Below are 72,089 nucleotides of genomic sequence, written 5' to 3' on the forward strand. Positions count from 1 at the left end.
CAATGAGCAAGGGACTCACATCTGGGCATACCCTACCACGCTTATGGTGGACAAAAACGATTCAGAAAAGGGGATGGTGATGAACAGAGTGTCTGAATTAAGCAGACCACTCTTACCCAGTCCAAAGATCAGGTCTTGATCCATCACAGTTTTTTAGCTCACTGCACCATCCCAGCTCAGAACCTGGCTACATGCAAATTTGTCTGACCCTGGCCCAGTGCATCATGGGAACAGGGCAGACCAAACTACCAAGCCAATTCTTACACCGGAAAGGAAACAAGCTTCCGCGGACGGTTTCTGGCATTTCAGCCGTCTTCGGCCCGGCTTGCTTGAATCCTATTGATGCAATGAGCAAGGGACTCACATCTGGGTATACCCTACCACGCTTATGGTGGACAAAAACGATTCAGAAAAGGGGGTGGTGATGAACAGAGTGTCTGAATTAAGCAGACCACTCTTACCCAGTCCAAAGATCAGGGCTTGATCCATCACCGTTTTTTAGCTCACTGCACCATCCCAGCTCAGAACCTGGCTACATGCAAATTAGTCTGACCCTGGCCCAGTGCATCATGGGAACAGGGCAGACCAAACTACCAAGCCAATTCTTATACTGGGAAGGAAACAAGCTTCCGGGGACCGGTTTCTGGCATTTCAGCCGTCTTCGGCCCGGCTTGCTTGAATCCTGATGGTGCAATGAGCAAGGGACTCACATCTGAGTATACCCATCCACGCTTCTGGTGGACAAAAATGATTCAGAAAAGGGGGTGGTGATGAACAGAGTATCTGAATTAAGCAGACCACTCTTACCCAGTCCAAACATCTGGGCTTGATCAATCACCGTTTTTTAGCTCACTGCACCATCCCAGCTCAGAACCTGGCTACATGCAAATTAGTCTGACCCTGGCCCAGTGCATCATGGGAACAGGGCAGACCAAACTACCAAGCCAATTCTTATACTGGGAAGGAAACAAGCTTCCGGGGACCGGTTTCTGGCATTTCAGCCGTCTTCGGCCCGGCTTGCTTGAATCCTGATGGTGCAATAAGCAAGGGACTCACTTCTGAGTATACCCTTCCACGCTTATGGTGGACAAAAACGATTCAGAAAAGGGGGTGGTGATGAACAGAGTGTCTGAATTAAGCAGACCACTCTTACCCAGTCCAAAGATCAGGGCTTGATCCATCACCGTTTTTTAGCTCACTGCACCATCCCAGCTCAGAACCTGGCTACATGCAAATTAGTCTGACCCTGGCCCAGTGCATCATGGGAACAGGGCAGACCAAACTACCAAGCCAATTCTTATACTGGGAAGGAAACAAGCTTCCGGGGACCGGTTTCTGGCATTTCAGCCGTCTTCGGCCCGGCTTGCTTGAATCCTGATGGTGCAATGAGCAAGGGACTCACATCTGAGTATACCCTTCCACGCTTATGGTGGACAAAAACGATTCAGAAAAGGGGGTGGTGATGAACAGAGTGTCTGAATTAAGCAGACCACTCTTACCCAGTCCAAAGATCAGGGCTTGATCCATCACCGTTTTTTAGCTCACTGCACCATCCCAGCTCAGAACCTGGCTACATGCAAATTAGTCTGACCCTGGCCCAGTGCATCATGGGAACAGGGCAGACCAAACTACCAAGCCAATTCTTATACCGGGAAGGAAACAAGCTTCCGGGGACCGGTTTCTGGCATTTCAGCCGTCTTCAGCCCGGCTTGCTTGAATCCTGATGGTGCAATGAGCAAGGGACTCACATCTGAGTATACCCTTCCAAGCTTATGGTGGACAAAAACGATTCAGAAAAGGGGGGGGGGTGATGAACAGAGTGTCTGAATTAAGCAGACCACTCTTACCCAGTCCAAAGATCAGGGCTTGATCCATCACCGTTTTTTAGCTCACTGCCCCATCCCAGCTCAGAACCTGGCTACATGCAAATTAGTCTGACCCTGGCCCAGTGCATCATGGGAACAGGGCAGACCAAACTACCAAGCCAATTCTTATACTGGGAAGGAAACAAGCTTCCGGGGACCGGTTTCTGGCATTTCAGCCGTCTTCGGCCCGGCTTGCTTGAATCCTGATGGTGCAATGAGCAAGGGACTCACTTCTGAGTATACCCTTCCACGCTTATGGTGGACAAAAACGATTCAGAAAAGGGGGTGGTGATGAACAGAGTGTCTGAATTAAGCAGACCACTCTTACCCAGTCCAAAGATCAGGGCTTGATCCATCACCGTTTTTTAGCTCACTGCACCATCCCAGCTCAGAACCTGGCTACATGCAAATTAGTCTGACCCTGGCCCAGTGCATCATGGGAACAGGGCAGACCAAACTACCAAGCCAATTCTTATACTGGGAAGGAAACAAGCTTCCGGGGACCGGTTTCTGGCATTTCAGCCGTCTTCGGCCTGGCTTGCTTGAATCCTGATGGTGCAATGAGCAAGGGACTCACATCTGAGTATACCCTTCCACGCGTATGGTGGACAAAAACGATTCAGAAAAGGGGGTGGTGATGAACAGAGTGTCTGAATTAAGCAGACCACTCTTACCCAGTCCAAAGATCAGGTCTTGATCCATCACAGTTTTTTAGCTCACTGCACCATCCCAGCTCAGAACCTGGCTACATGCAAATTTGTCTGACCCTGGCCCAGTGCATCATGGGAACAGGGCAGACCAAACTACCAAGCCAATTCTTACACTGGAAAGGAAACAAGCTTCCGGGGATGGTTTCTGGCATTTCAGCCGTCTTCGGCCCGGCTTGCTTGAATCCTATTGATGCAATGAGCAAGGGACTCACATCTGGGTATACCCTACCACGCTTATGGTGGACAAAAACGATTCAGAAAAGGGGATGGTGATGAACAGAGTGTCTGAATTAAGCAGACCACTCTTACCCAGTCCAAAGATCAGGTCTTGATCCATCACAGTTTTTTAGCTCACTGCACCATCCCAGCTCAGAACCTGGCTACATGCAAATTTGTCTGACCCTGGCCCAGTGCATCATGGGAACAGGGCAGACCAAACTACCAAGCCAATTCTTACACCGGAAAGGAAACAAGCTTCCGCGGACGGTTTCTGGCATTTCAGCCGTCTTCGGCCCGGCTTGCTTGAATCCTATTGATGCAATGAGCAAGGGACTCACATCTGGGTATACCCTACCACGCTTATGGTGGACAAAAACGATTCAGAAAAGGGGGTGGTGATGAACAGAGTGTCTGAATTAAGCAGACCACTCTTACCCAGTCCAAAGATCAGGGCTTGATCCATCACCGTTTTTTAGCTCACTGCACCATCCCAGCTCAGAACCTGGCTACATGCAAATTAGTCTGACCCTGGCCCAGTGCATCATGGGAACAGGGCAGACCAAACTACCAAGCCAATTCTTATACTGGGAAGGAAACAAGCTTCCGGGGACCGGTTTCTGGCATTTCAGCCGTCTTCGGCCCGGCTTGCTTGAATCCTGATGGTGCAATGAGCAAGGGACTCACATCTGAGTATACCCTTCCACGCTTTTGGTGGACAAAAATGATTCAGAAAAGGGGGTGGTGATGAACAGAGTATCTGAATTAAGCAGACCACTCTTACCCAGTCCAAACATCTGGGCTTGATCAATCACCGTTTTTTTAGCTCACTGCACCATCCCAGCTCAGAACCTGGCTACATGCAAATTAGTCTGACCCTGGCCCAGTGCATCATGGGAACAGGGCAGACCAAACTAGCAAGCCAATTCTTATACTGGGAAGGAAACAAGCTTCCGGGGACCGGTTTCTGGCATTTCAGCCGTCTTCGGCCCGGCTTGCTTGAATCCTGATGGTGCAATGAGCAAGGGACTCACTTCTGAGTATACCCTTCCACGCTTATGGTGGACAAAAACGATTCAGAAAAGGGGGTGGTGATGAACAGAGTGTCTGAATTAAGCAGACCACTCTTACCCAGTCCAAAGATCAGGGCTTGATCCATCACCGTTTTTTAGCTCACTGCACCATCCCAGCTCAGAACCTGGCTACATGCAAATTAGTCTGACCCTGGCCCAGTGCATCATGGGAACAGGGCAGACCAAACTACCAAGCCAATTCTTATACTGGGAAGGAAACAAGCTTCCGGGGACCGGTTTCTGGCATTTCAGCCGTCTTCGGCCCGGCTTGCTTGAATCCTGATGGTGCAATGAGCAAGGGACTCACATCTGAGTATACCCTTCCACGCTTATGGTGGACAAAAACGATTCAGAAAAGGGGGTGGTGATGAACAGAGTGTCTGAATTAAGCAGACCACTCTTACCCAGTCCAAAGATCAGGGCTTGATCCATCACCGTTTTTTAGCTCACTGCACCATCCCAGCTCAGAACCTGGCTACATGCAAATTAGTCTGACCCTGGCCCAGTGCATCATGGGAACAGGGCAGACCAAACTACCAAGCCAATTCTTATACCGGGAAGGAAACAAGCTTCCGGGGACCGGTTTCTGGCATTTCAGCCGTCTTCAGCCCGGCTTGCTTGAATCCTGATGGTGCAATGAGCAAGGGACTCACATCTGAGTATACCCTTCCAAGCTTATGGTGGACAAAAACAATTCAGAAAAGGGGGGGGTGATGAACAGAGTGTCTGAATTAAGCAGACCACTCTTACCCAGTCCAAAGATCAGGGCTTGATCCATCACCGTTTTTTAGCTCACTGCCCCATCCCAGCTCAGAACCTGGCTACATGCAAATTAGTCTGACCCTGGCCCAGTGCATCATGGGAACAGGGCAGACCAAACTACCAAGCCAATTCTTATACTGGGAAGGAAACAAGCTTCCGGGGACCGGTTTCTGGCATTTCAGCCGTCTTCGGCCCGGCTTGCTTGAATCCTGATGGCGCAATGAGCAAGGGACTCACTCACATCTGAGTATACCCTTCCACGCTTATGGTGGACAAAAACGATTCAGAAAAAGGGGGTGGTGATGAACAGAGTGTCTGAATTAAGCAGACCACTCTTACCCAGTCCAAAGATCAGGGCTTGATCCATCACCGTTTTTTAGCTCACTGCACCATCCCAGCTCAGAACCTGGCTACATGCAAATTAGTCTGACCCTGGCCCAGTGCATCATGGGAACAGGGCAGACCAAACTACCAGGCCAATTCTTATACAGGGAAGGAAACAAGCTTCCGGGGACCGGTTTCTGGCATTTCAGCCGTCTTTGGCCCGGCTTGCTTGAATCCTGATGGTGCAATGAGCAAGGGACTCACATCTGAGTATACCCTTCCACGCTTATGGTGGACAAAAACGATTCCGAAAAGGGGGTGGTGATGAACAGAGTTAAGCAGACCACTCTTACCCAGTCCAAAGATCAAAGCTTGATCCATCACCGTTTTTTAGCTCACTCCACCATCCCAGCTCAGAACCTGGCTACATGCAAATTAGTCTGACCCTGGCCAGTGCATCATGGGAACAGGGCAGACCAAACTACCAAGCCAATTCTTATACTGGGAAGGAAACAAGCTTCCGGGGACCGGTTTCTGGCATTTCAGCCGTCTTCGGCCCGGCTTGCTTGAATCCTGATGGTGCAATGAGCAAGGGACTCACATCTGAGTATACCCTTCCACGCTTATGGTGGACAAAAACGATTCAGAAAAGGGGGTGGTGATGAATAGAGTGTCTGAATTAGGCAGACCACTCTTACCCAGTCCAAAGATCATAGATGTTGGTCATTCCCGGATCCAAAGGCGGAGTCATTACCAGTGAGATTAAAACTCATCTTTCCCCGATCTATTAACATATGTTTAAACTGTTATTACAAAGTAGCACACGATCTCCATTTTGCTCGTGTTTTCTATATTAATGTGCCCAATTTTCATTGATCTGTGATAAAACACTATAGGTTGACCCATATGTTGAATATGAAGTATTGTTTCATTCACTTTCAAACATATAATTTCCCTTTCTGCTGCTTTGGAACGCTGACATTTGTACCAATGCTCCTCTACAGGTGAGAAATTAGACCTGCCCCACGCCCTGCAAGCAGTGGCATGGCAAGGGGGGGAGGTGAGGAGCCCCCCCTTCCCCCACCCCAAACTGCGGCTGTCGCTCGCGGGGGCAGCAAGAGCAGGAATCACCAGCACCCCCTCCACGCTCTTACATTCGGAGGCTGCGGGCGGCCTAAGGCAGGGGCCGCCATGGGCAGCGAAAGGCCTAGCTATGCCACTGATGTTGTTGACCACCACTGTGAGGGCTGACTCAGTGCTATGCGCCTTTCGGAAGCCATGCTGAGAGGGGTCAAGCAGGCAGGTCTTATCCAGAAAGGCGCTAAGATGGAAATTCAGATGAGCCTCAAACATCTTAGCAGGAGCGGGAAGAAGGGAAATGGGACGAAAGTTCTTCAGAATTCCAGGATCCAAGGAGGCCTTTTTTAAGAGGGGCTTAATGATGGCAGTCTTCCAGGAAGCTGGAAACTCCCCACTGGAGATGGCCATATTCATAACTTCCAGCAAAGGGGGAAGTAAAGTATCCCTGCAGTTTTTTAGGATTTTAAGGGGACAGGGATCAAGGGGAAATCCTGACTTAATCGAATCTAGAAGTTTATCTAGGGCCTCAGTCGTGAGGAGGGGAAAATTGGAGTAAGTGTCATTGGGAGCTGGGGTGTAGTCTAGGCTGGAAGGGGGAGCATGAGTGAGATTGTGAGTCTGGAGAGCTGTGTGAATATCCAGGATTTTAGTATGAATGAAGGTGGAGATCTGATCACAGAGTTCTTGAGAGGGACCTTTGGGATTGGGATGTTGAAGAAGAGATAAGATATCTACCACCTTAAAGAGATCACCCGGGGAGGTGAGGGATGAGGTTAACTTGGAAAAGTAGGTTTGTTTTTCGGCCAGCACCGCCGCTTTGTAGCTCCTAAGGAGATTTGTATGCTTGATCCATAGGTCAGCATCTGGCTGGGCTCTCCAGAGCCTTTCTTGCCTCCTACACTCCTGTCTCCGTAGTCTAAGAGTTTCTGAGTACCAGGGCGCTGACGGGCGTTTCCTGGCACAATAGTGGGATTTAAGCGGGGCTAGGGTGTCCACGGCCCTAGAAATGGTACTTGCGAGCTCACGGGCAGTGGTACAATATCCTGAGAGGGGGAGGCTTGAAGCTGGCAATAAGAGGGCCAAGTGATTCATTAGACAGGCCCCTATAGTTCCCCTTTAGAACCCAACAATTCATGTCCGTGGGAGGAGCAGGAAGAGAACCTGAAACAAATTCCAGGGGGACTGCTTTGTGATCCAACCAGGAGAGAGGCAAAGGGGAGCCAATCTCTAACCTGGGATCATTAGTAAACACCCCATCTAAGATGTGGCCAGCAGAATGGGTAGGAGATAGCACTTTTTTGGAGAGGCTGAGAGAAGCAAGTGAGTCAACAAGGGATGTAGTGTCGGCCGAGTTGAGATTTTCTAAATGAAAATTAAAATCTCCAAGAATAGTCAGGGAAGGCCTATTAATGAATGGTTCGATTACTTCAAGTAGATCGGCGGCAAACAAAGACCTAGAGCCCGGGGGTCTGTAGATAAGGATACCGGCAAAGTTTTCTTTCGGGGAGGTACTAAGAGAGAAGAAAAGAGCCTGAAAGGACTTCTGGGGGAGGGGAGGGGCTCCATACGACAGGTAAAAGAGTTCTTATATACAATGCCCATTCCACCCCCTCTACGATCCTCTCTATCATGTCTCACCATGGCATAACCATCGGGAAGGGCGTTAATCAAGTCGGGGCCAGCTGAATCCGAGCCCCACGTTTCGGTGACAAAGACCCAGGAAGGTTTTCTTTCCAAAACAAAATCTCGGAAAGCAAAGTTGTTACTAACCAAGGAACGAGCATTAATAAGGAAGCCCACTTCTTTAGAGGGGGGGTTCCTGTATCCCCTCGATCTTAAATGACTTTGCGGCATAATCACGATTTGACGGACTAGGATTGATCGTGCAGCTGCAAATAAAACCATGATGCAATTGCTCGGGAAGCAGTGTATAATGGCACGCTTGCCGGGGGGGTCTGAGAGATATAAGAGAGCCAAACAGATCCCCATGGTCATCAGGAGAAGTGATAAGGGGCTGGGCAGCATGGCGCTGACTGGCGCATACGGGCAGGACTCTGGCATGACTCCGGCTAGAGTCCGGCCCGTCCGCTATGCGCGTCCGCTGCGCGCAGAAGACGGTCGTCCCCTCTTATGGCAGCGGTGCAGCCGTTCCACATGGCTAAATAAAACATTGGCAAAACATTGGCAAAGCCAATAGCTGTGACCAGAACATCCTAACCCTTTATTTGATTCATCCCAAACTCCACATTTCGGTTCTTTCTTTTTCGCTACCCAGAGTTCCCCATTTCTTTTCTCTTTGATTTTTTATGTGCTCGCTGATCCTCTTTTTCTTTTTTCTTAAATCCTTACATATCTTCTTTTTTCCCTTCTCAGTCCCTCCTTCTCTCGTGCTTTCCTTTATTGATTTTCGTATCTTTGTTTCTCTTTCCTGCACTGCGCTGCTCAGACACCATGGGCCTCATTTATGAGGCGGTGCGTCACTTTTACGCCGACGGTGCGTCACTTTTTGTGATGCACCAGTGGCGTAAAAAATGCGCCTTGTTGCGCCATATTTACAAAGTGAAGCATCTAGGTAGATGCGTCACTTTGTAAACCCCTGCACCAAATTATACCTGCGCCAGGTATAATGTATGCAAGGGGGGCATATTGACGCAAGGAAGGGTCGTAGAAGTGACGCAGTGAAATCTATGAGATTTCACTGCGTCACTTTTAGGACGCCGTTCCATCAAAATCTTGCGCCTGCCTCACAGCAGGCGTAAGACTGACGCAGGCCCTTTCACATGGGGCTTGCCCCATGTGAAAGGACGCATTGCTGGAGTTGCGTCACTTTTGTGACATACTCCAGCAATGCGTCACTTTTGCGCTTACAGATTCGTCAGAAATACTGACGTATCTGTAACTCCTTGCGACATGATGCGTCATACATTAAATATGACGCATCAGGAATGTCGCAAGGAGTGCGCACTGAGAAGTGATGCATCGCTGCTTTCACGCAGCGATGTGTCATTTCACATAAATGAGGCCCCATGTGTTGTTGAAAAGACAAGTCGTGCCTCGCCAGGAGCCGGGTGAGGTGAGCAGTGCCCAGGCAGCTGTCTGCAGCATATTAGGACACAGCACAGCTTTGCCTCATTTTGTAACTTTGCACAGCACAGCACTTACATACCTTTCATCTACTGTCAGACACCGCTTACCCTGCGAAATCGCCCACCATTTACTCTGCACAGTCACACTGACATTGCATTGGCAGTCAGATACTGCTCGTCCACCACTCACACAGTGCTTACTCTGCACTCACACACCATTGTCATACCCGTCACCCACAACCCACACCTCTCACCCTGAACTCAGACCGCTCATCCTGCACTTATGCTATTGGCATATCGCTCACCCTATACTCACACACATCTTACCTTGAACAGGGTAACATCGCTCACCCTGTACACTCACACAATTCTCATTCTGCACTGAACACACATCAATCACCGTGCATTGAGGCACATTCACCCTACACTCAGTTAATTTTCAACCTTCATTCATGCACCACTCACCCTGCACAGAGAGCACTCACACCATTCTCCATTCACTCATACACTGCCCCCTCACCTCTTATTATTAATCCCATAGGCAAAACCTGGTGCATTTACCAATGCTTGTTTCTTTCCGATTCTTTGTCTGATTCAAAGTCTGACGATAAACAATAAGTTCAGTTAAGTAAGCAGTGGTTCACACCAGAGACTTTCCATGGGCAGAGACGGGCTCGAGATAGCAACTGTGCTCTGAATGTTCTCTCGATGTTGGGGTGTGGTTGAGTTTTGCAGGCGTGGTCAGTCTCTTTAGTGTTCACCCTCCCGCGCGCCCATGTGATGCTTTTGAAAGACCATTTTAAAGCCCTTTTGTGGCTTTGAAGGGACATGAACAACTGCAAGTAACAATACCTCTCGTGCCTGCATTTGAGTTTCTTGGAATGTCTTTCATCATCTATTTCTGCACAGAAGGTAGGATTTCTCAAAATGTAGGCCAAACAAAGGCGGGGGTTATGTATGTAGGTATGTTTTGGTATTTCTAAAGCACAAACCTCGCTGGCTAGCAACAGAGAGCAGTAAAGGAAAAGTATAGTGGTGCTGTTGGTGGGAACTTTGAGCGACATTATGTACTCTCCCTCCCATTAATTACCAAAGTAATTTCAACTAATTCATGGAGTTGCTGGGCAGAGAATATACACATTCGGATCCCACATGGCTAAGGTTACATCGCCCCGTAGACAGCAGAGCTATTTCAGAAAGCACATGCTCAGGAACCATACAGCAGAGCGTTCTTGCAGACTCACAGATCTTGCAGACTGTATTTTATGACATATCTGGCAGTTTGACAAAAAATACATTTCTTACTTTTTTAACAGAAATGATAGTGCATAGGCTTTGTAAACTTCACTGGTGCTGGTACATACATCAGAGCTATACCTAAAGTGACACTGAAAGTACAGGGGGTTGCTTTATACGTTTATAGACCTCTCAGGTGGCTTGCCTTATCCTTATCAGGTACAACAAGGGGTACTTTATTCCATATAATACTTATTTACACCATCACCTGCCTTGGTGCATAGCTCTTTCCAATGAAAGAGCGAGCATGTTTGAAACATAAAGCAGAAATATAAAACCTCTAGTTCAAAATTAAACACTTTAAAAACATGTTAGATATTTGTTGCAAACAGTTCAATACAAGGCAGTTGTTAAAAAAGAAAAACTGCAGTAGCTAGTAAAATGTAGAAATGCAGAAATATTTAAGCTTTTATCTATCTAAGGAGTTCACATTTTCACATTTGTAGGAATGAGATGGTTAGTCGTTGCGTTGTTACTGTCACTGGCAGCATGGCCGGGGCAATGTGTGGTGAAAGCTGCAGTAGCCTCCTGACGAGAGACCTGGCACTTATTTGTTTACAAATTAGCACTGTAAATGAATGGCTGTATTATATTGGTGTGGTGCAAAGGTAGTTCTAATGTATTAGGAGCCAAAAGACCATTCATGGCACTTGAAAAAGGAGAAAGAGACCAATTTGGCAGAGAACAAAAAGAAATAGGCATATCCAAGCTGGCACAATTATTAGGGAGAACCATGCCAAGACAGCCTTTCACAAGGAGCAATCATGGAAGGTCAATGCCAGTACGGTCAAACAATTATTGAGTATCTCATCTAATGACAAATCAGGAGGTTTCAGGATTGCCTTGGAGCAGGTTGTATATGAGAGGATGCACTTCAGGTGGCTTGAATCAGCAGCAGTTGCGCATTATCAGGTAAGGGGAAGAAGGTGATGGCTGATCTCCCCTTCTGTGTGAAGATATCATCCCAGGCTATCTCAAACAGAAAAACATACTAGCTATGTAATAAAGCAAACAACATTTTTCTCCTAAAGAGTGGTAAGCATAAACTATAACACAACAATAAAAATTGATATCAAAAAGGTTTTTTTTAATTTAAAAAGAGAAAGTGATTTCACATTTGTATCTTCTATACACAATACATTGATATAAAACATATATTTTTAAGCATAAAACATATTTGATTAAAAAACGTTCAATAGACAATATTGTTGTTTTGTGTATTAATACTGCGGCTGTAGTCTGCCAACGCGTTTCGACACGGCGTCATGTCTTCCTCAGGACAAATTATTTTGCAGCCAAATACTCTAAAAAGAACAATACATTTTCAGTTTTTTTGTTCATATATATAAAGTGTTATATTGCATGATCATATTTTGTTTACTTATCGCAAAAAGAGAGAGCTTTCTCTTGGAGTGCTGATTTTTATCCATTTCTTTATAGGCAATGCCTATCTCTCTAAACATAGCATAGTATTGGATTTATTTAAAGAATATTTCATAGGAGGTACATAGGAAGAAGAGGGATTTTAAGAAGGCAGATCCTCAAAGACCAGAGTACATATTCATTTTGTTCAACAAATGACATAGATAGAATGATATCTTTCTTATATACAGTTATTGTCTTACATTTGATATGACGGCCACTTTTATTAGACCCTTAGATAAAAACATGTTGATCACATTTTGGTCAAAAACTCATAATGAGTTACATCAATGCCTTGTAAACCTTGTAAACCTTTCAAAGAAACCTATACTCTAAACCATAGAGTATTTCTTTTCCCAAAACATTAAGGAAAAAGAAATACAAAGACGATGGAAAAAGGAAAAATGGAAAAAAGTTCCAAGGATAAGAGAAAGTGTATTCATGTTTTATCCGTGGCCAGTATATAACGTAAAGTGGAGCTGACTAAATTTTTATTCCAATCATTAGACTATTTATTTATTTGCTATCGAGGGAGCCATAGAGGCTCCCATACTGACTCCCTTTGTCTGAAGAAATAGATACTCCCCAAATTCAAAAAAGTTTTCTTTCAATACCAAGGTAAGGCATTCTTTTATGAAATTGCTAGAGCATGGAATCTGATGTTTATCAATAAACCACAAAGTTGTTTCTATAGCTCCTGCTTGTGGAATGTTACTGTATAGCGACTCAATATCAAGAGTCACTAGAATGTCTCTTTGTTGGTTAAATGGGAGATTTTCAATTTTCTTTATAACATCACCCGTATCTTTAATGTAGGATGGTGAGAGTGAAATGTATGGGCGAAGTATATTATCCAAATATTTAGAGATGGCTTCCAAAGGGGTTCCTATCGTCGATACAATTGGGCGATAGGGAGGATCTTTCTGATTTTTATGAATTTTCGGTAACCCATATATACATGATACCTTTCTTTCAGATTTACTTAAGAACTCAAATTCTTTATTATTCATTATTCCTGCATCTAATGCCCTAGTTGTTATTCTATTGATTGTTTTCACTATCCTCTCTGCGGGGTTTAGTTTGATTTTTTTTATAAAAAGTCTCATCATTTAGCATCTCTAGCATTTTAGTTTCATACAAAGCAGTGTCTATCAAAACTATCCCTCCTCCTTACATTTCACTCTCACCATCAGATTCCATGCTCTAGCAATTTCATAAAAGAATGCCTTACCTTGGTATTGAAAGAAAACTTTTTTGAATTTGGGGAGTATCTATTTCTTCAGACAAAGGGAGTCAGTATGGGAGCCTCTATGGCTCCCTCGATAGCAAATATATACATGACTGCATTTGAAGCCAAACATATCTTCAATGAAATAGCCCCTTTCTTCGAGTCTGTTTCCCATTGGTTTCGATACATAGATGACATCTTCTTTGTGTGGACCAATGGGGAACAGACTCTGGAGGAATTCCTTCTATGGCTAAACAAAGCAGATGAAAACCTTAGGTTCACTGCCCATACTAACAGAAAAGAAGTAGAGTTTCTTTACATCTACATTAGGAACAATGAGGGAGTCCTAGGGGTGGATCTATACACTAAGCCCACCGCTAGAAATACTCTCCTACATTTTAACAGTTACCACCCCAAATGTCAGTAAGACAGCATTCCTTTTTCCCAATTCCTAAGGGTTAGGCGCAATTGCACCAACCTAAAAGATTTTGACACCCAATCTGAAACTATGAAGACAAAATTCCTTCAAAGATGGTACCCACGTCGTCTGGTTAGAGAGGCTTATAAGAGAGCCAGGTTTTACGACCGAGATGCACTCCTAAATTCGGAAAAACTCAGAACAGACCCAAAGTTAGTCTGTATAACTAAACATTCAACTTTAGACTCTACAGTGAGGCAAATAATCAACTCAAATTGGTATTTGTTAAATTTAGATAACACTCAAAAAATAGCAAAACCAATGTAGGCACACGGGCGAAACAAAAATTTGAAAGATCAGATTGTCCGTTCCCGATTCACCAAAAGAACAGAAAATCCACCCTTTGTGCAGAGATCATTTGACACAACCAATGCAGTGAAAGGCACCTCCCGGTGTGGCTCATGCAAGTCTTGCAATAGTATTCTGACTGGAGAAACAATGACCTTCAACAACGTTAACATACAAGCTAAGGAATTGTGGACATGCAACACTCAAAATATCATCTATCTGATTATATGTCCTTGTAAATTAGGATATGTAGGGGAGACAGCAAGATCTGTGAAAACCCGTATGACTGAACACTTATCAGCAATAAAAACAAAAAAGCTGACAGCTCCATTGGTCAATCATTTTGTAGATTTCAGACATTCTCCCGACGAAATAAAATGGCGAATTTTAGAGAAGATTCACATACCCAATAATATGGGTGGTGATAAAATAAGAAAAAAACGGGAAATATACTGGATATTTACCCTTAATACTTTCAATTATGGTCTGAACCAGGAATGCCCCTGGGAGAATGCCATAATATAAAATAGCTGATCTATTAATACAGGGAATCAATGATTAAAGTAGGTTGATATCTGAATATAAGTAGTTTTCTGACAACAAGTAGTTTGCTGACAACAATCAGCTAATATATAAAGAAATGAAACTTTGAGTATTTAGAGTAAGATGTTATTGTAAACATAAGTAGTTTTCTGACAAGAATCGGTTAATATAAGAGTACAACTTTAAAGAGGGGCGGGGCTCAGAATGTTTGTCATCAGAAACCCACAGTATAAATACCAATAGGAAGGCGGTTGACAAATCCCTTCCTTGAAACCCATTACCGGTACCTGGTGAGATTGTGAGAACAGAGAACATTTTGCAGGTAAGCGTTACTCTGTCCCTGGCCCTCGCTCCTTAAGCATTTGGTTAGTTTAAAAATAGAGGGACATTAAAATATTAATTTCCTGCCACTATATTTTTAGAGATCCCCTTAAGAAGAATATCACGTCTTCTTGGACGTCTTTGTAACGTCACGCATTTATTCCAACACTCTAGAAGACGGGTTTGTTTATCAACGCGAGAGGTCCTTGAAATATACGAGACCTTGGATTTGCTCCCGCGAAAAAAGTATCTGTTAAGGTAGGAAGACGCTACAAAATGAGAATGGCGTTGATGATAATTTTTTTAATAGATAGGAATACTCATTATAGTTTTTCTTTTTATCTATATAGGGTCACAATAGGAATATTTATTTGATTTGCAACACTCGGCTTGTACTGTTCTGAGCGATCCATTCACCATCATTACCCGGTGGTTACTGACTTCATTAACCGTTCCGCTTTACTTTGAAAGCCTACCACGAGGCGGTAAGGAACCTAATAGCAATTTGAACTGACAAGACTTTTTGTAATCTGATCGTAATGTGTGACATTGAACCGTAACTCAACATGTAATCATATCTCTTAATAGAGAACACAGGTCTACCTTAAAAAAAGAAATAGACGCTACATATTTTAAACTGCAATGAGTGAGATGGGAGCAGTGAAATCTGGATAAAAAGGTAACGCGATATGATATAAACAAGGGATCGCGATTATACAAATTAATAGCTTAGTTTTAACTAAATGAAACTTGAATAGAAGAAAGACCCAGAAATGTTGTCTTGTCCTTTCAGATTTCACATACCACGAAATAGAATTTCAAAGGTGCCTCACTCTTCGCTGCAACTACACGAAGATTTTGAAGTTCCTTTAAATAAATAAAGTTTATACAAGGTAAAGAAAAGGAATAAATTTGTAAGCTTGTTAGACGATGAGAGAAAATAGATGAAAATGAAATATTAAAGATATTAGAATACAAATAAATAAATAGTCTAATGATTGGAATAAAAATTTAGTCAGCTCCACTTTACGTTATATACTGGCCACGGATAAAACATGAATACACTTTCTCTTATCCTTGAAACTTTTTTCCATTTTTCCTTTTTCCATTGTCTTTGTATTTCTTTTTCCTTAATGTTTTGGGAAAAGAAATACTCTATGGTTTAGAGTATAGGTTTCTTTGAAAGGTTTACAAGGTTTACAAGGCATTGATGTAACTCATTATGAGTTTTTGACCAAAATGTGATCAACATGTTTTTATCTAAGGGTCTAATAAAAGTGGCCGTCAAATCAAATGTAAGACAATAACTGTATATAAGAAAGATATCATTCTATCTATATCATTTGTTGAACAAAATGAATATGTACTCTGGTCTTTGAGGATCTGCCTTCTTAAAATCCCTCTTCTTCCTATGTACCTCCTATGAAATATTCTTTAAATAAATCCAATACTATGCTATGTTTAGAGAGATAGGCATTGCCTATAAAGAAATGGATAAAAATCAGCACTCCAAGAGAAAGCTCTCTCTTTTTGTGATAAGTAAACAAAATATGATCATGCACTATAACACTTTATATATATGAACAAAAAAACTGAAAATGTCTTGTTCTTTTTAGAGTATTTGGCTGCAAAACAATTTGTCCTGAGGAAGACACCACGCCGTGTCAAAACGCGTTGGCAGACTACAGCCGCAGCATTAATACACAAAACAACAATATTGTCTATTGAACGTTTTTTAATCAAATATGTTTTATGCTTAAAAATATATGTTTTATATCAATGTATTGTGTATAGAAGATACAAATGTGAAATCACTTTCTCTTTTTAAATTAAAAAAAACCTTTTTGATATCAATTTTTATTGTTGTGTTATAGTTTATGCTTACCACTCTTTAGGAGAAAAAATTTGTTTGCTTTATTACATAGCTAGTATGTTTTTCTGTTTGAGATAGCCTGGGATGATATTTTCACATTGTACCTTTTCCCTGACCCAGGATCTTTATCCTTATCAGGGGGCCCTTGATATACTACAAAACTGATCTCCCCTTCTGGCCACAGAGAGCAAGTAGGGGTCACACTCAGGTTGGGGCCACATCACCAGGAGCTTCACTCAAAGGTCTGGGACTGGTGTCTCTTTCCGCAGAATTATTGGGTCTGAATTTGATGGGCCAAGTATATCCGTGCCCATGGATACAGGAGAACTCTCATCTTGTCATCCCGCCACATGCCTCGCATAATGATTGACTTCATCTGAAAATCATTATCAATTTGTGTAACTCCTTGCAATTGAGAAGTTAGCTAGATTTGTGTAAAATATAAATGCATGGACCAACTAGTGTGCTGGAGAAATCACTCTCTATATGTAAGTGTGAAGAAATTTTGTCATTCCTAATTTTAGAAGATGAATGAAGGTTAGTGGTCATATTTTAATAAATGTAGACTCTCGGTAGAAGGCCTACTGTCAATATCTGCAAGGACCATATTAGCTATTTGTTTGTAGAAAAGGGATCTCAAAACGAAGATTTTAACCAATACTCAGCTGTTTAGCTTTAGCAGACAAGTCATCTGACTGGGCTTCTTGTTTTATTTTTATTTCAGAATATATAAATGAAGTGGCTGCAAAAGAAAGATGGGTCTCAGGAAAGCTGACAATTGTTCATGGAGTGCCCATCCAGAATGGGAATTTGCATAAGAACGGTAATTATTTATGCATCTTTGAAATCATTTTCATGAAATTGTACATGTAAGCTAAGATTTGTGGTTACCTGCTTAAGAAAGATATTTGAAACTGAGTTGATAGCATCAGTAGTGTTTAATTATTTTATAAATGCCAGGAAGTGGCGATTCAGGGTCTGATGTGTATATTTAATTTACTACTTGATACCAGAGGCAAAGAAGCTGTCAGGAAGCGCCCCCTGCTGGCAGCCCTCAGGAGGGAGGAAAGGGAATCCGATGAACCCCGGACTTCTCTGTGTAACAGTTGAAAGCAGAGACAGGTGATTTTGGAGCCATGCATAACCTCAAATTATAGATAGGTAAAAAGTGAAATACGGGGATATTTTTCACCACGGGGTTATGAATGACATAATAAACAACTCAAGCTTCATTCTCGTTGTCTATTTGATGTCACTTAGAACCCTTTGTTGAAAACATCCCATACTCCACTGTTCCCAATTTATAATTCTATATTTCACGGATCGAAGTACTTCCTGTATGACTAAATACAAATATAGTTACATTTTAAAATAATGAATCTTTTTCCAGTGGAACACACGGAGGAGATCGTATGACGCTACCGTGTGTATTACCAATAGTAAATGTAAATATAACATGATTTTAATGTTCTACAATATCCAAGGCTTCACAACAACTACTCAAAAGGTGTGGGGCCGGCCAACTTTGTAATGAGTGTTATGTTCCTGCACCTCAACATCCTGCCGGAACTCCTGGTCTATCCCTTCTATTGAGAAAAGCAGTTTTAACCTCTGGTTCATCTCTAAAACTAGTTTCTCTTGCCACAGACATAAATGTTATGTTAAAGAGCTTTATAGAGCGCTCATTTACCTGGCGATGTCTTGGCGCTAGCTTCACTCGAAAACAACTGGAATGAAAGTCTTAATTATTACTATTTAAAATGCTTTATTGAGATAATAAAACAATGTAAAACATCAACACAAAGTCTAAAAGAAAGAGCAGGAAATTAATAATATAAGTCAGGAATAATAAGGCAGTAATATGCAAAATCCTTATGAAATAAGATTATACTAAGTGGAAATGCATTTTAGAGGTGGTTTTCTAAAAAGTAAAGGAAAAGGAAGAAAGGGAAAACAAAGAAGAGAAAAGAAAAAGAGAAGAGAAGAGAAAAGAAACAAGGGCAAAAGAGACGAGTCCTAAAAGGTAAAATGCATAGAAAAAATACATACAAGAAGAAACAAATATTAATAACAATAGAGAGCAATGCATAAAATCTTAACAATAAAAATTAAGTGGACTGCCAAGATAAAAAGTTAGTTAAAGGTAACCAAAGTAAATCTCTTTTAATCAACAAAACAGTGGTAGTGGCGTATGCTTTGTCCATTCTGTGGTGATGACAAAGTAAGTTCCACCATGCTTGAAAGGAGATTTTTGAAGTGTCCTTCCAATTAGAGGTAATAATCTGAAAAGTGATTGCTAAAAATAAATTGATAAAATTACCAGAGTCTCTGTAATTAACAAATGCAGGTGAGAGGTTACCAAGAAAGATATATTCAATGTGGAAAGTAATGTTAGACAAAAAAATGTCATTTAGTATGGAACAAATGTTAGACCATAGGTCGGCTATTAGGGGACAATGAAAGAACATATGAAAAAGGTCACTCTTAATGTGAGGGCATGACCAGCATTTAGAAGAGTCCAGCAATTTAAATCTATGGTGGTCAGTGGGGGTAAGAAATAACCTATTATAAAAATAATATAAGGTCTGGGTTGTACTAGCCGAGCGAGAGGTAGTGTGAATCCTGGACCAGAGGGAATCCCAGGTATCTACAGAAATGTCAATACCCAAATCTGTTTCCCAAAGGAGTTCTAAAGGAGATTTAGTTCTAGTTGGAGGGGAATGGGAAATCAATTTGTAAATAGTAGCTGCTTTAAATTGAGTTGAGAATTCAATGGGAGTAAAGGAGGGAAGTATATGTTCAGGAGAGGAGTTGGGACTGGGAATTGTGGGGAAATAATAAGAGGTGAGAGTTTCCTTAAGAATGCCATAGCGAAGGGAATAATGTGGGGAAAATATCATTAGGAGATTGGAGTTCAGAAAAAGATAAAAAAGAGTCATCCTTCTTCCAGTGTTGGGGAGTAAGAATTCCTTTATCAATCCACTCCTTCCTGAATAAGGCGCGATTATTAATCTTAACATTTTTGTTATACCAAAGAGGGATATCAAAAGAGCGACTGTTAGAAGAAAAATGTGCAGGAAGCGAGGAAAAAACTAAAGCCTTAGAGTGAACAAGAGTGGGGAAGGACATGCCTTTTGGAGGTAAGGACACCTGAATGGCAGAAAGAAGAGAAAAAGGAGAGCACGGGGCCTGTTCCAAGGTGCCCCACGTCGTTGTTGGTGCAATATTGGAATTGGAAAGAAAGGTCCAAATTTGTTTCAAAGAGAAGGCAGAGTGATATTGTCTAATATTAAGAAAGTTAACCCCTCCTAAATTTTTAGGGAGTCAAAGGCGGGCCAAAGAGATTCTAGGTTTACGATTATCCCGATTATTCCACCTCCTCCTTCTGTGACACCCGGTTCACTTCTCCTGTGCCGATCTGCTGTTCTCTTCCACCCCGCCTCCTTCCTTAACTCCCTGTTTTCTTCTCATATGCTGATCTGCTGCTCTCTTGAAACCCACCTCCTTCTTTAACTTCCTGTTCTCTTCTGCTGTGCTAATCTGCTGCTCTCTTCCACCTCACCTCCTTCTTTAACTCCCTGTTCTCTTATCTTCTCCTGTGCTGATCTGCTGCTCTCTTCCACCCGCCTCCTTCTCTAACTACCTGTTCTCTTTTCTTCTCTTCTCTACTCCTGTGCTGATCTGTTGCTCTCTTCCATCCCACACGCCACGCAGTTAAGAAAATTAGCTTCCTCTTGTAAATTTGCCACTTCAATTGATGAAAGAATTAGAGATCAGTTCATGGTTGGTTGTAATATCGAAAAGGTTCGAGATGAACTATGGTTAAAAGATGAACCATCTTTAGATGAGGTCTTACAACTAGCCAAAAGAGTTGAACATTCCCTAAAGTGCGTAGATACCTTGAATAAAGACAAACAACCCGCTGTTCATGTTGTTAAGAAAACGGTGGCTGACTCACAAAAACCTTCTGGGTTTACTAATCCTTCAAATTCTAAAAAGAAACCCTTTGTACCTAAATGTTTCAGGTGTGACAAAATTGGTCATTATGCGAATGACACGAAATGTCCTGCTTTTAATGCTGTTTGTTCAAAATGCAAAAAGAAAGGTCATTTTTCCATGTTATGCAAAAGTAAAACCCCTTCCACTTCTATAAAATTCGTTGAAGATGAATGTCTAGAGGAAGATTTTGTCTGTGGACAAGTTATTGTTCAAGTCACATCCACAGCTGATCTTAGAAACTGTCCTATTGACACCATTGAAATTGAGGGTGAATCAACGGATGTTCTCTTTGACTCTGGTGCCAAAATAACTATTATTTCTAGAAGTTTTTATTTGGGTAAGTTGTCCAACAAGACTCAATTATCTAGAGCTGACATTCGTCCGTTAGCTTATGGAGGTAAACTTATTCCTCTTATGGGATGCTTTACAGGTCGAATTGAGTACAAAAGTCGTTATACTGTTGGCAAGATCTATGTTTCGCAGAAGGGTGATAGTATAATCAGTTGGTTCCACCAGGGTGATCTTCACATAATGTTGGATCCCAGTGGTCCCAATCCCATAATACTTAAAGAGCTTGTCAACTCTGTCCAAATTGATTCTAATGTTGAGTTATTGTCACGCATCAAAATGCAATTTCCTAAAGTATTTAGAGGTGAATTAGGGTGCCTCAAAGACTTCAAACTTGAAATTCCACTAAGACCTGGTTCTCAACCCTATGCTTGCAAGCCTAGACCTGTTCCCATTTCCCTCAGGGATGAGATAAGTGAATTGGAAAAATTAAAGTTGGGTTGGATCATTGAAGAAGTTACAGGGACTGATTGGATTGCGCCCGTAGTGGCCGCACGCAAACCCAATGGTTCTTTGCGTCTATGCATTGATTTGAGGCAGTTAAATAAGTGTGTTATCAGTGACAGATACCCTCTTCCTAACATCTCTGATCTTTTGACTAAAGTGGCAATGCAAAAATATTTAGCACGTTAGATTTAGCTTCTGCTTACCACCAGATTGAGCTAGAAGAGTCTTCAAGAAATCTTACATCTTTTATCACTCCCTTTGGGACTTTTAGATTCGTCAGAATGCCCTTTGGCCTTGTTTCAGCGGCGTCTGTATTCCAGCGCATTATGGAGAAGGTTCTCAAAGGTTGTGAGAAAGTATGTGTTTACCAAGATGACATTCTCGTATTTGGTAAGAATGATGTTGAGCATGAATCTATCCTGTTTGATGTACTTAGTAGACTTGAAAGGGCCAACCTCACCATCAAGATTGACAAGTGTCATTTTGGTGTCTCATCAATTCATTATTTAGGTCACACAATTTCAAAAGATGGTATTGCACTTAAGGCCAACTTGGTGGATACAATTGTTAAGATGCCCCCCCCCCCCCTTCCTCCAGAGAAGAATTGATGAAATTCTTTGGTATGTTAGAATATTATAATAAGTTTGTTAAAGATTTTGCCAGTCAGTGTGTAGGTCTAAGAAGTTTGTTAAAAAAGGGGTCTGAATTCATTTGGAATGACACTTGTGAGTCTGAATTTCAGACGTTAAAAAAGGGACTTGAGAAAGCTCCCAATCTTCGAAGCTTTGACCCTCAAAAGATTTCTATTCTTACTACCGATGCCAGTCTCAAAGGACTTGGTTCTGTTCTCCAACAAGAGAATGACGGAGTCTTAGATACCATTATGTTTGCCTCACGTGGTCTTAAGGACCCTGAAACTCGTTATTCCGTTATTGAACGGGAGGCTCTGGCTGTATATTGGTCTGTCAAAAAATTCAAGAAATTCTTGTGGGGAAGTAAGTTCATAATCAAGACTGATCACTAGCCTCTATGCGAGATTTTCTCAAAAAAAGGTATTGATTTAGTATCCAGTAGAATAACCAGATGGGTTATTGCACTTCAGGAATTTGATTTCACTATAAAATATATACCAGGTGTTCAGAATTGTGTGGCTGACACCTTGTCAAGGCTTGTTGACATTTCAAAGGACGTACCTTTAGATGATGACTGTGAGGAAGATAAATATCAAGTTTGCCCAGTTTCTGTTGAAGTCATTGATGAATCTGAGTGGCGTTCTAAATTATCATCTGATCCTGTTCTCTCTGAGGTGATGTCTCTCCTAGAGAAGGGTTGGCATTCTAAGAAACAGGGATGTGTTGAGTGTGCGAAATTCTGGGGGGTGAAAGACGAATTGGCTGTTTGTAATGATTTGTTGGTTCGTGGGACTAGATTGGTTCCTCCCTCTGAATTACGCAAAAACATCATTGATCTGGCTCATGAGTCACACTCTGGTATGACAAAAACTAAGGAAAGAGTTCGCTCATCCTACTGGTGGCCAGGCATGGACTTGCACATTGAGCGTATTATCAGAGATTGTGTGGTTTGTAACCTGAGTGATAAATCCAAAGTTGTAAGAGTACAACCCATGATCATTAGAGATCTCCCGTGTGGGCCGTGGAAAGAGGTTTCATTTGATATCCTTGGCCCCATTTACTCTGATGGGCAGCAAACATTCGTTTTCGTATTAATGGATTTATTTTCCAGATGGCCTGAGATACACTTCACTTCAAACATTGAGACTAGCAGTGTTATAAGATTCCTAGAGACCCTCTTTGCCAGGGAAGGATTCCCACAATCGTTGCTCACTGATAATGGGGTTCAATTAGTTTCCAGGGAAATGGAGTATTTCTTACTCAGGTGTGGTATAATTCATAAAAAATGTGCTCTTTACCACCCAGAAACCAATGGCGTGGTGGAGAGATTTAACAAAGTACTCAAAGAAACCATCTCTTGGGCTAAAGGGGTGGGCCTCAATTGGAAAGAACAAGTTCTCAAAAAGGTTGAAAACTATAGATTCACTCCTCACTCCTCCACTGGTAAATCGCCCTTTGTCCTTTTTAGGGGTAGGTCCCCTTGTACTTTGTTAGAACCAACATGGGTAAGAGATTTGAGCGATGAAATTGCTAGTTGTTCCAAGGATGGTGATTCGAGTAATGAACTTAATTGGCAAGAGAAAGAGATTTTGAAATCCTCCAACAGAAAACTCTATTTCGATTCCAAGCATGCTGTTAAAGCAACGCCTGTGAAGGTTGGTGACATGGTAGTTGTTAAACTTCTTGGTAAAAAAATCAAATTCTCTGAACCAATAAAAGTAATAAAAGTCTTTAAGAATGCTGTGAGGACTTTAGACCATAGAATATGGAACTTAAATAGAATTTGTGTCTTATCTGATAATCACCAGTCTCCTGCTCTTGAGCTTAAAATGGGTGCTGATGGCTCCCGACTTGACACAAATCATGAAGTTCCTAAAGTGTGTCGACATTCTTCCAGGACCACCAAGAGACCTTCTCATTTAAAAGACTATGTTTCTTGATGAAAGCTTTCTTGTTTACCTATTGTTTTACAATTTTATTTGTTCCTTCTTTTGCTTGTTTTGTTTTTTTATGGGGGGAAGATGTGTAGCATCCTCTCTCTCTGATTCACACTGTATGTATGATGTCATGTATTCTATTTGGTTGCCACAGCTACTAGAATGTATCTTTACAAGCTGTGGGCAGTTTTACTTTGAGCTTGGATGAGATCTGGATGTGTCTCCTTATACTCCAATAAACCTGAGCTCCTATTCAACTCAACCTTGCTTCTGCTGGGGCTATCCGTGTAGACACTCACGGAATTGTTTACATTTGAGAGTGAGTAATTGCTTTCACGAGCGCACCATCGAGCTCTGTTTATTTCCAAAGACACTTGCTTTCACGAGCGCAAGCACCTTCGAGGATTGTCAATCTTTAAATGTACTTGCCGCTTTACTGCAGCTTCAGCACATTGAGAACGTGTAGCGAGATCAGTCTATCTTCCAACGCTTCACAAGATGTACTTATTTTTAAAGAAGTTGAAAGCCGGCGCCACTTTACTGCCGCTTCAGCACATTGAAAACGTGTAGTGAGATCAGTCTATCTTCCAACGCTTCACAAGATGCACTTATTTCTAAAGAAGTTGAAAGCTGGTGCTGCTTTACCACTTCGTGCAAGCACAGTGAGCCTTCCCTATTTCAAACGTTAAACGGCACCATAACACCAGGGGAAACAGAGGCAAACAGTTGCAAGTTTTAAATAGAAGGTTGATTAAACGAACGCAGACCCCTTTATAAATTCTCACGTCAAAGTTTCTTCAGAACACTGTTCATTCAGTTAAAAAAAATGATAATAAAAAACAGCCGCAGGTGCCATCAAAACACATGAATTAATAGTGAAAACAGCCGCTGGTGCAATCAAAGGCACACACAATCAAAGGCACACAATCAAATCAAATAATAATAAAAACAGCCGCAGGTGCAATCAAAGCACATAAATTAATAGTAAAAACAGCCGCTGGTGCAATCAAAGGCACACCATAAAGGATATTGGTACCTTGAAATTGAAGAAAGTAATTTTGTTGAGAAAGTTGAGTCTCCTGTTTCTCCAGCTGCCGACTACGCCAATGTAAGATCTTGAAAATTGATAAGAAAACAGCAGAAGCAAGGTTGATTTGAATAGGAGCTCAGGTTTATTGGAGTATAAGGAGACACATCCAGATCTCATCCAAGCTCAAAGTAAAACTTCCCACAGCTTGTAAAGATACATTCTAGTAGCTGTGGCAACCAAATAGAATACATGACATCATACATACAGTGTGAATCAGAGAGAGAGGATGCTACAACTCCCTGTAAACTTCAGCTGATCTGCTGATCTCTTCCACCTCACCTCCTTCTTTAACTCCCTGTTCTCTTCTGCTGTGCTGATCTGTTCCTCTCTTCCACCCACCTCTTTATCTAACTCCCTTTTATCTTCTCTTCTCTTCTCCTGTGCTGATCTGCTGCTCTATTCCATCCACCTCCTTCTTTAACACCCTGTTCTCTTTTGCTGTGCTGATCTGCTGCTCTCTTCCACCCGCCTCCTTCTTTAACTCCCTGTTCTCTTCTCCTGTGCTGATCTACTGTTCTCTTCCACCGCCTCTTTCTCTAACTCCCTGTTCTCTTTTGCTGTGCTGATCTGCTGCTCTCTTCCACCCACCTCCTTCTCCAATTCCCTGCTCTCTTCTCTTCTCCCGTACTGATCTGCTGCTCTCTTCCACGTCTCCTTCTCTACCTCCCTGTTCTCTTCTCTTCTCCTGTGCAAATCTGCTGTTCTCTGCCACCTCACCCCCTTCTTTAACTCCCGGTTCTCTTCTCCTGTGCCGATCTGCTGTTCTCTTCCACCCACCTCCTTATTTAACTGCCTGTTCTCTTCTCCTGTGCTGATCTGCTGCTCTCTTCCACACCGCCTCATTCTCCAACTCCCTGTTTTCTTCTCCCGTGCTAATCTGCTGCTCTCTTCCACCCACCTCTTTCTCTAACTCCCTGTTCTCTTCTCCTCTGCAGATCTGCTGCTCTCTTCCACCCGCCTCCTTCTTTAACTCCCTGTTCTCTTCTGCAGTGCTGATCTGCTGCTCTCTTTCACATACATCTTTCTCTAACCGCATACACACATACATACAACCACGCACGCACACACACACAACCACACCACACACACAACCACACCACACACACAACCACACACACACACAATCACACACAACCACACATACAACCACACACACAACCACACCAACCACACCCAACAACACACAACCACACCCAACCACACACACACAACCACACACAAAACCACACACACACATAACCACACACATACAACCACACACATCTATCACGCTCACTCTATCCGTCGCCCTTATTCTATCTGTCGCTCTCACTCTATCTATCTGTCGCCCTCACTCTATCTATCTATTGCCCTCACTTTATCTATCTATCTATCTATCTATCTATCTATCTATCTATCTATCTATCTATCGCCCTCACTCTATCTATCGCCCTCGTTCTATCTATCACTCTCACTCTATCTATCGCCCTCACTCTATCTATCGCCCTCACTCTATCTATCGCCCTCACTCTATCTATCACTCTCACTCTATCTATCGCCTTCTATCTATCACCCTCACTCTATCTATCGCCCTCACTCTATCTATCGCCCTCACTCTATCTATCGCCCTCACTCTATCTATCGCCCTCACTCTATCTATCACTCTCACTCTATCTATCGCCCTCTATCTATCGCCCTCACTCTATCTATCGTGCTCACTCTATCGCCCTCACTCTATCTATCGCCCTCATTCTATCTATCTATCTATCTATCTATCTATCTATCTATCTATCTATCTATCTATCTTTTGCCCTCACTCTATTTATCTATCTATCTATCGTCCTCACTCTATATATCTATCTATCGCCCTCACTCTATCTATCTTTCGCCCTGCCTCTAACTATCTATCGCCCTCAGTCTATCTATCTATCGCACCACCACAGCATCACTCAGGGCACCACAACATCACTATGTGCTACTACAGCATCACTGAACGCCACAACATCACTCAGCACCACCATAGCATCAATCTGTGCAACTATACAACAACAACTGGTTCAAATATGTTCTCTCAATGTTTCAAGCTTTATTACAAATGTCACAAAAAGATGTTAATATTTCACTTCTGTTCTTGGATTTTAGTCACAATAAAATACACTGAACATAATCTTCACAAAAGTTATGTACTAAAGTTTAAGCTATTGCCATTATAAATTACAATAACTTTTATTTAAGTATTAATTATTTAAAAAAATTAAAAGCCATTGTTATTTGTAATATCAATACATCTAAGTCATGTAAATAGAAAAGATGTTGCATTTAAATGCTATAGGTGTGACATTTGCAAAAGTTAAAAGTATTGGCATTGTAAATGACAAAGCTATTAATTTCGCTATTTTCAAAACCAACACAAAAATTAAAAATGTGTCATTTACAAGACCAATAGCTCAAACTTTCCCAATGCGAGACCTATTGCATTGCAAATGCTTGTTTTCATTACACATATTTATAGTTGATATGTTTCACCTTTCTTTGTCTGTGCATAGAGAGTTGCAAATATGTCCTTCAACGTTTTGTAAAATACTTTAAAATTCAGGCTGTCTTACGGTCCTGTTCTGATGTATCTTTAAGCTACATTCTTTTTGGTGTTTGTGATGTTCCTGGAGAACAAACTGAGCTCGAATGTATCTTTACAAATCCATTTCCTCTGGACTACCTGAGTATGTCGACATAGTTTTAAATGTGCCTTTCTTTTCTCTTCCATACATAATACAGGATTATTCATTAGTAATTGAGCAATCGTCATTATTATTGCTATATCATTGGAATTGCGTTTCACAGGCCGTTGACAGCATGCCTTTTCTGTTTGCAAAGATATGTAATGCACTGCATTTGAGATGCAATCAAGACCTTCTTGGGTTTATTTAGAGAACAGACTCCACGTTACTCTGTGTATTTTCTCCGTAATAATATTTTAGGAGAATGTTTCCCTTATTCATTGAAGGCAGGCTTCATGACAATCTTTTTATTTATTTTATTTATTTATTATTTTATTTTTTAAACTTGTATGGCGCAAACAGCTACCCAAGTAGGGTTTCCAGGCGCCTAAGAACACAGCATCATAGATGGAAAAAGAATAGCAGGGGTCATTCAGATTACTGATCAAACAACCAGGTCTTTATCTCTTTACGGAACCTGGGGAGACTTCCCTCCTTTTGTATGTGAAGTGGTAACAAGTTCCATATAGTGGGACCAAGGTGGGCAAAAGATCTTCCTCCCATCCTGGAGAGCTTGAATCTCGGTACGCAGAACTTTTCAGCTGATTGGGATCGCAAGTTTCTTGTAGGGATATAGGGATGTGCTAGTGTCTGAAGATATTTCGGGGCGGTACCTGCTTTAATTTTAAACATGTAGTTTAAGGCCTTAAATCTGATGCGATTTTCCACCTTCAACCAATGCAGTTCACGTAAGTAGGGGGACACGCTGGTATTTTTTGGGATATGACAGAAAAGTCGGGCAGCCGTATTTTGTACCAGTTGTAATCTTTTTATAACGGCTTTATTTGCCCCTAGATACAAGATGTTCCCGTAGTCAAGCCGGGATGTAATTAAGGCATTGACTACTGTTTTTTGCATGGGGACAGGCAGCATCCACAAAATCTTCTTTCGCCATTTGATAATGGTGAAGCAGAGACCCACTATTTTGCTTGCCTGTTGCTTCATGGACAAAGTATTGTCCAGAATTACTCCCAAATTTCTTGCATGAGGCACTGGTGCTGGAAGATCACCCATCTGGATAGGCCAGTGTGATATATTCCAGAGCTCTGGATGTTTGCCCAGAAGAAGGATCTCCGTCTTGTCTCCATTTAGTTTCAACTTTTTAGTTGTCATCCAGTTGAAGATGTTCAGGAGACCACTTTTGAGAGAAGACGAAGATGAAGATTGGGGTTCAGACAGTGAGAAGACAATTTGTGAATCGTCTGCGTACGTCATAAAAGTGAGTCCCGCTTTTTCCACTAAGTCTGCTAAGGGTCTCAGATATAAATTGAAAAAGAGTGGGCTAAGAATGGAGCCCTGTGGAACCCCGTGGGGGGAATTAAAATGTCCAGAGCTTGCAGCGGTAGATTCTATTTGATATGTACGTTGGCTCAGAAAGGATCTAATCCATTGCAGGGCCATTCCACCAATTCCATTTTTTTCAAGCGTGGTGAGTAGCCTATTATGCGACACAGTGTCAAAGGCTGCTCTTAGATCAAGTAAAATAGGCGCAACCGTTTGACCATCGTCAAGGAGTTTCTTGATGGTTTCAGATATTCCTAGCAGGGCAGTCTCCGTAGAGAAACCCGCTCGGAAGCTAGACTGAGTGTGGTAAAGGAGGGCATTTTCTTCTGCAAAAAGGGTAAGGGCTGTGTGTACATGTCTTACCAGACATTTGGAAAAAGCTGGAAGAAGTGATATAGGCCTATAATTGGCTATTTGTTCCGGATCTGCTGTGGGTTTTTTCAACAGTGGGGTCACTATGGCATGTTTCCATAGGGTAGGAACTGTGGCCAGCTCGAGTGATGAGTTTAAGGTATCTGGGATAATTTCAAGGGCAGGTGTTTCCAACAGTTTTATTATATTGATAGGGATGGGATCCTGTGGAGAACCAGATTTAATCGACTTCATGAGGGAAGTAAGGGTATCAATTGTGATGGGCGGCCATTTTTGTAGGGTTTGATTACATTCCAAATTTTCCGGCGAAACAGTGTCACCGTTGTTTTTATCAATCTCAACGATTAATTTGTCAATTTTATCTGAGAAAAATTGGGCTAAGTCCTGACATTGCTTCTCACTTAGAGGGCGTGGTGGGGCCGTGATCTGCCCACCCGCAAGGTCTTTGACCGTGGTAAACAAAGTTTTAGCTTTGGTTACAGCTCCTGTGATGGTATCAGCTACATACGTAGCACGCGCTTTTTTACATGCGGTATAATAGCGATTTCTAGCAGTGTTGTACCTAGTTTTTTTGTCAGGGTCGAAGTCCTTACGCCATGCTCTTTCAAGAGCCTTACACTTGTTTTTTTCCACTTTAAGTGAGTCATTGAACCATGGGGCAGGAGGGCGATGTACATTGCCTTTGTATTTAGAAGTAGGTAAACAAGACTCTGCTGCATTGGTAAGCCATAATTGAATGGCATTAGCAATACTTTCCATAGTTTTGTTCTTTTTAGGCGGGTTCATGCTAAGTGCAGAGTTACGTTTAGAAATATCTAGAGATTTCCAGTTTACCCTCGGCCGGATCGATAACATCTTATGTTCCATAGCAGTAGTGGGTGGTTTAAGACTGAATTTAATTAAAAAATGATCAGACCAACACACCGGGGTGGTGTCCTTCCAGGTAAGTTGTGAGAGGTTCGAAAGGAGTAGGTCTAATAAATGTCCTGTCTTGTGGGTGGGTCCCGAATTTAGGAGATGGATATTTAGTGCAGTAAGATCTTCTAGTAGATTACAGTAGTCGTGTTTGATTTATCCTCTAGATGAAGATTAAGGTCTCCAATAATCGAGAAATTTTTTGACGCCAAGAGAAAAGGGGTGATGTAATTGGCCAGGTCTGTGGCCCATTTAGCGCAGCTTCCAGGTGGCCGGTATATAAGGATGCCTGAAAATGTGAAGTTGGGATTCAAGCAGATTTTAAAGAATGCAGCTTCACATTCCGGGATTGCTAGTGGCTCAAGCGTGCATGTATGTTTTTTATTATATGCAATGGCAATTCCACCCCCCGTTTTTCGGGTTCGATCCATCCTCAAGATCGCATAATTGGGGGGAAGGGCCATAGCTATGTCCGGGCCGGAGCCTGCATGCAACCAGGTCTCTGTGAGAAATAAAGCGTTAGTTTTCTCATCCACTAAGAGGTCAAAAATATCTAACCTGTGTTTGGGCAGGGACCGACAGTTAATGCTGTAGAACAGGCAATTGTCGTTAATAGGGGGCGACTGTTTAGGTAATTTACTACGCCTAGTTGTAGGAGGGGGATAAGGTTGGAAGGATGTGATAGTATAACTACAATTAGGACAGGCAGCAGTTCCCATATGCGGGATGGCAAGTAAAGCACAGTTATCATTTGGTACAGGACGCAGAGCCATAATCTGGGCTGGGGACAATACCTGTAGAGGCCTAATTTCGGGAGCATAGCCTTCTGCCCCGTGCCCCGTCCTGGCCTGGACGGGCACAGACGGGCTAGTCTTAGGCGTGTCTTCGGCGCGTGATCGGCGCGATTGCTGCGCGTCATCGCTGCACGTCTTAGACATCATCAGAGTTTTGAAGGTTCCATGCTAGCGATCAGCACCGCCTCCCACACTCTCCACCAATCAATGGCTGGCCCCGGTAAGAACCCGGAAGAAGGTAGCGCCCTGCACCCTCCACAACAAACAAGCCTAACGCTTGCGGTGGACCGGGGTAGCAGGGGCGTCAAGAATCGCCAAAGAGAGGTTTGTAGGATGCACACAAATTAAAAAGGGCAACAACGATTTTAAAATGTAAAGTGCAAAGTTCACAAATAAGTTTTAAAAAGCTTTAAGCGCGCTAAGTGCAATTATTAAATCAATTCACATAGCGGTTTCAGCGTCCAGGTCATGCTATCAGCGTTAAAATAAATGCGTGTAGGGAGGAGCTTCGCGGGCAACCAAGATGGCCTTGTGAGCTCGGAGTTCCGAAGACCTCCCGATCCTCCGCAATGATCCTGCCACCTATCCTGTCCCACGACGGTGGGAATCATCAGCTAAGCCGGTGCTGAAGCGGCGCCCGTTCTCAGATCGGAAATCCGATCTTCCCGGACCGAGTTATGCCGTCGTGAAGTTGGCGGACCCCGCCTGCGTCATTGGCTGACACCGGTGGGACCGAGTGGTGGCCTGTCGCGGGACTCCCTGTTCGGGCCTATCGGACTGCCTGGACCAGCTGGCCCGGGCACTCTTCGCTGCACTCTCCCTTTGATGGTTCCTGGGGCTCCCATCGCCGTGTCTCTGGTGCAGACTGAAGTTGCGTTTGGTGACCTGCCCCTCCCCCGGACTATCCTGCCATAGCATTTCAATATGGCGGGCAGAGGGGACTCGGACAAAGGAAAGCCTCCAAGAGTCAGCAGGAAGCCGACTCATTCCCAATCTACTATTCCAGAACGTTTCTCTCAATCTAAGGGATCACCGGTTATGACGGGCCGAACTAAAGACTCGTTGCGGGACGTGTCCCCTGAGGAGCCTGAATTTACGCTTCGGGACGTGATGGGGGCCATTGCTGGTGTGAAGGCTGAGATGCATAGTCTACACGAGGCGCTGTCCAGCAAAGTGGATCGAACATAATCTCATCAGAGCTGATCTTGGCAAGACAAATGATAAGGTGAAGTCTCTGGACCTCAAAACATCGAGCTTAGTCAACGACATGTCAGACGTACAGACTGAGGTCCGTGACCTGAGAACGGCTAATGGGATGCTTGCGCGCCGGCTTGACAAATTCGAGGGACGGGCACGGTGCCAGAATGTCCGCATTACGGGAGTGCCGGAGAGGGCCGAGGAAGGGTCGGTGGAACACTTTGTGGAGGACTTGGTGGTTAAGAACTTGGCGCCGGGAGGTCTGAGCAAGTTTTTCTCAGTCGAGAGGGCTCACAGGGTCCCGGGTGGCCCGCCGAAGTCGGGTGCATCCCCTCGCCCCATCATCGCGAGACTCTTTAATTATAGGGACCGGGACGCCATTTTGCAGGCATCGAGGAGCGCTGGCCCTCTGCGATTCCAGAATGCAGATATCAACTTTTTCCCTGACTTTACTCAGGCTGTCCAGAAGCGCCGGCAAAGTTTTACTGGTGTAAAGAGGCGGCTTCGGGAGTTGGGGATGCGCTACTCCATGCTTTATCCTGCTAAACTTCGCATTGAGCATGGTAACCGGACAGTGTTTTTTGACCTTCCAGATGCGGCAGGGGACTGGTTGGACACTTTGCCTCAACAACGGACCGAGCCGGATGACCAGACGGAGGATGCTGCAGGAGGATCAGGTTCCCGGGAATGAACAATCTGCCTGTGACTTTTTCTGGGAGGGTTGCTGCGGCTGGCACCGACTCTGACTATTGTTTCTTTTGCTTTTGTCACTTCTGCACTTTGATATGGAGGGTGACGGGGGGGATAGGATGTCTCTTTTCTCCTCTAGGGGCTTCTTGTAGGTTAGTTTAAGGGGCGACAGGCACACTGCTAGTTGGGATGGCTTCTAGTCTAATGCAGGGGTGCAGGGTGGGGGGTAGTTGGAACGCGTTCTTCTTGTTTGTTCTATTCTTTCCAAACTCGTCATGGCTGTGGTTTTATTGTTCTGATGATCTTTGCTCATGGGCTGCATTCCGGGGGGGTTGGGTGGGGGGGCGCGTCCTTGATGATGGGGGTAAATCATTGAATTTGTTGAGCTGGAACGTTAATGGGTTGGGGGATCGCATTAAACGTGGTGTTGTTCTGCAGATGCCGAAACGTTGTGCCCCAGATGCCGGAAACTCATCTTGTTGGTAACACCTGTAGGGCCTTGAACAGGAGAGGTTTCAAAATGGTGGCCCATTCGGGTTTCTCTACAGGGTCCCGTGGGGTGGGCATCATGGTGCGCATGTCCCTTCCCCTAGAGGTGGAGTCTACCCTGGTTGACGATAGGGGCCGATACGTTGCAGTGGTGTGCAGGTGGGAGGGGCGCACTCTGGTTTTAGTTTCGGTTTACGTCCCCCCGGGGCTGCAAACATCCACTTTTCAAGATCTGAGTGGCGCCATTTTGGGACTCCCGGAGGGACTGCTGATTCTGGGGGGGGGGACTTTAATTCTGTGGTTTCAGGTGATTTGGATTGTTTCCCATCCAGAGATCTACGTAGTGCTCAGTCCTGGCTCTCGGACTTCATTGCCACCATGGGCTTGGTTGATTGTTGGCGACTTTTCCATCCCGCTCAGAGACAATACACTTTCCACTTCGGGGCCCACGGTAGTCTTTCCCGTATCGATTATGTCCTGACCCCCGCGGCCCAAGCACAGTCGGTTTCCAACGCTCGTCTCATGGCCAGGGGTATTTCTGACCATTCCCCGGTTTGGGTGTCTTTCGACTTCTAAATTGTGGCGACATCGAGAGTGGCACCTATTAACCACTGGTATTTTTGTAACCCCAAAACCCGCGATCTCCTGGCGAAGTCTATTGAGCTGTACTTTGCTGAAAACTCAGGTTCTGTCGATTCGGCCGTCTCCCTTTGGGAGGCCTTCAAAACTGTTCTCAGAGGGGAAGCCTTCTCCTTGAAGCCGAGGCGCGCAGAAGATGGGATGAAGACTTGGTTCGGCTGGAGTCGGATATTGCTGATCTGAACTCCCAGCTGGCCCTGGGACCGACTCCGGATTTGCTCCATGCTCTTGCCCTGAAGCAGTCGGAACTTAGGGCCACTGCTACTGACGTTGCTAAGGCGATGAGCAGGGAACAGCAGGGCAGGATATATGACGCTGGGGATAAGGCGGGTAAGCTTCTTGCATGGTTGGATAAGAAGGACCTGGCGTCCCGAGTGGTACCAGAGATCCTGGGTGACGACGGACTCGTCGTCACTGACCCTGCTGCTATCGCCAAGACGTTTGCGGACTACTTTGAGACGGTCTATACGTCTGTTTCCGACCGGTCCGAACTTGACTCGGCCTCCTTTCTGGAGGAGATCGAGCTCCCTTGCTTGTCTGACGCGGAGCGGGAGGATATGGACCGGGGCATGACGGCTGACGAAGTAGCACTGGCGATCAGGTCGCTGCGCTCTGGTAAAGCACCGGGGCCTAATGGTATCCCGGTGTAACTATATAAGCTCAGGGCTGATACCATTGCTGCACCTCTGAGAGATATGTTCCTGGCGGCCCGTGAGGCTGGTGAGCTCCCATTTGACCAACGACTGGCCACTATTGTGGTCATTCACAAGGAAGGGAAGCCTCGAGACCTATGCCGTTCCTACCGCCCCATTTCCCTGCTGAACGCCGAGCCGAAAATTTTGGCGAAGCTTCTTGCTAACCGGCTGGTGGGAGTGATCGCGGACTTGGTTCACCCGGATCAGTCCGGTTTCATCCCTCACCGTAACACGGCCCTTAATCTTCGAAGGCTCCATGCGGTAATGGCGCGGGAACACCTGATCACGACGCCGACGGTACTTGCCTCGCTCGACGCGACAATGGCATTCGACTCGCTCGAGTGGAATTACCTCTGCGCTGTGCTTACTAAACTTGGGTTTGGACCTGAATACATCGGCTGGGTCCGGCTCCTCTACTCTTCCCCACTTGCCAATGTGACGGTGAACGGTCGATTGTCTGCCTCGTTCGCCTTGCGCAGGGGCACTAGACAGGGCTGCCCGCTGTCGCCGCTCCTGTTTGCTCTAGCACTTGAGCCGTTGGCTGCGTGGATCCGGGTGCATCCCGACGTTGCAGGTATCATGTGGTCGCCTGGTTTTGAGGATCGAATATCGCTCTATGCAGACGACATCCTTTTATATCTTACTTCTCCCTGCCAGTCCTTGATTATGGTGTTTGATTTACTTGGCACTTTTGGTGGTTACTCGGGCCTGGTCATCAATTGGTCCAAGTCCTCCCTCTACGTGCTGTGTGGCGATACTCCGCGCCTCCCTCGAGACTGCTCTATACAGATTTCGCAACATGGTTTCAAGTACCTGGGCATTTATATTTCAAAGGATGCCCGTGCTCGTTACACTAAGAACTTGCTCCCTCCTTTGGTGAGGTTGCGGCGAGACGTGGAGGGCTGGAAGAAGCTGCCGATATCTCTGCTGGGCCGGGCAGCATTGTTTAAAATGATGTCCCTGCCGCGGTTCCTCTATGCGCTCCAGAATACGCAAGACCCAGTGCCAGCCAAGTACTTTGGAGAGGTTGAGAGCCTGCAGCGTACCCTGCTGTGGGATGGCAGGCCGCGGATCTCTATTGCCAAGCTGACTATTCCATGGTATGATGGTGGCATCGCCTTGCCTGACATGCGCCGCTACTATTGGGCGTCTCAGCTGGCGGCAGTTAACCACGGTTTTTACGGTCCGGCGGTCAATCCTGGATATGCCATGGATCGCTGGCTTACGAATGATGGGAATTACTACAGGGCATTGTACTCTAGATCTCTGGATCGGAAACTGACTGGACCTACTAAAACAGCGGTGCACCTCTGGAGGGCGGTGACCAAGACTTTGGGTTGGCAGGGCAAACTCACTATGGCTACTCCCCTGTACGATTCCGACCTGCTTGGGAAACTGTGGCACTCCAAAGGGTTTGACAGATGGGATCTTATCGGTATTTCAAAGGTGGTAGATGTGATGGCTAGGGGGGAGGTTAAATCTTTCGAAGTGCTACAGGCCGAGTTCCAATTGGGTACAACGGAATACTTCCGTTATGCACAGCTTCGGCACGCTCTCATATCTTCTATACCCGTGGGGAGAAAGTGCCTGAGTCATCTCCGCTGGAAGACAGGGTGTTAGACGGCCATATGCCGGATAGTGCCATCTCTTTGACCTATAAAAAGCTTATTAATGTGCGGACTGACCTGCTGGTGAAACTGAAAGACCTCTGGGTGAATGACGGAATTGAGATGGATGAGGAGGAGTGGCAGTCAGCAGTTTCTTCCCCTAAGGAGGTGGCGATCTCGGCCAGGCTGAGACTTGTTCAGTTGAAGATACTCCACAGGGTTTATATCACGGGCCCAAGGCTGATACACATGGGACTCTCTTAGGATGGACTGTGCAGGAGAGGATGTGGTGAGGTGGCAACTTTTATGCACATAATCTGGGAGTGTCCGGTGGTACAGAGCAGGAATATCGTCGTAAAAATATCGACTAACCTAAATATCGCTGCAAAAATATCTACAGGAAGAAATATCAATGACAAAAATATCGTCTGACCAGAATATCGACAGACAGGTAAGTAATATCGTTAACATTAATATAGTTGCAATAAATATCGTTTACAAAAACATAGTTTACAATAATATCGTTTTTTAAATAATTATAAGTAATGTAGTGTTTTTAATGAATATTTGTAGTCAAAGTAGTATTTTTAGTAGTATATTATTATTTAATAATGTATTTTCAGTTGAATTTAGTATTAATAGTTCCGTAGCGGGTTGTGGGTTTATAGGGGAGTAGGGTGGGAAGTAATTTAAATATAATGAAATAATACATTAATTAATGTTTTAAATGAATATAAATAGTGTAATAAATAATAGTTAATTAATTTCAATTAGTTAATTGAATAGAAATTATGTAATTAATTATATTAATTTTTTAATTAATTTTAGGTGTGTGTACAGGATTTTTTTAGTGAAAATGTTTTTGGGTAAAGGGGTATTTTTAGGGTTCAGGGTCAGTTTTCAGTTTTTGGGTAAAGTGGTATTTTTAGGGTTCAGGGTCAGTTTTCAGTTTTTGGGTAAAGGGGTATTTTTAGGGTTCAGGGTCAGTTTTCAGTTTTTGGGTAAAGGGGTATTTTTAGGGTTCAGGGTCAGTTTTCAGTTTTTGGGTAAAGGAGTATTTTTAGGGTTCAGGGTCAGTTTTCAGTTCTTGGGTAAAGGGGTATTTTTAGGGTTCAGGGTCAGTTTTCAGTTCTTGGGTAAAGGGGTATTTTTAGGGTTCAGGGTCAGTTTTCAGTTTTTGGGTAAAGGGGTATTTTTAGGGTTCAGGGTCAGTTTTGGGGTTTTGCGTAAAGGGGTATTTTAATTATATGTATGTATTATTGTTGTTATATAAAGTAACGTGTAAAATCAATTTATATGTCCACATTTATTAAGTTTATAATTAAGAAGTGTAGTACATTTTTTTTAAATAGTTAAAAAATAAAAGTAATGTAATGTATTTTGTTAATAGTACTTATATTTATTTATTATTTAATGTAATTTTAATTATTTTAAAAAGTCGATATTTTTTACATCTATATTAATTACAACGATATTTTGGAGTCGATATTTATGTACTTACCTGTTTAAGTATAGGGTGTCGATATTTTTGTAAACGATATTTTTACAACGATATTTATGTCAGCTATATTTTTGTAATCGATATTTTAACACCCTACCGTGTCCGGTGGTTGCCTCGTACTGGGGGCGTGTGCATGAAGTGATGAGAGCTGTTACCGGCGTGACCCTGCCTTCTGAGGCCCGGCACTGCCTCCTGAACGTTTGGGGCCCGAACGACTACAATGTAGCTCAGACCCGCTGGGTCACCCTGGGTAATATGATAGCCAAAAGCGACATTGCCCAGAAATGGGGTGCGTCCGCGCCCCCCACTGTCGACCTGTGGAAGACCAACATGGATTGGTGCATGTTCCGAGAAAAGACTGTTTACTTGGCTCGGGGCAAACCCAGGATGTGGGGGTCGATATGGGGAGCGTGGAACTGATACAGGGGAGACATCTGTGCACCCCCGGAGATGACACAGCCTGAGATCCGCCTGTCTCCGTAGCTCCCCCCCTCCCAAGGTTCCAAGCTTTGTATCCTGAATCTCTGCTCCCCGTCCATCTGACTGTCATGTACCCTGTTGTTGATGGGATGTGCGAACCCCGCCCCTCCCCGTGATATATGCCTAGACTATCCTCTTTGTCCTCAGCCTTGTTTCGTTTCTTCTCTTTTTTCACTTCCTTTTCTGTTCCTTCCTCTTTTTCTCTCTTTACTTTTCTCTCTGTTGACTTAGGTCATATTTATTGTTATTTTAGTATTTTCTATTGTAAAATTAAACCTGACCACTCCTGTGCCTTGTTTTTGTACATTTTTCCGAGTTGCAATGTGATGCTGCCTGGCCTCCGGGATGTACGGCTGAATAGCGGTGTACTTGTTTTGGTAAATAAAGGTTTTCCAAAAAAAAAAAAAAATGCGTGTATCTTCAAGTAGAGCGCTTGAAACAATGGGGCTTTGAAGGCTCCGTGCTAGCGATCAGCACCGCCTCCCACACTCTCCACCAATCAATGGCCGGCCCCGGGAAGAACCTGGAAGAAGGTAGCGCCCTGCACCCTCCACAACAAACAAGCCTAACGCTTGCGGTGGACCGGGGTAGCAGGGGCGCCAAGAATCGCCAAAGAGTTCAAGTTCAAGTTCAAGTTTGGCATTTATATAGCGCACTACTTACCCATAGGGTCTCAAGGCGCTTGAGGGAGGTGTGGAATTATTTATCAAAAATCCAGGTTTTGAGTTGTTTTTTGAAGGAGAGGTGATTTTGAGTGCGGCGGAGACGGGTGGGGAGTGAGTTCGAGGTTATGGCCGCAAAGTAGGAGAAGGATCTTCTCCCCATGGTGGACCTGTGGATGCGTGGTATGGGGGCGAGGACTTGGTTGGACGATCGGAGTTTGCGGGTGGGGGTGTAAAAGGAAAGGCGTGTGTTTAGGCATTCGGGTCCTAGATCGTATAGTGCTTTGTGTGCGTGGGTGAGGAGACGGAACGTTATTCTTTTGCTGACGGGGAGCCAGTGGAGGTCTTTCAGGTGACTGGAGATGTGTGCTCTGCGGGGGACACCGAGACCGCCCTCATCACAGCAGCAGACGACATACGAAAACTATTGGACAATGGAGAAACAGTTGCCCTCATCCTACTTGACCTCTCCGCAGCTTTCGACACAGTCTGTCACAGCACCCTTATAGACCGCCTCAACAGCATCGGAATTCAAGGAAAAGCACAGAACTGGATCACCTCTTTCCTCGCCGGAACAACCCAAAGAGTCCGCCTCCCCCCTTTCAGATAAGAGGCCAGCGAAGTCATCTGCGGCGTACCACAAGGATCATCACTCAGCCCCACACAGAGTGTGCTGTGATGAGGGCGGTCTCGGTGTCCCCCGCAGAGCACACACAGAGTGGGGCTGAGTGATGATCCTTGTGGTACGCCGCAGATGACTTCGCTGGCCTCTTATCTGAAAGGGGGGAGGCGGACTCTTTGGGTTGTTCCGGCGAGGAAAGAGGTGATCCAGTTCTGTGCTTTTCCTTGAATTCCGATGCTGTTGAGGCGGTCTATAAGGGTGCTGCGACAGACTGTGTCGAAAGCTGCGGAGAGGTCAAGTAGGATGAGGGCAACTGTTTCTCCATTGTCCAATAGTTTTCGTATGTCGTCTGTTGCTGTGATGAGGGCGGTCTCGGTGCTGTGTTTGGCTCGGAATCCGGATTGTGATATGTCGAGGGATTTGTTGGATTCGAGGAAGGCGGCAAGTTGATTGTTGACAGCTTTCTCAATGACTTTGGCAGGGAATGGGAGGAGCGAGATAGGTCGGTAGTTTTTAAGTTCAGTGGGGTCTGCTGTGGGTTTCTTCAAGAGGGCGCTGAGTTCGGCGTGTTTCCAGCTTTCCGGGAAGGTAGCGGAGTTGAAGGAGCTATTGATGATGTCGCGAAGGCGGGGAGCGATGATGGAGTCTGCTTTGTTGAAGATGTGATGGGGACATGGGTCGGTTGGCGATCCTGAGTGGATGGAGTTCATCAGGCGGATGGTGTTTTCCGTGGTGATTGGTTTCCAGGTGCCGAGGTTGTTAGGAGGGGGATTAGGTTCTGAGATAGGTGGGGTGGACTGGTCACCCGACTGGTTTAAGAAGCTGTTGTGTATATCGGCGATTTTGTTGTGGAAGAATGAGGCTAGGGAGTCGCAGAGGTACTGGGAGGGAGTGATGTCATTGGTGCCGGCTGAGGGGTTGGTGAATTCTTTTACTATGTTGAACAGTTCCTTACTGCTGTGGGCGTTGTTGTCGAATCGATCCTTGAGCGCTGTTTTCTTAGTGGAGAGTATTAGTTGATGGTGTTTACGGGTGGCGTTCTTGAAAGTGCCTAGTTTTTCGGAGGATGGGTTTCTTTTCCAGGCTTTCTCGAGGGTAGGGCATGTCTTCTTGGATTTTTTAAGTTCATCGTTGAACCAGGGGGCTTTCTTGATGTTTAATTTGGTAGGGATGTTTTTCAGAGGTGCTAATTCGTCAGCGCTGCGGGTGATCCATTGTGCAAGGTTGGAAGCTGCTTGGTTTGGGTCTGATGAATAGGCAGGGGGGGTATTGGTGGAGCGATGAGAGAAGCTGGTCTGTAGTGATTTTGTTCCAGTTTCTGCGGGGGATTTGTTGTGGGTGGTAGTGGGTCGTAGTCTTTTTGTAGTTGAAGTGCACGCAGCTGTGGTCTGTCCAATGGAGAGCTGTGTTGTGGTTGAAGGAACGCTTGCGATGGACCGGGGTAGCAGGGGCGTCAAGAATCGCCAAAGAGAGGTTTGTAGGATGCACACAAATTAAAAAGGGCAACAACGATTTTAAAATGTAAAGTGCAAAGTTCACAAATAAGTTTTAAAAAGCTTTAAGCGCGCTACTTGCAATTATTAAATCAATTCACATAGTGGTTTCAGCGTCCAGGTCATGCTATCAGCATTAAAATAAATGCGTGTATCTTCAGCGATTAGTGATTTATACTTATAATAATTTCAGAGCATTTTGTCTATTCTTTTACAGGCAGCCCTTATGATTTTATAATTATTTTGCTATTGACTGAGGATGATTTGAATTGACTAACCATTTGCCTTTTTGATTGCTGTGTTGATTTCTACATTCTAAATAAACCGTCTTGGTTTGAAAATGTATCTTTTCCTGTGTGGATTTCTAGGGTGGATTTTCCTTTGTGGGTTACTTGCAATCTTCATCGTGTGTCCAGTTTGTTCAACTAGGAAGAACAAGTGCCCTATCTAATCTCACAACCTGAAGCCTCTGGCCCTTTTACAGTTTCTGACTATGTTGTGACTTCACAAATCAAAGCAACATATACCCTTGAATAGAACTGAATTGCAAATGTCCAGACTATAGTACTTATGTAATTCTGTGTCCCAAAACACTAAAATGTTAAGTGGTTGCTCCAAGTCCTTTGCCCATTGACCAAGCTGGTGTCATTCGCAAGAAATAGTGTTGATGTACAAAGACCTTCTGAAACAGAAATTGTGGGTTGGGAGTGTTAAAATTCTCAATACCTAATAAACATTAGTCACTCAAAAACATTATTGATAAAAATATTCTTGAGTTATCTGTCTTTTTGCTTCTTGTTTACAGGGCAGAACGTGAATGCTACTGCATCATTGAGTCGGTGACTATGTCAAATCAAACCCTAAACAGCACCAGCACTACTGAGCAAGAGTGGTCTGCAGAAGTTTCTGACTGGTTTGACAGGCCAGGCGAGGAGGATCACACACTTTTACTCACTCTGAGGTGCCTCTCTCTCATCTTTTCGCTGATTGGCTTACTTGGAAATGGAACTGTACTGTGGTTTCTTTTCTTCAGAATTCCATCAAACCAGTTTACCGTCTACATTCTTAACCTGGCTCTGGCAGACTTGAGCGATCTCTCCAGTTCATTCATCACTCTGCTCTATGTCTTTGGCTACCCCGCTGGACAGCACTCTTCAGACACAGCTAGGAATGTACTGCTGACCCTGCGGCTCTTCCGTATCCTAGGCTACAACACCAGCCTCTATCTCCTCACAGCTATCAGTTTAGAGCGGTGCTTGTCTGTTTTCAAGCCAATGTGGAACAAATGTCAACGCCCAAGGCATCAGTCAGTCATAGTGTGTGTCATACTCTGGGGACTCTCCTGTTTGATGACTGGACCAGAGTTCTTCTTCTGTGATGAGGAGATGTATGAAACTGAGGATTCTCAGTGCTCTGCAGTGCTAATAACATCATTTAGCTTTGGTTTCATCATTGTTGCTCCACTCATGGTGATTTCCAACCTTACCCTACTTTGCAAGATAGGCTACAGCTCCCAGCAGCACCAAAGTCCAAAGCTGTACATTGTCATTGTCATATCGGTACTGTTCTTCCTCATCTCCACCATACCCCCACGCATCCTAGAACTCCTCCTCTACTATAAGGTTCTTCCACCAGGGAAATTGTCCTTCTTCAGTGCTCAACACGCCAGCATGTTCTGTTCAACCATTAACGGCAGCGTTGACCCTTTCATTTATGTCTTTGTTGGGGGTCTTTGGAAAAATAGAGGGAAGGGTCACATCCATGCAGCACTCCATAGAGCCTTCAAGAGTGAGCCACCCATAATTGGGCATGAGGAAAAGAACAGCATAAGTACATTGTATGGATGAATAGCTTTTCTGTTCCTCACAAACCATGAAAGATTATACATTTTCCTGGCTGTAGCCGTAACATTCAGAAGATGCAATACAATATACCCCTCCAGTGGTAATACATATGGTCAAAAAACATGATAATTAAAACAATAATAACTAATTTTAATACGCTTACTCACATTCACCCATTCATTAACGGGTATAAAGGTCACATATCCATGTTAGCAGCATACATTATTGTCTTATGAGCAAAATAAATTGTAACTTGCCTTTAACATATTTGTTTCCCGTTACTTTTGTCTTTGTCCAAGGCTTTGCTATATCTGACTCGGATCACTGACAGAATATCGAGGAGTAAAATATCGACCTGGCAAAATGTTGATGAAAAAATATAGAATGCCAGAATATCGAATTCCTATCTCCAAACAGGTAAGTACAAAAATATTGAATCCAAAATATAGTTGTAAATAATATAGTTTGTAAAAATATCAAATGTTTTAAATGTCTAAAAAGTAATGCAAAATAATAAAATAATTTATATAAATAAGTAAAACATACTTAAAAATACTTAAATAACCTTATAAGGAATAAATAATTAATGTAAAAAATAAATATAAACGTGCATTGTTATTTTTTAATACATAAATATATATTAACTTAATAATACTACAAACTATGAAATAATTGTACCATATGATAGGGGGAGGGTAAAATTTACTATTCCCACTCCAGTGAGTGCAACATTAGGGAAAGCGTAGGATAGCAGGAGGGTGAAAAAAGTACTATTCCCACTCCAGTGAGTGCAACAGTAGGGAAAGTGTTGGATAGTGGGAGGGTAAACATTACTATTACCAATCCATTGAGTGGTACAGTAGGGAAAGCATTGGATAGCGTAGGGCTAAAAATTACTACTCCCACTCCAGTGAAAGCAACAGTAAGGAAAGCGTTGGATAGCGTGGGGGTAAAAATTACTATTCCCACTTCAGTGAGTGCAACAGTAGAGAAAGGGTTGGAAAGCGGGAGGGTAAAAATGACTGTTCCCACTCCAGTGAGTGCAACAGTAGAAAAAGCATTGGATAGCTTAGGGGTTAAAATTCCTATTCCCACTACAAGGAGTGCAACAGCAGGGAAAGTGTTGGATAGCATAGGGGGAAAATTACTATTCCCACTCCAGTGAGTTCAACAGTAGGGAAAGTCATGTTATATTATATGAATAAAATTAATTAATTATCAATACCAATAAAAAATAATTAAAATGTATTCCCAATTACAACATATTTAAACATTAATTAATTATAAATGCAAATAAATATAATGTATTAAACATTATTAACCTATTGTTAATTAATTAACAACAAATTAATTTTCAATACCAACACTTTATAAGTAACAAATTACCAATTAATAATTAATTAACAATAAATTAATTATCAATACATAGAAAATAATTGCAATAATTAATAAATTACAATTACATTACTTCCCACCCTATTCCCCTATAAACCCACAGCACGCTCCGAATAATTAATTAAAGCAATTAATATAATTGTCAATCAATCAATTAATACCAATTAATTATTAATTAATACAAATGAATTACCAATTAATAATAATTAACAATAAATTATCAATACCAATAAATAAAAATAAATAATTACTGAATAACAATTAAATTACTTCCCACCCTATTCCCCTATAAACCCACAACCCGCTACAGAACTCAAACACAAAATTAAATTTAAAATAATTAATAATTCCTAAAAATTTATATTTTATTTACTATAATTAAAATACTTCCCACCCTATTTCCCTATAAACCCAAAACCCGCTACGGAATTAAATTACGCAAAAATTAAATAACATAAAATGTATTACTTTAAATAAATTCAAACATACATTACAAAAACAATACATACTTTGTACACATAAACTAACACTTAAAACACTATTACAAAAATCGATATTTTTCACAACTATATTATGACTGTCAATATTACTAACTTTGATATTAAGGACATCGATATTTCTTACCTGAATATCGATATTCTGCACCACTATATTTTGGCAATTCGATATTCTGTTCATTCTAAATAAAAAACTTAATATTCTGTCAATTCGATAATTTTTTATCTCGATATTGTGACTGTTCACCATCTAACTTATATGTCTTATCTGTTACAAATCATCTCTACAGCCCTCACCCGTTCACATGCAAAAACTGCAACCTCCATTCTGAGAACTATAAAATATTCATTGATGCATTTTTAATTAATATTTTGCTTCTACCCACATGTTTTCTACTCATAAACTTTAGATCTATAGTCATTGTTTAGAGAACCATATATACCAATACAACAAGCACCTCAGGAAATGATTTCATACATTTTTGTGGAGGAATAGAACATCGTGAAAATAGAAGATGGATGCAGTGGCTGTGCATTCAATTAGATCTAAGGAAGTATTGGTCAAAGGATTTATTCAGGGAGATCTGGGGAGAGGGAGTCAGCTGGGAAGATAGCAGAGTGATCAATGGTGACAAGCACGCTAGGCAGCACTTTGTTGACTCACTTTATCACCAGTACATAGGGCCTGATTTATAATTTGGCAGATGGAGTCATCTCTGTTGGCCTGGAGGAGGACGTAACTCCGCCCATAGAAATTAGAAGGCGGTTACTTGTAAAGTGTTGGCAGGACTGCTGTCATACTGACAATGCTGTTAAGCTATTTTTCTTTTCTATTTTCAAAAAGAAAATCTTGAAGTGGTATTTTTTCTTTTTTTTTAAGTGAAAAAGAAAATGCTCCCTTTGTCATGGGAGTCGTCTCCCTGGTCGGGGAAACATTTAGCAGTTTTTACTGCCCATCACCACCAGGTTTTTGCATACCCCCAATATATAAACTGGACCCTTAGTGCATGAGGTATTCCATCAAAAATAACTAATCCTATACCTACAGTGATTTGACACATTTGAATTGTTGATAGAATGGGAGGAGATGTGTCCTGTCATTTCTCTTCTAGCCTAGCTATTGAATAGTCATTACAAGAATCATTAATATATTTTATCAAAATAATTATTGAAACCAGTACTGTTCATACCCTATTTTCACAGAATGGTTGTTCAAAGTGATAATATGCTGTTATTTAGAAAAAGGAGTACTTTACATGATGATCAGAAAAATATCTGTTTCATTTGCTCATTTTTGCTACAAATTATTTTGTACATCATAATTTTTAAGGTATTTTCTAATAATATTTCTAATGTAATGTCTTTGACTACAGGGGCTGTTCATGCTGATTATGTGTAGGTGCCTCCTGTATTGTACCCTATATAATCTTGACAGAATAATTATGATAATGGCACATGGTTGAAAGTCCTACTATGATTGTGAACTTTAGGTCTGAGCGTTGGGTGAACTTATGGCACAATATCTCATACACCCAACTGAATAAACTCAATAAACACGTTTAGAATTGTGACTTTGGTGTATCACTGTTTGTCTCATGTCTCACGTACACGTGTCTGTATTTGTCACAAATGTGTCTCTATTTCCCTGAAAAGCAACAAAGAAATTTTAACTCCCATGTATCGTAATGATTGGATTCTACTTGTCCATTGTGTTTGTTGAAAGCCAAATTGCCGTTCTGCATTCATTAGCAAGGATAATATAGTAAATAATATATTCATCTTTTTGTTTCATTTTTCAAGTACAACCTTATTTGAGAAGCAATAGAAGGTTACTAGAGATTGGGTGCCTTCTTAAGCGACAATTAGAACACCAATTTTTTTTACCTAAAGTGTGGTGGCTTACCAACTGTAACTCATTGTCAGGAACACAGCAGTAAAATGAGATGGAAGTCTAGTTCCACTCAATATTTGGAGTGTATCAGAGACAAAGACGGACAATGCATATTTAATTTTATTTTATTTGAAAGGTTTTATATAGCTCTTGCTAGACCCGGAGGTATCAGAGAGCTTTACATGAGTATCAGACCGTAGTTGCAGGTTACATTGTTACAAAGGTTATACAGTTATTAGAGCATAGATACATTTTATGTATTTATTTATTTAATTTATTTATTGAAAAAGGTTTTATATAACGCTGGCTAGACCCGGAGGTATCAGAGCGCTTTACATGAGTATCAGACCATAGTTGCTGGTTACATCGTTATAAAGGTTACACAGTTGTTAGAGCATGGCAACATAGTTACATGTAAGGGCGAGATAGACAATAATGACATATACATAAGGGAAAAAGCAGGCAAGGGGAGAGATTCAGGGCAGGTGTTGGAGCAGGGGAGGTAGACATAGAGTGAAGGAGGGAAAGAGTAGGGGAGGGTGAGAGACACAGCATGGAAAGAGGAGAGGGAGGGTGAGAGACACAGCATGGAAAGAGGAGGGGAGGGTGAGAGACACAGCATGGAAAGAGGAGGGGAGGGTGGAGACACAGCATGGAAAGAGGAGGGGGAGGGTGACGGGGACACAAACCGGTAGACGATTCAAAGCTGCGTCCAAAGTCCAGTAAGTTGTGATCCCGGGGGAAGTGGTATAATTTCCCCATCTCCGTTGTGAGAGCTTCCCTTTATGCAGTGGACTCTCTTGGAGGGGTCTCTGAGACTCCAAGGCCTACATACTGGATCCTCCCCCAAAAAGGGGAGAGGAAGTGCTTTTGTCAAGAGGTGCCATACAGAGATAAAGGGAACAATCCCAGACCTCCGCTAAGTGAAGAATTCCTTAACACTGTGGACTCTCTCAGAGGGGTATCTGAGATTCCAGGACTGGAATGCTAGGAGCCTTCCCCAACAAGGGGAGAGGGAGTGCTTTGGCAAGGGGCACATTCAAGGAGGCCAATTAAGGGCTATTTCCATTATTAGTGAGCTCCCTAACACAGTGGACTCTCTCAGAGGGGACTCTGAGACTCCAAGGCAATACTGCTGGAACCCTCACCAACAAGGGGAGAGGGAGTGCTTTGGCAAGGGGCACAATCATGGAGGCCTATAAGGGACGGTTGGGCGGTGAGGGGGGGCCTGTACAGCGGACGGGGGGGGGGGGGGAGGGCTAAACATAAGATTCAACATAAATAACAAAGGGGCATATTTTCAAGGGGGGCGAAAAGTCTATCGCCCTATTAGCAAGCTGTCGCTAACAGCAGTTAGCGACAGCTTGTAGGCGATAGCGAGCGGTTTGCGGCCTGCTTTACATGTTAGCGATAATTATCGCTAATGACATCCAAAGTGGGCGTTCCCAACCTGTTAGCGACTGAAAGCAGTCGCTAACGTCGCTAACACCTATTAGGAAGGCAGGCTTAGCGATGGCAATATTCGCGCTAAGCGCGAATATCGCCAAAAACTAACACCTGCCCAGACCAGTTTTTAGCCATGTTATCCAATGGGAGGTGGATAACATGGCTAAGAACATTTAGTCGCTAATGCATGAATATCGCTGTATTCTCAGCGATATTCACGCTATCGCCGGAAAAATTATCGCTTTGGAGATAAACGTAGCTAATAGCACGTTATCTCAGCGATCATTTCCAGCGATGCTTAGCGATAAAAAAATCGTTGCTAAGCCTAGTTAGTGATAAATATCGCTAATCGTTGGTAATATGCCCCAAAATTACATTAGTTACACGATTACATCAAATAATAGAAGAACGCTTCAGGAGGATAGAAGATGAAGTAAATGGATCTAAGAAGGGTAAGAGGGTATAGATTTATATATGCAACGAGAAGTGGAGAGAAATAGAGCGGATAGGGGCAAAGGGGTATTGAGAAGGGAGAGTAAGAGGGAGTAGACGGTATGAAGAGACAAAGGGAAAATCTGCTCAATGGTCGACTGGGTAGGTGATGGTCGAGGAGGGAGTCCACAGCCAGTCTCCACTTTAGCTCACAGGGTAGCTCCATTGGGCATCAGTCAGATGGATAGGTCTCTAGATTAGATCAGGTACGGGTTACATTGGTAGTTCGACACATTTAACTAGCATATAAGACAAGATTAATGGCGCAAGGGAGGGTAAGGAAAGTAAGGGTAAAAGGGGCACGAGGAGTGAGAAATGGCGGGGGCCAAAGGAAATTGACTGTCCAATGTCCAGGGGGGTAGGTGACGGTTGATGGGGAGGTCCATAGCCCATCTCCTCTGCATCAATTGAGGTAGTTACATCCGCCAAAGTGCTTGGTCTCCACATCAGTGGCAAGTTCACAGATTAAATGTAAGAAGGGTGAACTGGATAGGGGTGGTGGGATGGGAGAAATGCACGAGGTCAGGTCGATAACCACATAGTTACATGTTCGGTCGAGACAAACAATGAGGGCATATGCATAAGGGAAAAAGTAGGCAAGAGGAGCGATTTAGGGCGAGGGGGTAGGAGCAGGAGAAGTAGACAGCGGATGAAGGAGGGAAAGAGGAGGGGGAGGGTAAGAGACACAACATGAAAGAAGAGGGGGAGGGTGACGGGGCACAAACCGATAGACGAGTAAAAGCTCCGTCCAAAGTCCAGTAAACTGTGATCCCAGGGGAAGTGATATCATTCCCCAAACTCAGATGCAAGACTCGCTCAGAGAGGTCTCTGAGACTCCAAGGCCTACTTACTGGATCCTTCCCCAAAAGGGGGAGAGGGGGTGCTTTGGCAAGGGGCGCTATAACATGCCTCAACTGTGAGTGGCTCCCTTAGCGCTCTGGACTCTCTCAGAGGGATCACTGAGACTCCAGAGTAAGAATATTAGATATTTCCTGTTGGACTTGGCAGAGTAAAAGTAGTTGGATCTTTCCCAAACAAGGTGAGAAGGAGTGCTTAGTTAAAGGGCACAATTGACAGGGGGCCAGGGGGCATAGCAGGCAAGGCGAGAGATGAAGGTGGGAGGGGAAAGAAGCAGGGGAATTAGGCAAAGAATGAAAGAGGGGAACGCAGTAGGGGAGGGTGAGAGAGAGCATGAAAAGAGGGGGGGGTGCTTTACGCAGTTGACTCTCCCAGAGGAGTCTCTAAGACTCCAAGGTCTACCTACTGGATCCTTCCCCAACAAGGAGAGAGGGAGTGCTTTGGTAAGGGGCGCCATACCATGCCTCAGCTGTGTGTGGTTCCCTTGACACTGTGGATTCTCTCAGAGGGTTCATTGAGACTCCAGAGTAAGAATATTAGCTCTTTCCTGTTGGACTTGGCCCTTTTGGCAGATTCACCCTGTAACATTTTGCTTTTAAATGTGACCTGATACTAGCAGTTTTTGGCTTCTGCTCACTTTAGGACTATGTCCCAGTGTAAAGTGCGTACACAATCTGAGTGCATGTGGTGAGATTGGCCTGCCCTCCCATAGGAATGCATGGTGCATATGTGTGTCCATGGTAATTCCTGGTGTGAGAGTAGTCCAGGGACAAGTTTGGTATGAGCGAACTCATGAGAGTAAATGATGTGTAATGGTGTGCGCAGATTTATTGTGTCTAGTGGAGGAGTGCCACTTTTAGAAGTTGGCATTTCTGTGTGCTCTGAGATGTGAATTGCCTGTCTGGCTTGTGAGTGACAGGGGCTGGCTGGTGTGCTTGGCTCCAGGAGCCAGGATGGGTCTGCCCAGTGGTGAATACGGAGATTTGCATGTATATGGGAGGGAGGAGTTGCACCTGGGATCTGAATAGGGCTGTGCCTTCCGTCCACAATGCTGGCTCCACCTCCTTTGGTGCGTCTGATGTCCCTGGCCTGTCCTGTGAATAGGGAGAGGGGCTGAGCAAAACAAAGTGCTCCAAAACCAGTTGTAACTGGTTCTCCCATGGCCCTACAGTTTTTGACAAAGGAAATCTGTGTATAAGAAGGGGCTGTGACCCCATGGAAAAGGTTCTCTTGTTCCTGACTTGAGGGGGGCCTGCTGCTGCTGGGCGCCAGGAGGAAACGCCAGTGGGGACTGCCTCCCTGCCGGAGGGCCCTGTGAGCTGGCCCCTGGGCCCATCCTTTGCCCCCCTTCATTCTGAAGGACTCTCTCTGCACTTTGCATTTAAGCGCCTGGGAAGCACTTTATTTCCATTCCTAAAGAAGTGCTCTATTTCCCTGAGGATCGCTTATTGTGGGGCCTTTTCTTTAGAGGAGCAGCGCTCCTATTTGCGAGCTGCAGCACGGAGCTGCGATCATTTTCAAGAGGGAATCCCCGGCTTGGGGATCCCCCTGAAATTGTGCCCTAATCGAGCGGGTGCCTACCCCGCGTTTGTGGTGACTCACTGACCGATTTCAGCGCGGGTGCCCACCCCGCATACTTGCCATTTTTAAATATCCCTAGTGGGTGCCCATCCCGCCAGGGACCTTGTGCTGCTTTTTATACCCCTAGCAGGTGCCCACCCCACCAGGGACTTTGTGCTCAAAGAAGAGGGAGCCCACCCCTCGTGCCCGCCGTACCGAAGAATCACTGCCATGGCTTAAACAGGAAGCCAGGCAACCTGTTTGGTGATGTGGGTGGGGCGCAAGAGAAGAGGAAGACAGGAAGGGGACAGGAGCCAACCCCGCGCTCCTGCACCGCCAGGAGAAAGCCGGCATCTCTCCACGGGTACCCGTAGAGCGAGGGAGAGCCCCGGACGGCCAGTTTGTGCCCCGCTTGCCGCCTATTACTTGGAGCCTCGGAGACTCCACAGGAGAGAGTCCCCGCAGGCTGAGCCGGCTGCCGGGAGTCCCTAGACCGGCGAGGAAAGGAGACCGGCAGCGCAGAAGAGCCCAGTGAGTAGGGCTTGTTTGCAAAGTGCAGAGGGGAGTGTGAAAGGGCACATTGCTGGTGCTCGCCCCCGCCTGCCCGTATTTACCACTTTTGGGGCACCTCTTCTGAGCGGACTCGCCAGAGGGCGAGATGCTCTACCGTTGGGGCGCAAATTTTGGTCTCAAGATCCCCAGAGTGGGGTCCCCGCTTACCTGTGCCCAGTTTTTGACTGGAGGCTCACAGCAGTGCTGCAGTTGCGGGCCGCTGCAACACAAGGCATATTTGTTTATTACTAGAGCCTGTGCGTGGCTCTATCAGGGGGCAAGTTATCAGAGAAGCCCCAGAGCGAGGGCCCAGAGAAACTTTAGTGGCTGTTCTTGTTTGTTGACCTAATTTCCTCAACTGCCCAGCAGGTAGTGGGCATCTGCACTGTATAGGCGCACAGTTCTTTGGGGGCAGGATTGAAGGTAGGAGTGAGACGCACTCCTTCACCCCGTCCATCCCAGCTGCCCAGCAATTAGTGGGCAGCTGCCACGTTTAGGCCCCAAACTCTTGCGCACCTTTGCTTTAGCTGCCTAGGCAGTGCGCCCTGACTGTGGTTGGATATAGGGTGTCGGAGCCCTGTGAGAGGTCAGTTGGCCTGGGGACAATTTTCCTGTGTTGTGCCCCCACCTTGGGCGCACTGTGTTTATGATGTTCAATACCTAATGTATTTATCCTGTGACACCTAATGCCTAATGTGATTTGTGCGTAATGTATTTATGCATCCTGCCTTATACCTCTACCAGTGTTTTATGATGTAGGATGTTTTGCATTATGGTTTATGCTAGTTAGTTTATGTTTCACTGCGTGACCTATGCCTAAGGTGATTAGTATGGCGAAGTGTGTTCCTACTTTTTACAAGTGGTTACTGGTTGTGTTCTACAATTTTTGGGCCCGATTCACAGTACTAACTTAAGACAAAATCCTAAACTTACTACTTTTGGTATTCACAGAAGTTCGGATTTTGTCTTAAGTTTGTCTTAAGACAGACTTCAGACACTCTTAAGACAAAATCCTAACTTAAGTCTGTCTTAAGACAAACTTAAGACAAAATCCTAACTTCTGTGACTACCAAAAGTAGTAAGTTTAGGATTTTGTCTTAAATTAGTTCCGTGAATTGGGCCCTATATTTTGTACTTCAGTTATTCTATGTTCTACATCTACTATTTCTACTAAGTGCCAATTCTGACAGTGGTCCATGTGGCCTTGTCATGTGTATATAATCCCCTGTAGATATTGCCCAGTGCCAGTTGGCACAGTGTACATTGTGTGATTATGATCTAATGTGTTTTATTGCAAAAACAACAAGTGATGGACTGAATGTGGATCAATGTCACACACTCCCCCAGTCAAAAGATCTGGGCCCAAATCCATCGTTTTTTTGCACTCCACACCACCCTGGGTTAGACAATGGCGATATGCAAATCAGCTCTGACCCTGTTGCCCCATGGGAACAGTCCAGTCCGAACTACATATCGCCATTGTCTAACCCAGGGTGGTGTGGAGTGCAAAAAAGCGATGGATTAGGACCCAGATCTTTTGACTGGGTTGAATGTGTGACATTGATCCTCATTCGGTCCATCACCTGTTGTTTTTGCAATTCCGCTATAAGTGTACTGGGGATGCCCAGACGTGGGTCCCAGGCACTCCACACCACTGGAGTCAAGCTAGCCGGGCTGATGAGAGGTGTTACCTCGAAACCGGTCCGGTCCGCGGATGCTTGATTCCGTTCTGGGAAGGACATGGCTTTTGTAGTTCGGACTGGACTGTTCCCATGGGGCACAGGGTCAGAGCTGATTTGTATATCGCCATTGTCTAACCCAGGGTGGTGTGGAGTGCAAAAAAACGATGGATTAGGACCCAGATCTTTTGACTGGGTTGAATGTGTGACATTGATCCTCATTCGGTCCATCACCTGTTGTTTTTGCAATTCCGCTAATGTGTTTTATGACAATACAAAGGCTATTTTATATATAACCTTGTGTAGAGTTCCTTTTTGTGGTGTGCGTAGTGTGTTGCTGCTGTGTGTGTATGTTGCGCAAATGCTTTACACACTGCCTCCGGGAAAAGCCTGACTGCTCGTGCCAAGCTACCAAGGGGGTGAGCACGGGTTATCTTTGGCGTGTAACTCCTAAGCCCTGACTAGAGTGGTGGTGTGATCAGGACTCACTCTCGGGCGGCGCCGACCTTCCCAAGATGGCCGCCACCACCGAAACCGGAATTGCGGTTGGCGCTCTAGCGTCCAATCAGGAAACAGCAGTTGGAATACCTGAAAAGCACGACGGGCGCGGAGAACGGCGTTTGGTGATCTCGGAGCAGGAGGAGGAGGAAAACGCCACCGGACCGGAGGACAAGCAGGGGAGCGTCGCCTGGAGTGAGCCAACAGAGGACACGAGGGCGGTATGTAGCAGCGGAGCAGACGGAGCCCAAAGAAAGCAAGGAATGGACGACAAGGGAAAACAGCTCCAGGAGCACCACGCTCAGGACCAGTGTACTCCCCGACGGTGAGGAGGCTTGGTCTCCCAACACCACGGACCAGGAGGGTTGGGGCAGCAGGCAAGTACCTGCTGCATGCTCAGGACTTGTAGGGGGGCTGTGGGCTCGCATATGGGGGCGTCACTAAAGTCCCCCATTGTTTTTCCCTCACCTTAGGCAAAGCACAATAGTGACTGGTGACGGTACACTTCCCCCCCTCCCCCCTTCTGTTTAGTGCTTTAAATGGAAGCCCTAGCCCGTGTTTGTTTTCTCTTTTCTTTTGGGTCCACCCTCGCCCACTACAACAAGAAGCTGGGGAGAGAAAGACAAGAAGTCCACAGAGAAGACCCCCACGCCTACACTGTGTTTATTTCCGTATTGACTGACTAGTGTGTTGCTGTCCGAACTGTCCTAAGTTTAAGAAGCTAGTATACTGATGTTCTACAAATAAACCACAATCACCAACCCATATAGTCTGGAATGATTTAGTATCAGAAAGGTGGGAGGGGTGACCGATCCTTAAGACTTGCCGACCACAGGTGGTTTCTGCCTGGCTTTGGCGCAAGCCTTAGCCAACCAAAAATCCCATCCCATCTTTTCTAATTGGCTCTTGGAGTGTGTGAAGTTCCTGGGCACCCTTCCAACAACATTGTTTCAGGATCTAGCAGCACCAAGCATTTAGGGTGGGGATTTTCACTATATACCTGATATAGAGCTTGATAGATCATCCCCTTCCCTACAAGGAGCGGTGAGGTTTAGGCCAGCATGCTCTATTGGCTTCTGGATATGAGAAAGACAACAATTTTGTTTTGTTTTGTTTTTAATGTAGAAATGTCTGTAATTGTGTATTTATGACTGTATATATTTTGTGTATTTTTTAGATAAAGTTGAGACGGGTTCACCTGAAGAAGGCTTTACCGCCAAAACACGCGTCGTGCCCCCCTATTTCTATCAAATTTACATTAAGTTTGGTTTTTAAGTCTATTGTGTACAGTATTGTTTTGTTTGTCTGTAAAAACTAAAATGTGTGTTTGTAAAAAGAATCACTATATATAAAAAAATCAAAAGATAAAAGATAGAAATAATTTTGATAAATGTGATGAAAAGGGAATATTATCAAGCCCCTTATCTCCGCTTTAGCGGCAGTTTCCAGAATCGGCCACCCTGGGGGCCAGGTGTTGCTCAGGCCTTTGAGCCATTTTCACCTAGCCCCCCCTGGGGCCCACACAGCCCAGAAACATTGTTTGCATTAATACCTCGCCAGAGCCCTTCTCATTCAGGGCATAGTAGGCGAGAAAGAATGGGTCTCGCTGTGGGGGCCAGGTGATGTTGGTAACTCGCACCATCTTCACCTTAGCCTCCCCCCACTCCCATGGATGGCTCAGCAGCTGCGTTTTTTGCTTTAACCCCTCTCCTGCCACGCCATTGCCCTGAGGCAGTGAAGGGCTGGAGAGGGCTGAGTAATTTACAAATAGAAGGGTCCTCGCTGTTTTTCAGGTACTCCTGCACTGGATGTCTGGGGAATAATGTTTTAAGAGAAAGGGGCCTCTCTGTTTTTCAGGTGCTTCTGCCCTGGAGGGTTGGGGAATAATATTTTAAGAGAAAGGGGGCTCGCTGTTTTTCAGGTGCTCATGCTCTGGAGGGCTGAGGAATAATTCTGCAACAGAAAGGGGCCTCGCTGTTTTTCAGGTGCTCCTGAGCTGGAGGGCTGAAGAATAATTTTGTGATAAAAAGGGGCCTCGCTGCTTTTCAGGTGCTCCTGCGCTGGAGGGTTGAGGAATAATTTTGTAATAGAAAGGGGCCTCACTGTTTTTTAGGTGGTCTTGCGCTGAAGGGCTGAGGAATAATTTTGTAATAGAATGCGGCTTCGCTGTTTTTCAGGTGAACCTGCGCAGAAGGGCTGAGGAATAATTTTGTAATAGAAAGGGACCTTGCTGTTTTTCAGGTGCTCTTGCGCTGTAGGACTGAGGAATAATTTTGTAATAGAAAGGGGCCTCGCTGCTTTTCAGGTGCTCTTGCGCTGTAGGGATGAGGAATAATGTTGTAATATAAAGGGGCCTCGCTGTTTTTCAGGTGCTCTTGCACTGTAGGGATGAGGAATAATTCTTTAATAGAAAGGGGCCTCACTGTTTTTCAGATGCTCCTGCGCTGAAGGGCTGAGGAATAATTTTGTAATAGAAAGGGGCCTCGCTGTTTTTCAGGTGCTCCTGCGTTTGAGGGCTGGGGAATAAGTTTGTAATAGAAAGGGGCCTCGCTGTTTTCAGATGTTCCTGCGCTGGAGGGCTGGGGAATAATTTTGTAATTGATATGGGGCCTCGCTGTTTTTCAGGTGCTCTTGCGCTGAAGGGCTGAGTAACAATTTTGTAATAGAATGGGGCCTCACTGTTTTCAGGTGCTCCTCCGCTTAAGGGCTGAGGAATAATTTTGTAATAGAAAGGGGCCTACCTGTTTTTCAGGTGCTCGTGCGCTGGAGGGCTGGGGAATAATGTTGTAACTAGAAAGGAGCCTTGCTGTTTTTCAGTTGCTCAGCTTCTAGGACATTGTCACCTTGGCCCTGGGTCCTTCCCAAGAACAATATCCTCCCACTTACATTCCTTGTGTGTTTCATGAAAGGACACACCCCGGGAATGTGGGCCACGCCCGTGAATGTGGGCCACGCCCCATGAATGTGGGCCACGCCCCACAAACGTGGGCCACGCCCCGCGAATGTGGTCCACGCCCCGCGAATGTGGGCTACTTTTTTCGGCAGTGCCCAGGCCAAATGGTGATCCCAATCCGACCCTGATTGGGTTTCCTTATTACATTTAATAAATCATAACTTTCAATTGGGAGCAGGTTGCAAAATGAGTTTGGTGTCTATGGAATTGTAATTAAAAGCCCTCTATAATGGTAAAGTCAGATTTTGAATCCCAATTCTGAAAATGCAACCTTTTCCTGTCCCAACCATTTTGTGTCTGTTGCCTGTATCGTTGGTCACATGACTACGTGTAGTTGGCAGTTGGTCTTTGTGTTTTGCTCTGAGACTGTGAGACAGGTGTTGGCAGGATGGGCCACTCTGACTTAAATAGAGGGAGTGTACATATATTTACTGTGCCACCTGGCACTGGATATTACTTTGCAGGGGGTTATGTACATTACAGGGCCATTCGGGCCACTGTCATCACCATTAAAACACATAAGTAGTAAAACACAACCAGTATCTACTGGTAACATTACAGTTTTCGTAAACGCATGATGCATCACATCTTAGGCATCATCCTAAATTATCAGTGGACCACAGTACACTTCTGAGGTGCACACTTCACCTTCCTGGCCTTCCTAGGAGGCGGTCCCGTAATGCCCTTGTCCAAAAGTCATGGCTTTCCTGGCTCCTGATGCAGCCCTTAATTCTGGGCACAGTCCTCACCAACCAGGAGGGCCTACCATTGCAGCTGCCCGCTATCTGGCGGTTCAGCTGTTTAAGCAAAAAATCAGCACCAACCATGTGCCCTCCCAGGTCCACTCACCAGGGCTTCTCTTTACTCTGTGGGTTCCACACACAGCTGCCCGTGATCGGGCGGTGCAGCTGCGAACAACAATGCACGCCCCCAAACTTAAGGCAACCCCAAAAAGTGCCTCAGGCAATCTTTGTCCTCGATGGGGAGGGAAGCCGACACCGGGCTCCCCCTCCTCTGCCCTGGCACCAAATATACGATGCACCCTCCCTCACAGCGACTGGAGTATCCTATAAGGCAGCTCAAACCCACTCCCCATTCCTTCGGGGGGGGTGAGCAATTTGTGGCAGCCGTCTCGCCACCGCTGGTTCAGGCTCCTGGGCTCTACTCCTCCGCCTCATGGCCAGGAGCCCGATCCTGTTTCGTCCCACCCACAACCAGGCGTGGACCTTGCCTGACCTCTGGCAGCCTTCCTGAAGCAGCGGACCCACCCCAAGGACGTCAGCAATCACCAGGCAAATGAAGCCTGCGAGGCTCTCCCCTTCCTCACAGGAGCCCCACCTACGGTCAGATGTGCTCCGCTTCACTTCCAGTTTTAGAAGCAACAAGCTGCGACCTCACAGAGTGAGGGGTAGGCTCCAGCCCAAACACTGGTCACCTGTTTTCGCCGCTTTCAGGATTTGAGCCAACACCTTGGGCTCAGCAGGCAAAATGATGAAGCGCCCCCACAGCAACATGATTCCCAGCCAGGGGCTCAAGCACATGGGAACCCCAGCAGTGCTCCAAGCCCAGGTCCTGGGCAATCAGCAAAACAGGCAGCGCGCGCAAGACGCTCACACCTGCAGACACCAGCAGGCAGCACTTTCCTCCAAGAAGCGCACAGGCCGGCCAGCACACTGGGGCTCCAAGACAGACAGCAGACCCCTCAGCTGCGAAGCAGGGCAGAAGGTCAATCTCCGGCAGAGTTTCCTCCTGGAAGTATGGCAGTACACAGCCCTTTACATGGGGTCAGAGCTCCAACTAGTTAGGGTCTTTCTTTTCCACCTGGTCCAGGGCCCTCCACCAAGTCCAATCCAGTTCTGAAGGCACTCACACCTTCCTTGAAGGTGTTCCACCACCCCCTTTCTCAGTGTGGGCTCTGGCCCCAGAAACACCACAGAGGGGCAGAGCCAGAATTGTGGAATGCAGGCACAGTCCCATTCAGTCCCAGGTGCTACTCTTCCCACCACTCCAAATACAGATGGGCCTATTCAGCCTAGGGCTGACTCACACAGCCCCTCTGGAACCACCGCACCTCCCTAGCACCTGTCACTCCAGAGCCAGACATGCAATACACAAAAAGCTGGTACAAAGACACATAGCACATAGAAATGCCCACTTCTAAAAGTGGCATTTCTAAAATAGTAATAAAAAATCTGTGAACACCATCACGCAGCATTTATTACCACTATTCCAAACATACCAAACTTGGCCACTCTAATCCTCTCATGTCAGGAATTACTACTGAAGCACTTATCAGGGAATCCCCAATACAGTCCTATGAGAGGGCAGCCTCACAGTACTGATAAACCAAAATGGCTGTTTGTCACTACTAGGACATGTCACACAGTTAAGGCACATGTCCTATCTTCAATGGCAGAGGCCTGAGACAGGTTTGAAAGGCTACTTTGGTGGGTAGCACAAGCAGCACTGCAAAACCATCAGTAACATGTAATTTACTGGCCCTGGGTATCTGAGATACCACTTTACAAGAGACTGATAGTTAAATTAAATAAGACAAACAGGTGTAAACCAATCTTACAAAGTTTTACCATAGAGAGCACATGCACTCTACACTGTAGTGATAAAGTGGCCAGAGTCCTAAAACACCAACACCAGGTCAGAAAAATACCAGGAGGAAAGCAAAAGGTTCAGAGATGATCCTGCAAAAAGGGCCAAGTCCAACACAACCGCCTTCAAGCCTAAAGCCAGGGTAGATCGATCTATACCTTGATGGGCATTCCTGCTTGGGGCATGTAAGGAGGACGGCATTGAGGTGGACCGGAAGGGGTCGGGGAACAAGCCGGGCCATCCTACACAACCGGAAATGAGCAGCGGTCTAGTATCTGCCAGAGAGAGAGGGGAGGGGCCTCTGACGAAGACGGAAGGAGAGGACCAAAATGGCGAGGAAGCGGACATGAGAAAACACGAAGACAGAAGGAGGCAGAGGGAGAAAGCGGAGGAGAACAGCGAAAGGGAAGTGGACAAAGACAGAGAGGAGAGGAGAATAAGAGACGGATTTAGAGGAGTGTAATATATATGGCAACCAAACCCGGTGGGCTGCAGGAAGGAGAAGACGTCTGGGTCCCTACGCCACAGCCCTGGAGACAGACCGTGGCTTAAGGCGAGTACCCCCAGGGGATCGTTTTGGTGGGGTTGTTGGGGAAACACGGGAAGGTGAAACACTCATGTGGAAGCCAACCACAACAACCCTCACAACCCCTTTCCCCCTACGATAGCATTGGTGACGGTAGCACAAACAAGGTATAAACCCCAAGCCCAGCATTGACCCCTGCCTGTGTCTTTTTTACTCTTTTCCTTCCTGCCCATCGAGAGAGAGAGAGAGAGACCCAACCCAACCCAACCCTGACGACCCAGAGCAGCAACTGGGGAGAGGAGCTCTCCCCTACGCCATTTGGGTTGTTTTCTTTCATTTACCGCGCCCAGGACACTGACTATTTACCCATCTACTACCCAAAAGAGTACGAAATAAAAGCACGTGTCTCACATTTTGGCATCCTGTGCTCACTTACGCTCTGCAAGCAACCCTCATCAGAGTGGTTTCAGAAGTGGGATTTCATCCCAAAGTGTCGAACCATGATACATCCCTTGCCCATTGAGAGCATCATCAATCAGCTTGCGGAAGGACAAAGGCACCTGCAACTGGTGTTTGAGCAACAGGTCCAAACCACCCAAAAGGACTGAGAACCCTTGCAGGACGCTTTGAGGGAACAAGCCACCCTGCTTACAACGAACCAACAGGTACAGGACACAGCAATCCTAAGGCTCACAGACGCCATAGTGAGCAGCAGAGTGCCCCCAAAAGTCCCGGGGTCCGTTTAGCAAAATCACAAGAGGGAGAAGACCCCGACTTCTTCTTCATTAATTTTGAAATAGTAGCGACCACCGCCACCTGGCCCCAGGAAAGGTGGAGTCAGTATATCGCCCCTCTCCTATCATGAGAGCTCCAAGCAGCCTGCCAGGCCGCTAACCCCGATGGTACCACTACCTATAAGGAAGTTAAGAAAGCAATACTCCAGAGACAACCCAAGCACTCTTTACTATAGGATCAAGGATCTAGGAAAGCGTTGGCTGACACTCCACAATACCAGTATGGAAGAAGTCACAGAGAAGGTGTATATGGAACAATTCCTAGAAGCCTTGCCAGGAAATACCAGTTTGTGGGTAAAAAACACCCCAACCTGTCGTACACGATGGAGGTGGAGGTAGCCTGCACTTTTCACCACTCACCGGAGTTCAGGGCTGGTATACCAGGGGCCCCTTTTGTTGCCTGAGAAATACACCCAGTCCTAACTCGAAACCCCTTGCGTCTCCTAAACCCATTTATCCACCTCCTGGGCCAAGTGGCCCAGGGCCACAATATTACCACTGCGCAGAGTGTGGACACATTGTCCAACTGTGTCTCCATCTGGCCCCACCCGCCGTACCCATGTAGGTGGGATATTCCAGGGGGCAGATATTTGTAACTGGGAAAGGCCCTCACCAGTACAGGAAGACCGTCCTAGTAAATGGGAAGAAGCAACAGGCTCTTTTAGATACAGGGTACCATGTGACTGTGATATCTCGGACCCTAGTGCCCCGACCACGAATAAGGGAGAATAAACACGTACATGTTACCTGCGATCATGGAGATACCAAATCTACAGGGTAGCAGAGGTCCTAATGGATGTAGTCAATGACCCACACCTACGGAAGGTAGGGGTCATTCCCTCTTTGCCTGAGGCTGTCATCATTGGCACCGACCACTCAAGGTTTGAACACTATCTTGATGAGACCAAGGGGTATAACACGGCCTGGTTAGAAGAGGCTCCTTTCAGCTGCAGTGACTTAGAAAACACTACAGGAAAAGAAAGGAAAAGCAGGAGAGAAAAATGAAGGGACAAGCAGGACTATAGACAGTAACGTACATCACATCATGTTTTTACTCTCTCCCTTGCAGACCCGGGTGGGATGACCCTGGTTAGCTTCCATACAGCCCAGCGGGAAGACAACACCCTTATCCATCTGGGGAAGAGGTCCAGGAACAAGAGGCAGACCAGGTAGGACCCTATTTTTTATTAAAAATTGTTATTGTGTAGAGCTGTCGAAGGGGGGCCCACTCCACTACCCTGTTGGTCGTTTCCCTTTTCTTTCGGGAACACGTCCTGCAACTGGCCCAAAACCAAATGGGGGCAGGGCACTATAGCAAGGAAAACACCCTTAAATACCTGTTGGGAAAGTTCTACTGGCCGGGGGTATAAAGGGACGTGGCCAAACATTGTGCAGCCTGTGTGCGATGCCAATATGCAAACCCAGAGGGAATAAAGAAAGCCCCCTTGTTCCCCTTGCCCATAATAGACATCCGGTTTAAGAGAGTCGGTATGGATCTAGTCGGTCCCCTGCCTCCCTCAACCTGGGGACATAAGTACATCCTAGTTATTGTCGAATATGCAAGCAGGTACCTGGAAGCTGCCCCTTTATCTAGCATGACCTCTCCTACTGTAGCCCAAGCCATGATATCCTTGTTTTCCAGAGTAGGATTCCCATCCGAGATACTCACTGATCAAGGGACCCCTTTCATGTCCCGCCTAATGGGATAGGTCTGTGAGATCCTGGGCGTTAAGCAAATTCGACCATCGGTCTACCACTCCCAAGCAGATGGCATTGTGGAACGTCATAGTAAGACCATTAAACTTATGCTACGAAAGGCCATCTCAGAGACAGGAAGGGACTGGGACCAAAAATTACCCCTGCTCCTCTTTGCCAAAAGTACTCACTAGCAGAGGTCCGCATACTACTCCTTGTTTGAACTTCTGTTCGGAAGGAAGCCCAGGACACGACTAGATAAGGTGGCAGAACAATTGGAGGGAGAAGACGTGGAGGGACAACCATTGACACAATAGGCTGCTGATCTAAAATCAGCGGTGACCAGGATATGGGGTTTAGTGCATGACAACATAGAAAAAGCACAAAGTACACAAAATATATACCATGATCTAAACAACCAGGTGAGAGAATTGAAACCTGAGGAGAAAGTATTTCTCCTACTCCCATCCACGGAGAACAAGCTATTGACTAAATGGCAGGGACCCTCTGTTTTTGACAAAACAGTAACCCCAGTCACTTATAGGGTTCTGTTACCACTGCAGGCTGGGGGCCAACAAATCTATCATGGAAATCAATGGGAAGCATCCACAGTGCTTCCAGGGACAGGAACACAGGTACTTCTTGTGAGTACCGAAAAACCCCTGGACATTTCCACTGCCAACATTCAGGAAACCCAGATCCAACCGAGGACATCCTATCCCCAGTGCAAAAAGCTCAGCTGTTTGCCCTGTTGCATAGTTTTCCTGGTCTTTTTTCTTCCACACCTAGATTGACCACCATGGCAAAACATGATATCATATCCCTAGATCAGACCATCATAAAACAAAAACCGTACCGCATTCCAGCGGCGAGAAGAGAGGCAGTAGAAAAAGAGGTGATGGCCATATTACCGGGGCACATTATAGAACCCTCCCAAATCAGTTGGTGCTCCCCGATTGTAATTGTGCCAAAACCAGACTGTAATCTGCGCTTCTGTATCGACTTCCGTCAAGTAAACGGAATCACCAAGTTCGATTCATACCCTATCCCCAGAATCGATGAACTGATTGAAAGACCAGGAAATGCCAAGTATATGTCAACCCTTGATCTTACCAAGTGATAAATTCCCTGACCCCACAGGTTAGAGAAAAGACAGCTTTTTCAATCCCCTCAGGACTGAACCAATTCAGAGTACTACCCTTCGGTCTACACGGGGGCCCAGCGACGTTCCAACGGTTGATGGACCGCTTGCTGAGACCCCATACAGAATACGCCGCTGCCTACTTAGACGACATTCTCGTCTTCAGCTCATCTTGGGGGGACCATTTGCAGCACTTGACCGCCGTGTTTTCAGCCATCAAAACAGCCAGTCTCACAATAAACCCCAAAAAATCCATGTTGGTTACTGATTCCATCCAGTACTTTGGATATACGATACAGTAAGGTCTGATCAAACCTCAAACGAGCAAAATAGAGGCCATTAAAGCACTCCCTGTTCCCAATACCAAACGTGATATAGGCTCCTTCCTTGGGTTCATAGGATATTACCGGAGATTTATACCGAACTTCTCCTCCTTGGCCAGCCCCCTAACCAATCTCCTGACACAGACATACCCCTCCCGTATAACCGCATGGGACTCCAAGCACGAACACAGCTTCCAAGTCCTCTAAAATGCCATCTGCACAGCCGAGGTGTAACATTTTTCCTGACTTCCATAAACAGTTCATCCTCCAGACCGATGCTTCTGGTCTTGGGCTGGGTGCTGTGTTATATCAGCCTGACTCTAATGGTGACCTTAGACCTCTTCTGTACATCAGCAAGAAATTGTTCTCCCAGGAAAAGCATTATTCCAGTATAGAAAAAGAATGCTTAGCGATTAACTGTGCCATTGAAGCACTGCAGTATTATCTATTGGGATGCTCATTCACTGTGCTCACGGATCATGCCCCTCTTACCTGGCTTGTACATAACAAAGACACTAACCCCCACATCCGCATTGCAACCCCTTTCGTTTCAGAAGATGCATATACCCGGAACCCGTCAAGTGAGTGCGGATTACCTATCCAGACACCCATCCAATGAATGGCCCCAACTTCCATTCCTGGGAAGGGAGATATGTAAGGAGGATGGGGTGGACCAGAAGGGGTCGGGGAACGAGACTGGCCATTCTACACAACCGGAAATGAAAAGCGGTCTAGTGTCTGCTAGAGAGAGAGTGAAGGGGCCTCTGACGAAGAAGGAAGCAGAGGACCAAAACGGCAAGGAAGCAGACACGAGAAAATGCGAAGACGGAAGGAGGCAGAGGGAGAAAGTGGAGGAGAACAGCGAGAGGAAAGAGGATGAAGACGGAGAGAAGAATAAGAGACGGATCCAGAGGAGTGTGATATATACGGCGACCAAACCCGGTGGGCTACAAGAAGGAGAAGACGCCCGGGTCCCTACACCACAGTCCTGGAGACGGACGGTGGCTTAAGGTGAGTACCCCTCAGGGATTCATTTTGGTTGGGGTGGTGGGGAAACACGGGAAGGTGAAACACTCAGGTGGAAGCCAACCACAACTTTCCTCACAACCCCTTTACCGCTACGATAGCATTGATGACCGTAGCACTACCAAGGTATAAACCCCAAGCACAGCATTGGCCCCTGCTTCTTTCTTTTTTTTTTTCCATTCCCGCCCTTCGAGAAAGAGAGAGAGAGAGAGACCCGATAGACCCGGACCCAACTCAATGCTGATGACCGAGAGCAGCAACCATGGAGAGGAGTTCTCCCCTACGACATTTGTTTTGTTTTCGTTCATTAACCGCACCCAGGACACTGACTATTTACCAATTTACTTCCCATAAGAGCACAAAATAAAAGCATCTGTCTCACATTTCGGGGTCCTGTAGTCCCTTGCACTTTCCAAGCAACCCTCCTCCCCACAGGGCGATAGAACAAGGACGCAGGCCCGCAACTGCAGGGGCACACTCTAGTTCTATGCCAATCTGAACCCAAATGGTTCCCTCTGTCAAAGCTTCCGGGGCCAACTAGGAGCTAGATGTAGGTGGCTAAATACCGGTCGGTAAACCCGACAAACAGTAAATTTCAGCGTTACCGACCCGTAAATAGCCATGAGCAATGTAGGTATTACTGAATGATATCGGTAATAACAAATCGTTAAATGAAAGGGAAATCAGTTACTGATTCCTTATTTACCGATCGGTCGACACCGAAACTCCAAAATACTGAATCAGTAAATAACAAATCGGTAAAAATTCGGTAATGCGATGTACCAAAAATCGGTAATACCGAATTTGCCCAAATTCGGTATTTAAGAATCGGTAATTACCACTGACCCAGAGCAGGTGGTAATCAGGTGCAGTGCATAAAAACAGCCCCAACATGCAACAGTGTGAACACAATGGCGGCCCTCTATGTCACAGCAAGGCGGCTACGTTTGCGAGCAGCAGGATTAAGGATCTGGAGATAGTAAGAGCGTGTGTACAGACTGTGTATCACACTGTTCCAAATGACTGAGGCAGAAATACATGACAGGTACAGGCTACACCCACAAACCATCCTAGCCCTCATACGGGACCTGCAACCGTACCTGGAGCATCAGACACCAAGGGCGTATCCAGTATGGACTGCCAAAAGACTTCCTTCTTCCCTTATGGCATTTAGGACATGACAAAGAGGAAGTGTTAATTCTTTGACACCTCAGTTATTAATATCTGGTTCTCCTCCTCAATGAGATTGGTCTTTCTCTTCAACTGGGCTGCGGTCTGGTCATCTTGGCTCCATTTAGGAGTTTTATTGTGTTCCTGAAGTGCAGAGTATTCCAATGCTTTATCTTATCCTTCAAATGTGTTGCTTTTTTGAGCTTCCTGCCACACAACAAACTCTTACATGATGCTTAGCTGATTTGTGGCACTTTACAACACGTAAATCAGTAGGATGCAGTTGCGCTAGGACATTTTGTGTTCTTACACTCTCTGATGTGTCAGAATTTCCGTCTGCCCGTAGACTTTTCAAGGCGGTGTTCACGAAAAGTTGACCCTAAACGAACTGCGATTCCGATCACTGAGAAGCTTCTCTCAGAAGATGTATATACCTCAACAACCTTTGGAAAATGGAAGCGGCCGTATAATCAAAAACGTTAAACCGTTTGTTAGATTTGACGATAGGTAGTTCTAATCTGTTGTTGTAGTGAGCGACACAAAAGTCCAACGCTCCAGGAGTCACCCCCTAAGGCTGAAGTCAATTGTGTTGCTTTTTGTAAATCGTTTTTGGCCACTATAGGTGTGGCAGGGTATACTCAGACATGAGTCCCTTTCTCACTGCTCCATCAGGATTCAAGCAAGCCGGGCCGAAGAAGGCTGAAATGCCAGAAACCGGTCCCCGGTAGCTTGTCTCCTTTCTGGTGAAGAATTGGCTTGGTAGTTTAGTCTGCCCTGTTCCCATGATGCACTGGGCCAGGGACAGACTGATTTGCATATAGCCAGGTTCTGAGCTGGGATGGGGCAGTGAGATAAATAATGGTGATGGATCAAGCCCTGATCTTTGGACTGGGTAAGAGTGGTCTGTTTAACTCAGACACTCTGTTCATCACCACCTCCTTTTTGTAAATCGTTTTTGGCCACTATAGGTGTGGCAGGGTATACTCAGACATGAGTCCCTTTCTCACTGCTCCATCAGGATTCAAGCAAGCCGGGCCGAAGAAGGCTGAAATGCCAGAAACCGGTCCCCGGTAGCTTGTCTCCTTTCTGGTGAAGAATTGGCTTGGTAGTTTAGTCTGCCCTGTTCCCATGATGCACTGGGCCAGGGACAGACTGATTTGCATATAGCCAGGTTCTGAGCTGGGATGGGGCAGTGAGATAAATAACGGTGATGGATCAAGCCCTGATCTTTGGATTGGGTAAGAGTGGTCTGTTTAACTCAGACACTCTGTTCATCACCACCCCCTTTTTGTAAATCGTTTTTGGCCACTATAGGTGTGGCAGGGTATACTCAGACATGAGTCCCTTTCTCACTGCTCCATCAGGATTCAAGCAAGCCGGGCCGAAGAAGGCTGAAATGCCAGAAACCGGTCCCCGGTAGCTTGTCTCCTTTCTGGTGAAGAATTGGCTTGGTAGTTTAGTCTGCCCTGTTCCCATGATGCACTGGGCCAGGGACAGACTGATTCGCATATAGCCAGGTTCTGAGCTGGGATGGGGCAGTGAGATAAATAACGGTGATGGATCAAGCCCTGATCTTTGGACTGGGTAAGAGTGGTCTGTTTAACTCAGACACTCTGTTCATCACCACCCCCTTTTTGTAAATCGCATTATGAACAGCGGCCCCTCATGGCTCTACTGTATCCCAAGATCAAATATAGAGAACTTCCTATGTTTCGGAGTCCGCAGATATGGAAGCCTTGATAAGTTCCACTGCCAAAATGACTGCAGAGGACAGTTCTCTGATTTCTTTGCTTCGTTTAGGGTCAACGTTTTATGAACACTGCCTTGAAAAAGTCTATGGGCAGACGAAGCACGTGTTGGCGCAGGCGCATTGGCAGATTTTATGCTGGATCTTTGAAAAATAAGAGTAAAATAACACCAAATTGAAGAATTTCTGAATCTTTGGGACTCTGTATGCTGTTGGAACGTCTGGTTGAATAATAATTGTTCAAGATCCATATACATAATATTGTTCACAGAGGAACTATACTTTTTGCTATCCAGAACCCTTTTGGATTGCTAATACTAGAGGGTATGATTATTAGTACTTTATCAATCTTTACAAAATATTAGCAAATATACTTTATTTACGCCTTCAACTAGAATATATATCTATATATATATTCACTTTAAAAAACATAGGGCCCGATTCACAGAATGAACTTAAGACTCAATCCTAAACTTACTACTCTTTTGGTATTCACAGAATTCACTTACTACTTTTGGTATTCACAGAAGTTAGGATTTTGTCTTAAATCTGTCTTAAGTCTGTCTTAAGTCTGTCTTAAGTTTGTCTTAAGACAAACTTAAGGCAAAATCCTAACTTCTGTGAAAACCAAAAGTAGTAAGTTCATTCTGTGAATGCCAAAAGTAGTAAGTGAATTCTGTGAATACCAAAATAGTAGTAAGTTTAGGATTGAGTCTTAAGTCATTCTGTGAATCGGGCCCATAGGTTTCAGGGGCGTTATAGTTAGCTGGACATTTCACTCATACAAAACCATTGAAATTCCACTGTCATAGTTAGTTCAGCTAACTATAACTTGCGCACCCGCAATGCTCTGCTGATGACGTCACATATTACATCACTCATGATATGGTCAATGACAACACTGATGGCATCTCAAATGACATCACTGATGACATCATCCAGGGAATGTGTGTTTTTCTGAAAGTTAAATATGTTTTATATATATACATCCGAAGGTCGATGGAAGAATAAAGGGGTATATAAGTGTCAAAATGGATGAATTGTTTTGTAAAATTGATTGTATAACTGTTTGATTAAGTGTCTCTTAGTGAATACATGGGTTAGTGAGTAATGTTTAAATATGTAAATATGTGTATCAGTCTCTCACTTTGTGTATAAGTGGCTGCATAGGTTGGTGAGTAGCTACATGAGTGTCTATATGGGTTATTAGTTGGTTCTTTGGGTGTCAGTATGAGTGTCTGAGTGTCTACGTGATTAGGTGGGGAGTATTACTTAGTGCATAGATGCATGAATGTGTGGCTCACTGTTTATATGTGTTGTACACAGCATGTTTGCAGGACTGAATGGGTGGATGAGTGTGTGTATGGGTGTGTTAGTGAGTGAATGACTGTCTCAATAGTGCCTATGAGTAACTACATATGTTTTAAACTAGTATATGTGAGTATTGGTGTATGTGAGAGTGAGAGATTGGAAGAGTTCCTGTATAAATACGTATGTGTTTCTATAAGTGATTGTTTAAGAGAGTAAGTATCTGTAAGTTTCTGTAGAAGTAAGTGTGGAGGTGTGTGTATAACTGTATATATAACTAAATAGATGTTTGATACTTTGTTTGCATGTGTGACTATGTGTGTGAGTAACTCTATGGATGAGTGTCAGTGTGTAACAGGATGTATAGGTGTGTGAGTACATATGGTGAGTGAGTACATGTATGAGTAACTATATAGAGCTATTGGTGAATGAGTGGATGTGTGTGTAGATCTTGGAATTACTGAATAGGTGTGTTGTAACTTGTATTAGTATCTCCATTGTTTTGAAAATGTTAGTTTCTATTATTGAGTGTGTGTATCAAAGATTATTTTAGGGTGAGAGGAGGTCTGCCACTCTATCACAAGGATGATGTCATCAGTGAAGTTATTTGAGATGTCATCAGTGATGTCAGGAGTGATGTCACTGACCATGTCATGAGTGATGTAATATGTGACGTCATCAGCAGTGCATTGCGGGCGCGTGAGTTATAGTTAGCTAAACTAACTATAACGGGGGAATTTCAATGGGTTTGTACGAGTGAAATATCCAGCTAACTATATTGCCCCTGACACCTAAGGTTTTTTCTGTGAATTTCTAAGGTTTTTTAAATGCTAATTCCTTACTATAACTGGCCTGAAACCTATGTTTTTTCCAGTGAATTTCAAAGATTTTTTAAATGCTAATTTGTAACTATAACGTGCCCGAAACCTATGTTTTTTTCAGTTAATTTCAAAGGTTATTTAAATGCTAGTTTCTAACTATGCCTACAGAGATAGGACATGTGAAGAAAGAAGAAAAAACACACAAAAAGAAGAAAAAGAAATGCAGACAGAAGCAACTGAAGTCCTCAAAGACGAAGAAAATTGCAGGAAGAAGGAAGACGTGCAGAAAGAACAAACAGAGGAGCATAAAGAGGCCTTGTTGCAAAATCATCGTGTACCCTCAACTTTTTCAGATGGGTACTGGTGGTAACTGACTCTGACTAACCAGTCCTAGAGCCAGTGCTATGCTAAAAGACACTTATAATACAGTTAAAACAACTACATAAACGTGGGAACACTATGCGTTTGGGTACCCCCTGTGATTAGCATGGCCTCCTCTGTAAGACCCTAGTACATAATAGGGCGGGGGGATTCAAAACTACCTTTTAAAACGCGCCACAGGGTGCGTTTGCACACTGGTGAAGGGAGGGGGGGGGGCTAAGCTGACATGTGCAAACACGCCCTGTGGCCGTTTTAATTTGGTTGATAAAGTCCCCTTGAATCGTGAGTGTCCCTTGGGTACAAGTAGCCCACCAGGTATCTCCAATTAGCGCCACAGAGCTGCATTGCAGAGAGGTTTAAAAAGGGGCACATCCTGGACCACCTCTCTGCAACGCAGCGCAGAGACGCTTACTGGAAGCACCTGGTGGGCTAGTTGGCCCCCAGGGGCCCTCTGCATTGAAGGGGAATTATTTCCCCAACTTAAAAAATGCCACAGGGCGTGTTTGCACACGTCACCTCAGGCACCCTCCCCTCCCTTCCCCACTAGGTAAACGCTCCCTGCAGCAGTTTTAATTTGGGAGATTAAGTCTCCTTGAATCCTGAAGGTTCCTAGGGGACAACTAGCCCACTAGGTGCCTCCAGTAAGCGCCACAGAGCTGCGTTGCAGAGAGGTGTAAAAAGGGGTATGGCCTGGACCACATCTCTGTAACGTAGCGCAGTGGCCCTTACTGGAAGGACCTGGTGGGCTATTTAGCCCCCAGCGGCCCTCAGGATTGAAGGGGAATGATTTCCCTAATTTAAAACGCGCCACAGGGCGTGTTTGCACAACTCACCTCAGGCACCGTCCCCTCCCTTCCCCACTGTGTAAACACGCCCTGTGTCCATTTTAAGTTGGGAGATTAAGTCCCCTTGAATCCTGAAGGTCCCTAGGGTCAAACCAGCCCACTAGGTACCTCCAGTAAGCGCTGTTGCAGAGAGGTGTAAAAAGGGGTTCGACCTGGGCCACCTCTCTGCAACGTAGCACAATGGAGCTAACTGGAACCACCTGGTGGGCTAGTTGGCCCCCAGGAGCTCTCAGGATTGAAGGGGAATTATTTCCCCAACTTGAAACACGCCACAGGGCGTGTTTGCACACGTCACCTCAGGCCCCGTCACCTCCCTTCGCCCCTATGTAAACATGCCCTGTGTCCGTTTTGAGTTGGGAGATTAAGTCCCCTTGAATCCTGAGGGTCGCTAGGGTCAAACTAGCCCACCAGATACCTCCAGTAAGCGCCACAGATCTGCTTTGCAGAGAGGTGTAAAAAGGGGCGTCGCCTCTGAACACCTCTCTGCAACGCAGCTCCCTGGTGCATACTGTAGGTATTTGGTGGCTAGTTGGCCCTCAGGGACCCTCAGTATTGAAGAGGAATTAATTCATCAACTTACAACTCGCCAGGGGGCGCGTTTGCACAATGGTGAAGGAAGGGGGCGGGGCCTGAGGTGACATCTGCAAACACGCCCTGTGGCGTGTTTTAAGTTGGAGAGTTAATTCCTCCTCAATCCTCAACCTAAAACGTGCCACAGGGTTTGCACACATGTCACCTCAGGCCCGCCCCCTCCCTACAGCACTGTGCAAACGTTTCCCATGGCGCGTTTTAAGTTGGGGGATTAACTCCCCTTGAATCCTGAGGG

At 44.9% G+C, this 72,089-nt stretch overlaps 1 protein-coding gene across 1 annotated transcript; it reads left to right on the forward strand.

The window, feature by feature from the left end:
* The first annotated feature begins 17,286 nt into the window (after nt 1-17,286).
* On the forward strand, nt 17,287-43,312 carry LOC147735021 (proto-oncogene Mas-like). Its single transcript, XM_086953743.1, has 2 exons — nt 17,287-17,388; nt 42,020-43,312. The coding sequence occupies exon 2, from the start codon at nt 42,060-42,062 to the stop codon at nt 43,059-43,061; it is 1,002 nt and encodes a 333-aa protein (XP_086809869.1). The 5' UTR covers nt 17,287-17,388; nt 42,020-42,059; the 3' UTR covers nt 43,062-43,312.
* Nucleotides 43,313-72,089: the final 28,777 nt, after the last annotated feature.

Source organism: Lissotriton vulgaris, chromosome 1_2 (genome assembly GCF_964263255.1).
Source record: "Lissotriton vulgaris chromosome 1_2, aLisVul1.2, whole genome shotgun sequence".
Lineage (NCBI taxonomy): Eukaryota > Metazoa > Chordata > Amphibia > Caudata > Salamandridae > Lissotriton > Lissotriton vulgaris.

Coding starts and splice junctions, on each gene's coding strand:
- LOC147735021 (XM_086953743.1), top strand. CDS start 42,060: ATGTCAAATCAAACCCTAAACAGCACCAGCACTACTGAGCAAGAGTGG.